Genomic DNA, 72,089 nt, shown 5'->3' with positions numbered 1-72,089 from the left:
CCGAGTATGTAAGGCATGAAAGATAACACTAGCAGTAACATAATGTATAATTAATAATGTCATGGAGTCATAGAATATAGAAGATAGAACATATCTCATGTCATATATTATCATCTCGTATCATATCGTATTATATCTTATCTTGTCTTGTCGTAGTATATCACGTCATAGTATATCGTGTCATAGAGTGTCAGGCTATAGTATATCATAACATAGTACCTCATATCGTAGCATAGCATGTTACAGCATGTCGTGTCATAGCATAGCGTGTCATAGCATAGCATATCATAGTGTATCATAGCATAGCATAGCTTGTCATATCATGTCCTGTCGTAGCAGATCATAGTATATCATGTCATAGTATAGCTTACCATAGCATATCTTATCATAGCATGTCTGGTCATGACATGGTAGGTCATATCATAGCGCCGAACAATGCCGGCTCACCCACATAGCGCCGATATACACCGGCTCACCCATATATCCCGCGTCCGGGCACCCCACGTCCGGGATGATAAGCCAGCTGATCAGGTAGCAATGAAACATGTTTCCCTTCTCATTCCCCCATGTATCCCTTCCCCCCAACCCAGGTTCATATACATAGCTTGCTTACATATACATGTCTTATATACATTTACTTATCTTATATACATATATATCTTTTATATACTTATACATATCTTATATACATATACATGTTTTATATATATATATATATATATATATATATATATATATACATGTCTTATATACATAGACATGTTTTCTATATGTATATATCCTATAAGCACACAAGGGAGCCCAAGGAAAAATCATATAGCCATCGGAGTGGCATAAGGCCGGTGACCTCCGATTACATTATGGAATACTCGTGATCACTCTTGTCTCACCTCGAAGGGACGAATATTTTAAGGTGAGATGGTCAATGGAGAATAGTATTAAAGTAAACGTAGAATGAAATTGTGGGCATCATAGATGACAGTTCATAGACTTTGAAATCTTTAGAAAATAAAGGCATAGCTAGGGAATATAAATAAGATTCAAAAATTAATTTATCATTTTCATAGTTACATAAGATACTTAGCTTAGTTATCTTGGTCATAGAGTCGTTCCGGTAGTGCGTATCATAGGCATATCCTCTTATGTAATGTCATTGTTATCATTCTCGTCATGGAAGGGTCCTCGTTGGAGGAGTCATAGTACTTATCATTTGGTAACGAACTTGGGATCAAAAGTTCCCTTTGGATTCACTTCTAATAAGTCAAGCAACACTGTAAGGAAAAATCCGAGAGTAGCGGGCCCACCTCGAGCCGGATGGGGTGGCGTATGTTATTTACATATATTACGTGTCATGTCATTACTTGTGAGGGTTCTAGGGTAATCGGGTCCTACTCGTGCAAGTTCTAAGGGTTTAAGAGGTCTTTCCATCATTTGCACACTTTCTAGTTCAATTCTATTGAACAAAAAGTGGAAAACTTTAGGTGCGGATTCCGGGGGCTAGGGTTGTCCCCGAGGGTCATACCCGACTTATTACATCTAAGACATGCCATAAAAAGAAGAGTGAAGCCTTACATACCTCTTTCCGCTCCTTTTGCTATTCCAAATTCACGTCGCAATCTCGTCAAAATCTGCAAATTGGTCATGTTTACCAAAACTCTTATTAGGGTACTTAGAGTTAGAATCTTAAGGAAACATTTGGCTACCGAAATTTCGGCAGCACTTCCCCTATAAATACTCCATCCCACCAAGTTCAACTTGGCTAATTTCAATCAACAACAATCCCGGGAATTCAAACCCGGCCAAAATATCAACCACAATTCCAACAACAACAATACTAACAACTTCCATATTCAATCAACTTACTACTTCTTCCAAAAACTTTCTAACTTTAATGAAAACAATAACAACCTCATAATCTATATTCCAACAACATCATACTAACCACATTACCTTCCATGCATGCAAGAACATTACATTCAATTTACACAACTTCTAAAACAAACCTCCACCTACTTCAACTTCACTAAGGTTCCTAGACATTCATTAGCAACATAGAGTCCACAACATAACAACAAACAAAATACTAAATAAAATGGACTCATTCTCTTCCATTTTTTCACCATAACCACACGGCCAACACCAACATACACACTACAACTTCTCAAAATTCATTCAACTTCCATTTTCCACATATCATTCACAACAATAACAACCAAACACTAATTAAAATAATTGAAGCATGACTCCTACACATATATACATACACACGGCCATGTACTATATTTCTCTCCTTCATGAATTTCATCCATTTTAGCATACTACAACACATATAAACCATATATAACACATAAAACAAGATCAAAACTCACCTTTCTTCTTCAACTTCTCACTTGACTACAACTTGACAACTTGTATGATTTTGAATTTTTCTTGCTCCAACAACAACTCCACCTTGTTAATCACCCTTTACTTGGTAGAAAATGATTTTTGAAGAATTTTTATCAATTTTCTTGTTGGTTTTTGATCTTGGCCGAAATGGCCTTCAAGTTTTTCTCCTTCTTTTCTTGTTCTTACTTTCTTGAAAATTCTAGAGAGTTTGATGAAAAAGATGACTTGGTCATCTCTTTATTTACTCATTAACCTTGATGTGGGCTTAAGCCCACACCAAATGGACGGCCAAACAAGGCCCAAACCTTAGCCCACTTATTTTTTTTGATTTTTTGTTGGGCCAACTCGGTTTGGTCCCGAGTTGGGCCTAGCCCACTGAACTTTCGACCTTAAAACGTCCATATCTCCTTGTACCGACGTCACCTGGGGACCCACGACCTATGGTTGGAAAGCTAATTCAATTATATACAACTTCTATTTCTTGGTACTTTTCCAAATTCCAAACATATAATACCGTTTTTTCCCCTTGAAGTCAGATCACCCGAAAACGTTTTCTTAAAATATTCGTTTGGAGGACTTCCACTTTGATTTGGCCCAAGGGTCCTTCTTGAGTTGTGTTTAACTTCTCATATGTGATTCATATGAATTTTCAGATGTCCCAAAAAAATCTCGATGTGTGGGTCCCACCTTAGCAATTAATCTGACGTTCAAAAATACGGGATATAACAGGAATGCTATCTTCCCAACGAAAATGTTTGCAACCGTCCATATCCTATAAACATTACAAGAAAATCAGTTTTTTAAAAAAAAAAAAAAAGGTTAGTGGGTTTTGGTCCCCACCAACTATTTTATTAGAGAGTCAAAAGCAAATGTCTATACAAAATAAGAAACAAAGCAGCAAATGCGAAAAGTCTAGAAATAAAGGTAAAGTGTTGAAAATGTATCGATCTTCTTCTTCACTTCTGAATCGGAGATCGATTTTGCCATAGCTCATCCTCATCTGCAATCTAAGGTGCTCATGATGTGTTGAATCTTCTTTTCCCTCTTTTGCTTCACCTCTTTGAGCCGGTTGATTTTGTTTTACAGATTTGAATCTTTGTTGAGTTAGCTTGAGCTGAAATTTGTCCTCTCCCTTCCGATTTAGGAACTGTATTTGTGAGCTTTTATGCCGGCTATTGAAGCTATGGATCTTGATTTGCATTTGTATCACCCAGAGAATGATTGTATCGAGTATTTCATCTGGTATGTACCCACTGCTCTAGATGGTTTCCTTTTGTTGTTGCCGTGTAATTGATGTATCTTCATGATGTCGTCAAAGGTGGTGTTGAGCTCCATTTTGGTTGGCTTTTCGTTTTCTCTTATGTGCTGTTATTTTCATCCTAGTATCCCTGATTGTTTGTTGAAATTGCTTGTACCCAGTTTGGTAAGTTGATGAGTATGGGTTTCCTTTACTTTCCGATGCTTGTTCATTGATTTTGCGTGATGCATTCGTGTGTCCCTCTGCTTCTGCATCCTATTACTTCCTTCTAGTTTTTGTTCGATGGGATGAGCACCTGTTGGCACTAATACCACCCATCTACCAATAACTAGTTAGAAGAATATGTTGCAAGATACAAGATTTTTTCCATTCCCTTGTTGAGTTAGTTGTTTCATGTTTCCTTGATTGATGTTTAGTGCATGTGCATCTCTGGTGTGTATTAATCCTGCAAAATGAAGCAAACAGTTAGTATAAACAATCTTTATACCCTCCTCCCATAGGATTTGGGCATAGAAATTCCGGTACTTCTTTCGAGTGTCATTCTTCATTTGCATGATCTTCTTCTCAAATAAGGCAATTGCAGTTTGTCATTGTTAATCAGCCCCCTCCCCTCCTTTTCCATCTGGTGAAAGGAGGTAAAACACTGTCTTCCCTGATCCAGAGCCTTATTTGCAAGGTAATCTGCTAATTTGTTTCCTTCCCTTAGAATATGAGCCACTGTAACCCTCATAAAGCCCATAAGTTCCCAAATCTCCTCTATTTGCGTCACTATTTGCCAAGGTATCTCCTAGGTTTTATGAATCACCTTTTCCAACAATAGAGAATCAGTCTCTATAATAACCTGGTTTACCTGTGACTCTCTCAAGTATTTTAGAGCCTGTAATATAGCCATGGCTTCAGCCTGTGTGTTAGTGCTATATACATCCTTCATCTCCGCTGCTTGAGCCTGTATAAGATCTCCTGAGCTATTTCTAACACAAAAACCCCAAGAACTTCTTCCTGGATTACCCCTAGAGGCCCCATCTGTATTGCATTTAATCCATCCTTCCTCAGGGAACTTCCACATTACCTGCTTGATCTTAACTTTCGGAGTATAATCTTGTAACACTGGTACCAGATCATTCCATCTATATGGTGCATACCTGAAGTTACTTCTTCTTACCTTCATGAATTGAATAATAGTATGCATGATCTGGTACATAAGCTTAGCGTGAGACATTTCCCCCCATGTTTAACAGCATTCCTTCTCTTCCATAACTCTCAAACAATGATTGGTGGAATAGCTTTAAAAATATACCTTACCTGAGGGTTCACTGGGGCTTCCTACCAGAGATTGATAACCTGAGAAAGTTGTCACCCTTGTATATTTAGGCCTACTAGTCCACTGAATTGTTGCCATATGAACTGAGCTGCTGGTGATTTTAGGAAAACATGTGAAAAGTTTTCAATCTCTGGGGCTTGGCAACAATGACATCTTGAAGGAAATTGAATTCCCCATTTCTTCACCACATCATCTAAAGGGACCTTGAATTTCCAGAATCTCTACTGGAAGAATGAAATTTTAATAGGAAGCCCTTTTATCCACATGTTATTATATAAGAGGCTAGTCTCATTTCTCTGTCTCACAAGTTGATAAACAGAACCAACTATGAATTTGCCTCTAGCGTCTAACTTCTAGAAAGGTTTATCTCCTACATCTTGACTAACTGGAGGTGTAACTGTGTTTAGGATATGTTCCACAATTTCATTAGAAAGCAAATCACTTAGCATATCTTCATTCCATCCCCCAGCATCTACTGCCTCATGAACTTGCACAACTGTTCTATCACAAGCAAAATTAGTACTAGTAGCATGATATAAAGCACTTAATCCAGTCCAGTTATCTAGCCAGAAGTGAGAATTCCCCTGCTTTTGTTGCCACCAAATCTCATGCACCACCAGATCTCTTGTCTGTATCATCTTCTTCCAAACATAGGTGTCTCTCTTTCATCCTACTAGAATAGCATGATCCTTTTTCAAGTACTTATTGCTCAAATACATTCTCCAAATGGATTGCTTTGTTCTAAACTTCCACCAGAGCTTAGCAAAAAGGGCCTTTGATACATCTTGTAGGCTCCTAAACCCTAGACCTCCTTCTCCATATGGATGACACAACACTGTCCAAGAAGTCCAGTGCTTACTGGAATTTCCTACAGAGTTGCTCCAAAAGAATTTTGCAAACATCCTGTGCAAATTAGCTAGGACCCCAACAGGTAGGTCACAAGCTAACAAGAGATGAATATGCATACTTTGTAGGACATACTTTATCAAAGTGATTCTGCCTCCAATAGAAAGCAATTTCCCAGTCCATGAGAACAACCTATTACTTACCTTGTTAGAAATCTCTTTATAATGCTCAAGCTTTCTTCTGCTATAGTAAATTGGCACCCCTAAGTATGTGAAAGGGAATTCTTTCCTTGGAATCCTTGTAACATTATTCACCAATGTCACCGCCACCTCTGATGCTTTCTCATGCATATACACTGCACTTTTTGACTTGTTAATCCTCTGTCCACTGGTCTCTTCATATTTAGTTAGAGTCTCCATCACCTTCTTCAAAGAATAATCATCCGCAGAAGCAAATATGATAGTATCATCTACATACGCAAGATGATTGGTGTAGGGGCTCCATTTTGGCATTCCAAATCCCTTAAAATTTCCGTCTTCATGGAGGGCATTTAAAGCTCTTGACATGCACTCAGCAGCTAAGATAAATCAGGTTGGTGATAAGGGATCTCCCTGCTTCACCCTCCTTGTAGATTTAAAGAACCCTGTCCGTTAATAAGAACAGAATATCAGTTATTAGAGCTAATTCTGAACACCACATCAATCAACATTTCTCCAAAACCCATTTGCCTCAGCCTTTAGTTAGAAATAGCCAGGAAACTCTGTCATAAGCCTTGGTCATGTCCAATTTAACAACTACATTAGCTGGTTTTCCCCTGATTCTAATATCATGCACAATTTCTTGTACCAGTAGAATATTCTCCACTATGCTTCTACCTTTCACAAAGCCAGCTTGTTGAGGTGAAATCAAAGTTGGAAGTAAGTGAACAAGTATGTCATGGATGATTCTTGATAAGATCTTACTTGTAAAGTTGCTTAGACTTATAGGCCTCAAGTCTGAGAATGTCATAATCTCCTTTTTCTTAGGTATTAAAACTAGATTAGTGCAAGTAATGTATCTAGGTAGATTATGTCCACAGAAAAAATCCTGTACCATCTGCACCATATCTTCAGCAATTATTTCCCAGGCATATTGAACTTCCCCGTGAAACCATCTGGGCCTCATGCACTATATGCATTTAGCCCAAAAATTTCTCCTTTCACCTCTTTTGCTTCTGGAATTTCATGAATCAACTGATTTTGCTCTGCAGTGACCATCTGAGGTATATGTTTCAGGATATCAAAATCTGTTGGAATATGATCCTTAGAAAATTGGTCCTTGTAAAATCTGATTGCTTCCCGAATGATGTCTTCTTCCTGCTCAAGTCAGTTCCCATTAGCATCCTGGATCTTCCTTATTTGTAACTTCTTTCTTTTTCCAGTTACATGAGCATGAAAAAATTTAGTATTCCTAGCTCCATCTTTGAACCACTGCATCCCTGCTTTCTGTTTCCAGAATTTCTCTTCTACTGCATAAAACCTTATTAGCTCCGCCTGGACTTTTTGTAATTTCTTCCTATTTGAAATAGAGGGATTTTGTTCAAATTCCATCTCATGCACTTTAACCACCTCCTCTAATGTTGCAATTTGTTTGAAAATATCACCATATGTGTCTCTGCTCCACTTAGCCAATGCTTTACTGACTTGCTTCATTTTATTATGCACTTTGTAAAATGGGTCTGGACCAAAGCTTCCTACCCAGTTCTGCTTTACAACATCCAAGAAAGTATCATGCTCTACCTAAAAATTAAGAAATCTGAAATATTTCTTAATGCTTCTGTTGTCTTCCTTGTAATTAATCAGTAGAGGGGCATGGTCAGATCCTTGTTTAATCAGATGTTCAACTTCCATGTTGGGAAATTTGTTCACAAGGGCCTGATTTCCTAGGCATCTATCTAACCTTTTGAAAATACATGCCTCATCTGATTTTCCATTCCACCAAGTATAAATACTACCACTGAAATTGAGATCTGATAGTAAACATATATTCAAGCAATGTAAGAAGTCTTCAGTCTCCACAAACGACACTGGCAAACCACCAAATTTCTCAGCCTCATCAAGAATCACATTAAAATCACCTCCCACTAGCCAAAGATTATGAATTTGAGTAGACAGGTCATATAAAGCATCCCATAGTTCTATTCTAGTAGCTCTGTCTGTACTAGCATAGATCAATGAAACAGTGATCTCATGAGGTCCTTCTATTTGGGTCAGTTGCAAAGTTAATACTTGATCAATATCCAAAATTACATCTGCCTGAAAATATTCTTTTACAAACACCCAGATCTTCCCATTGGTATTATGCCAAGTTGTTCCCATTCCTAACCATTGTTTATACATGTCAATGTGTCTGCTATGCTGAAAAGGTTCCATTAATGCTACAAAATTGAATTGTTTTTGCCTGTTCATCATGACTACTCTCTCAAAGGCCTGTTGAGTATTTACAGACCATATATTCTATATCAATGAGTGATTCATTGATGAGACGATTTGGCAATAGCTAACTTTATATGTACCCCTCCCTGATATTTTAGGAGGAACACTCTTATCTCTGGTGCTTTTTGTGTGTCTGTTTTCTTTCCTTGCCCTTGCTGTGTGCTTAGGTGAGATATCTCCTGTATTGCCTGAAATGTCTTCATACTACAGGTGTGAACTTTGCTCTACATCATCATCATCATCATCATCATCATCATCCCCAATATCAATTTGAAGTTTAAAAATCTGCACTCATTCATATCCATTGCCTGTGAATCAAGAGTATCTTCCACCAGTCCCATCTCCTTCGCTTGCATCTCCAGATTAGCATTTATTTGTCCCATATCCCTGGTATTGTTATGTGCTTCACTTATCTCCTGTTTCTCCTTGTCCTGGGATTGTGGTTTCTTTGCTGATTGTACATGTGTTTCTGTCTGTTTCATAGCTTGTCGATCATCAACTGTATTCATACACTTAGTTGACTTTCCACCCCTGTTTGAATCTGCATCTGTCTCTACCTGATCACCCGGTTTATCTGGTGGCTTTTCCTCCAGTGGTGTCTCATCGGCTGGTTTATGAATACTGTAAATGTCTACATTATTTACACTCTCTGATTCCATGTCTTTGCTCTCCTCAGTATGAATGCTATTCTCATCTCGCAGGTTACTATCACTGATTCTGATATCATTATTATTGTTATCAGAGATAACAATCTTATCCTCATTACCTTTTTCATTAGGTTGTCCCCCTGTTGTTGTGACCTTCTCCCCTTGTACTTGCATAATAACCTTGCTTTCATTCTCCTTGTCTGGCTGCTGCTCATGTTGTTTAACCTTGGTCCCACTTCTTTTGACTTGTTGTTTTCCAAATGAATTCTCAACCCAATGTTTTGAGGATTCTGCACCCTCCTTGCCCTTTTCCCGAGTGTTCTGTATTTCTTCTAACTTCTCTTCATTGTCTAAATCCTCTACATTTGTAATTCTTGAAAATGGTTCCTTTGTTCTAATTCTTTTCTTTTTTCCATACCTTTCTCCCCATCAGTTCTTTGCCTCTCCTCAGCATTGTTGTTTTTCTTCCTCTTGTTTGTCACCACATTCCATTCCTTGTTCACATTGTTGCCATAATAATTTGCACATTTTCCTTTAAATTGATGCACTTTGTTATTATTCTGTTTTTTCCCTTCTTCCTTGCCCTTCACAGTCTCCTATTTATTCTGCACTTTTTCCTTCTTGTTCTGCTCCTTATCTTGATTGTTCTTTGGCTTTTCAGGTATTACAGCTTCCTCTTGCTTTGGTTCCTCTTTCTTGGGCCTAAATTCAGGATCATCACCCAACAACCTTGTAAATCATGCCACTGTAATTTACAGTTTGTGCAATATTTAGGTAGATAGTCATATTGTATTGTTTGCCATTTGGACTGTATCTCCCCACTCTCCTCATCCACACAACTAATATGGATTCTCTTTGGCATTTCTCTAAGTAGGTCCACTTGCACTTTGACACGAGCACAACTTGGCCTCGTCCGGTTAGTTGTTGCTTTGTCAATAACCAAAGGAATTCCCATAGGATGTGCCATCGAGAACATAGATTCCTTGTCAAAGAGGTTTGTGGGCAAACCAGGAAATGATATCCATGCTACTGAGATCGTGGTTTCCTTCTCAGGATTAAACCAAGGATCCCAAACTAAACACCGTAATGGATATATTCTGCCCCTGAATTGTAATTCCCATGCACTTGATGTCAGAGCAGCATAATCTTCCAGTAATGATAATCGAATTAAAATGCGCCTCTCTTCTAAAAAAACAATTTCACATGGGCCTTTAATCTCTAATTGAATGGGAATAGTCTTTTTCAATTCGTGCATATCTGGTCTCCCATATGAAAACTTAGCAATCACAACGTATTTCAACTTTTGGCGCTTTATGAATGCTTCAAACTCCTTCTTTGTCCACGTAATGGTCGATTCTCCATGCAAATACGTAATAGATTTAACGTTCAGTTCTTCTTCTTATTGTATCGTTGGTTGAAGAGCATTAATATAATTGAGTGTAGGATTGTTACTAGTGTTGATTGAAGTAGGATTGGTAATTGGCAGACCAGCCACCGGCCGCCTTGGCCATTGCAATATCTAGGGATTAGGGTTTAATTTCAAATTGAAGAGCGAAGAGAGTGACTTAGAAACTATCATTAGTTTTTTAAAGTAAAATATGTAGATAATGTGAAAAAAAAAATTAAACCCTAAAAATTTGTAAAAACACTTACTTCGGGCACTTTACAACACCAAAAATGACGCCCCGGATTATCTTAGGTCCTTGATGTTCTTAGCTTACAATAATGACCACATTCACAAACATCGGGTTTTATAGTAAAGTTTGACGTTTTAGAGCTTTGAGACATGTTTCTGGGGGGCCAAAGTATGTTGAAAGAGTGAAAATGAAGGAGATGAAGAAGAGTAACTTGGAAAAATGAAGCTGGGAGGGTTTTTATTAAACCCCTATTGCGCACAAATTTAGTGCGCAAAGGGTAGTTTGGTTACTCTCTTTTTTTACCGGGTTATTTTGGTATCCGAACCCACTTTTTGGATCATTTAAGTTGCAGACTCTTAGTTTAAGTGTCATTTTACAACAAAATATTATACTACTATTTACCTGATACAAACAACCTTCTTTTCTCCTGCTTTTTTCTTCCATGAGAATTGAAATTTTTTATTATGTGTCTCACACAAATGATTTTAGTTGTGTGAAGTTTCTTTTTGTCTCACACAATAATGTCAGTTGTGTGAGATACATAATAAAGTTTTTCGATTTGGCACTAATTTTGATTTGGGGAGCTCACCTAGCTGGAGTCCTCACTCCTCAAGAAGAAGAAGAGGAATACATAAACGACCATTAGAGATATGTGACAAATGGATTGATATTGAATAAAAATATCAAGTAGCATTAAGAGATTGAAAGATAGTGAAACAACATATAGATAGTACTCTACGTGGGGATGTACTTTTTCTAAAGTAAAGTGTTTTTTCTTCTCGCTTTTTAAGCAAATAAAGAAATTTCTACAAAACTTTACCCCCCCCCCCCCTCCACCCCCCACCCCCCTTTTGTTTTTTCTTTTGTTATTTAAGTTGTATACGCTACGTGTATAAAAAATTCTTACACTATCAATGCAATTAAAATTGATTATAGCATGTTATTACTTTATTTTCAAGATCACCATGCTAGAATTATTTTGAAGAGTTATTATTATTAGCATGTTTGGATGGGCTTATGTCTATAAGCTGCAAACAGCTTATAAGCTAAAAAAATAAGTTGGGTAGTCTAACTTATTTTTTTTGGCTTATAAGCTGTTTTCAGCTTATAAGCTGCTTTAGATAAGCTAAGTCAAATGGACCCAATTATTTTTTTAAGCTTATTTTAAGCACAAAATGACTTTAAGTTGGCCAGTCAAACACTCAATAAAGCTGAAAACAGCTTATAAGCCAATCCAAACGGGCTCTATATGTCAACTTAACTTGATGGTGCGAAATTTATACATAGTGAAAATTAAACAATACTTAGTAGTTTATTTTGGGTTATTAAACCTGTGTTGGAATATTCTCTCAGCATAAAGTATAACGTGTGGGCATTGGCTGTTAGGACAAAAGAGAGAAGTTTCTTTTTTTAGGAGGGGATTTATTGTTTACATACCTCACATTACCAAGAATTGACATTTTGGTACCTAAATCCTATTGGTAAAACTGTTGATCTTGTCTAAATTGAAAAAAAAATAGATTCTCATCAGGAAGTCACCAAGTCTTTCCCTTTCTTTTTCCTCTCCCAATAATTTAAAGAACACCACATACAAATAAACATCTGTGGCTTGTTAGATTCTCTCTAGCTGGAAATTTTTATTCCAAGAAAAGTTAAATACTGTATCCTTTCATCTTTTCTTTGTTATATAATTCTTTCCTACCTTGTTCCTTTTCTGCATAAAAGTTCAATCTTTTTTTTGATATCCTGATGGAAACTTTGACAATCTTGGAACCAAACCTTCTTGGATTCAGTCTTTTTTTCTTTGTGATTTATCTCTTTGGATACTTTTACATCTTTAAAGATTGGAATGAAAAAGTGAGGTCTGATGCTTCAAGTTGTGTAATGTCTTTAGCACATGGTACACCTGCAGTAATCTTATCCATATACTCAATGTTACAAAATTCCCAAACTTCATTCCAAAATCTTGATTTTTCCACCCAAAACTCACCACTTCAAGAAACGATACTTGAATACAGCATTGCTTACTTCTTAGCTGACCTTTTACATTACTTTGTCTTTTATCCAAGTGATGTTCTATTCATTGCTCATCATTTGGCTACCCTTTATGTCTTTTTAACTTGTCGGTTCGTCGTTCATCATGGTGCAGCCACCCTTATTGGCCTTCTTGTTATAGCTGAGATCACAAGTCCTTGCCAGAACACATGGAGTCTTTCTAGATATCGAAAAATCGATACGCCTGTGGCTGCTAAATTATATGAAAAACTGTCACCAATCTTTTATTTGTTCTATAGTTTGGTTAGGGGGATTCTTGGACCCTTGTTTGTTTACAAGATGGGATTGGCTTTTGCAAGTGGAAAAGCAGATGGTGTGATTTCTAGACCTATGTGGATTTCTTGGATGATTGTGATTGTAAGTGCCATTTTGGTTAGTATTTTGTGGGTCGTGAGTCTTTGGGTAGACTTCTTTAGAGAAAGACCGAAGAAGCAGTTGAAGAAATGTAATTGATACAGAAGTTGTTGGGTTCAGATTCTATGATTGGGTTGAAGTTTGGAAGTTGACCTTGTCTGCAGTTATAATGGAGGCTAAACTTATCATCTTATTCACTTGTGTAAATTATATTTGTTCGTTTAAGTGACTTTTTTATATTTTCTTCATAGCCCTTTAGTTTCTGGCTTTTTTTATTTAATTTAAATACATATAAAAGTGGACTGTTCAAGATCTTCGATGTCTATAAAATAAAACATGAAAAAAACCAAAAGGCAAGCAATTTCTAGTGTCATTTCTTTTAGTCCGTATCCTTTCGTCGGGGGTGGTTTTAATATAGTTTACTTGTAGTTCTTGCAAGGCTAAGGCATATGCGCCCCCCTAAACTTGTCATTTTTTATTTTTTTATTTTGACATCTTGTGTTGTTCCTATTGAACTCCTGAACTTGGTCTCAAGTGTGTCTATCAAACACAATCCGACTTACATAGCCTATATGGTGAAGAACCACCACTTAAACCACTCCAGTTTTGATTTCTTATTTTCCAGTTTTAGTTTTCAATTTTTATTTTTAGTTTTAGTTTTCAATTTTGATTTCTTATTTTCCAGTTTTGGTTTTTGATTTTCCATATTTGGGTTTTTTATTTTCAGTTTTGGATTCAGTTTTGGTTTTTAGTTTTTAGATTTTTGATTTCTTATTTTTCAGTTTTTGATTTTCCAGTTTTAGTTTGCAATTTTTATTTTTCAGTTTTGGTTACTTATTTTTCAGTTTTAACTTTTTATTTTCAGTTTTAGGTTCCAGTTTTGATTTCTTATTTTCCAGTTTTAGTTTTCAGTTTCTATTTTCCAGTTTTAGTTTTCAATTTTGATTTCTCATTTTCCAATTTTGTTATTTGATTGGTTTAAGAGGTGGTTCTTCACCATATATGCTATGTAAGTCGGATTATTTTTTATAGACACACTTGAGACCAAGTTCAGGGATTCAATGGGGACAACACTTAGTTGAGGTGCCAAAATGAAAAAAAGAAACAAGTTTAGGGAGCCGCATATTGACACCTCAACTAAGTGTTGTTCCTATTGAGTTTTTGGACCACTTAAGTCAATCAAACCACCCCAGCTGAAGGCGCACCCACCACTTAACAACACTCGAAGCCTTCTTGCAATAACATGGTTGGGTCAAAACCATAGGTGTCAATTTGAATTTTTGGCGCTATCTTAGCATGTTAAATTAAACACGTTAATATAAGATGAAGTGAACATGAAAACTAATGGCATATTCCCTCATCTGGATCATTCATATCTTTAGCATACTGCCGAAGAGATGAAATTGATTGATAGACTGGTTTTACTTGTGAATTGAACAAAATCTGGTGGCATTTGTTTGAAGTTTTCCAAAATTAAAGTTTGAGTACTTGGAAAAAATCAGTTTTCCACATATTTCAAACTCTATTTTATTTTATTTTTGCAAAAGAACAGAGCTTAAGACATTTTTTCATAAAAGTACTCACTTCCCAAAAACTGCAAAAAAAAGAAGACTGGGCTTGCAAACTGAAGGCTTAGAAAAAATCAAAAAAACAAACGCTCAACTATTTTACAGTTATTGCAGTAAGGAATCTTATATAGGGCTGGCAGGCCACTTTGAACGGAGAAGTTAATTATCTTCTCCAGCATCTCATGTTAGACGACCTTTGCAAAATTGCATTTCGTCATATAGAAAAGGATCCTTCCTGAAGATAATTACCTCAAGTAATAGGCAGTGACAGTAGTTTTACCTACAACTTCTCTGGTAAACTGAGATACTATAATGAGCTAGAAAGAACAATAAACTTTCTATATAGTGACCACAGAATGCAGCTGAACTTTCTAGGTCTCCTAAGATGCTATAACCAGCTAGACAGAACAATGACTTCCTTAATATTAACAAGGAGAAGTTTGATCACCAAGTGGATAGATGGAGCTATAAGCATGACTAGTAACCTGTTTCTTGATTGTGTATCCATGACAAGCCTTCAACAAGTGCAGTGTGCCCCAGTTCTTCATAGTCGTTGCTGTCATTTAGTTCATGGGTTTCCACAATCTTTGCAACTGCTGAATACATGAACTGCAGGAAGATTTGCATCTCAATGTTATATACGAATAACAGAAGCATTTGATAAATCACAGCTTCCATGGTAGTTAAGCTCCACAAAGAAACCTCCTCCTTCACCCCTTGAAAGTCGTCCAGGATTCACACATATGCACTTTACTTCTTCTCCTTCACTTCTTTCCCCAAGGGAGATCACCTGTGGGCAGATGAAATTAAGAAATTCAGAAAGGGATCTAAGAAATTGATTGTGTATATCTTCACGTTCAAGCGCAAGCATGTCTATTCGACATAGTTAGCTGCTTTAGTTCGATCTGGTTGAAATGATAGAAACAAAGTTTTGTTTGAAAATCAGCAGCTCATATTACCCTGACAAAGTGAGCCAGATCTGAGGGCAAAATAAGTATATCTGGGACTGTTGACATCTGAAGAGCTTCTGGAGCTAGAGAGAAATCAATGGGTACGCTTTCAGCTGGTGGATATAGAGGATAGAAGCTGTTGCATTTAGTTTGCAAAAAAGACCAAAAAAAGAAAAAAAGAAAAGAAAATATTAGGTTAGCTGAGTTCTGCATAAACAAGAGGGATTGCAAATGGTGTCCCATGAAACATGCCTGCGCTGGTTTAAGATATGATTCGCAAGAGTTGTCATTCGGTGCTTGGATCCCCCTTGTGGATTTCGTGAAATCTCCTCTGCACTGAGCTGTTTAAGAACATCAACCGTACAGCAAGCCACTTTCACCTGAATATAACATAACATCAAGAACTGGAATAGCATGGAGAAATCCCCTTCCACTTGGGGCGAGATGTCTCTCACAACTGCTTACTAAGATATTTAGTATTGATGTATACTCCAAATTTATTTTCACGTCATCCTGAATTCAATTTGTACAGCATTGACAGAAAGCTATTCCAAGATGTTCAGCTTAATCAATGAGAATATAAATCGAGCTTGCATCTTGAATGCGAGAAGAAAAGCATGTACTAAAAGTTAAGAAAACACAGGGAATACAGTTGTTGGAAATATCATCAGCTCCTACCTCGTTCGCACAGAATATTCCAGGATTTGTAATGCTATTTATCTGGTGACAGAAAATTCTTGTTAGTAATGATACATGATCACCAGACAAATTTTTCTTCTCTACAGAACAACTTGATGCGTGGCAGTACAGTGCATACCTGATGTTCAAGATCGGGTGACTGAATGTCAAAGGCTGGCTGTAAGCAACAAAAAAGATATTTCAATATTTGCAGTTTAGATGTAACACCAAACAAGATGACTAAGATGATGGAGATATTCACCTGAGGGTAAACGAAGTCATGGTTAGCATCTCGTACAGATGGAACAAGAATCACATGAGCAGCAGAACCCATATACTCTACATAATCTCTCAACTGAAAACCAGCCAATGCAAGGAAACTAAATAAACATCTAAAGCCAGAACTTAATTCAAAAAGGGAAAGAAATTCTATAGGCAGATACCCTTGCAAGAATTTCATCCTGAAAGATTTCATCAAATGTCCTATTTACAGTTCCTTTCTTGATCTCGGGATGATCTGAATCCATAAATGGTCCTAGCTGTCAAGAGAATTTACAAAGTTAAAATGAAACTTCCATATCAGTTAATAAAAGGAGGTATATGAGACAACTTCGGCATGAGAGCTGTAACACCATTACCAGTATGATCAATTGAGGCTGCTTGCGCCGCGCGTACGATAGAAGCTCAGCCAGAGGTTCAAAGAATAAGTTATCAACTGTTGTAAAAGGACCCGCAGCTATAAGCTGAACAAGAACGTAAAATGTTAAGACACCAAAAAAGGAAGAATTTTTTTTAGAGAGAATGGATGATATAATCATCTGTTGCAGAAAAGAGATTGGTCACATATCCAAAGGTGGAACCAAAGGTTGCAGTCCTTTTCTTCATCTACAATGTAGTCAGAGCTTCTAATTAAGCTCAAGAAAATAAAAGAAAAAAAGAACTGAAGGGGACAAACAAGCACACCCACACAAAAATAAATTGATAGTAAGAGCAGCAAAATCTGCAAACCAAAACCCCCTTATGGAAGGGGTAATATTCATCATATGACATACATAATAAAATATGCCAAGTATTCCCCCTTTAAATCAATTCTTGTAAAAGGCTATCAGAGTTCTTCAACTCGGAGGTTTAACAAGCCTGCATGGGTTGCTGCCACTAGTAAGGCGACAATTATCTCCGAAATGCACTCCAACATTATTTGTTGCCAAAAGGCAGGCTAAAAGGCAAACAGAATTGAAATGAGGTGTCAGTATCCTTAAGTTTCTCAAAATGAGAAAGGCAGGCATGGGGAGACGACACCCAAATCCAAGGATACTTCTTAGTACAACAGTCATTTCATAAATAGATTTCAACCATTTACTAACCAAAATAAACGTATCTCACTCACTCATATTTTTTAATTTGGTGTAGACTTATATAGTTATATGGAATACAAGCTTACCCACCAATGATAGCTCTGGCATAGCAAGTGAAGCATTGCTTGACTGAAGATCCATTGCTTGTTTCTTAGTAGGCGGGAGATTTTCCGTGGAAGAAGCCGACAAAGGAATCCGATCAACAATTTTTGATGCAACTAGACAATGGCCACTTGGGTTATGCCCTTCAACACCAACCACCTGAGTATAAATATTTAGGTTCATTCTTTGTTCAACATTTTGAAGTACTAATAAAATAATGCAATGCACTCTGTTTACAGTACGTCAATACCTGCCCAGGGAAAACAGAAAAGTGGTCCAAGTTTTGCAAGTCAAGGCGCACACGTTGACCTCCAGAATGCTCAACGCTGTCAGCAATAAAGCAACTAGATATCGTCAATCATAGCGAGCAGCATATCCATGGAAAGACAAATTTACATAAATAGATGGAAATTCTACAGGTTCTTCTGACATCTATCAATGCAAATAATTATTCAATGTCAATGCTAGTCAAGATAGCAATGGCAATATACCAAATAAGCTTCTAAGAATATGATGTAACTGTCATATTTCAACCACTGTTGACTGACTTGATCGAGAGCAATAGAAGGGAGTGGAATTTTCTACATATTGAATGATTAAGAAGTGAATTGGTGATAAATTCAACCAGGGTGGACAATCTGTAAACTGTGGAAAAACATTGAGACCAAATCTCTCCAAAATAAAGAGCTGATTTCACGCGGGAAGAGAAAGGCTAATTATATATCCACATAGCAGTTCCGTACCTGCTTTGCAGTAAAATAGGCTTTTCCTTCAAACGCCCTTCTTCCTCGCAACAAATCATACCAACAGCAAATACGGATCTCTGAAACAACAGGATCCATAAAAGAGTTAAAATATGTCCCTTCACCAAGATAATATTTGGAAAAGCACTAGACATAGTACAATGCACTTAAGTCCCTGACTTTTGATACTTAAAATTTGCGATTGCATTATGGTGCAAAAACAGCAGAACACCAGAGCAAATATTTGAAGTAGGAATTTCATACTTCAGAAGCAAAGATGTCACCTGTGAAGCAACAGTAGGATCAGTTGGTTCCTCATGCAGTCCAGAGGTTACAAGTGCAGTTGCATAATCTTTTATTCGGCTTTCAAGAAAGTTAAACTGACAAAACAAAAACCAGTAAGGACTTCGTAGTTCATAATGGAAAACCTGGGGATTCTACAACTGTAACATGATAAGAACTAAGAAATACCTTATTTTCCATCCTGTCATACATGAACTTGCACCCTGGCTCAGGTTGAGAGCTAATGATTTCCAAGGAACATCTTTTGATTGGTTGGACTCTCTTTATGATGTCATCATTGGGGTTCTCCTCATCATGGTCTATTTTCATAATTTCTCCATTGGCCTTCTCATTGAGAGAAAACTGCACCACAAATTTGCTCTTTCTTTGTCCAAAGGGTGTAATTGTTTCTAAATGCTTTCTGGAGGTGGAAATGCTCCCATTAGTTTTTTGTGTTGAAACAGTTGTTTCTGACTGTGATGTCTTTCGTTTATCTGTTGGGGTACCAAAAATGATTTCCTTTGTGTTCTCGTATTCATCATTCAATATCCTGCATTGATATATTCAGCATTAAGCATTGAAAAGTCACATATTTCAGTAGCCTAGAGCAAATATCTAAATTCGCCTTTGTTTGTAGGTTAGTTAATGAAGTAGAGAAATTTTACTTTTGTTTCCCACTTCACAAAATTAACAAGAGGACAGATAGAGTTCAAAGAAAGGTGGATAATGTGCAGATATACATGTTAACAGTTAATATGAGCAAAAGTATTTCCCAAATAGAGATTTCCAGAATCACAGGCACAAGAGATATAAAATATGAAAAGATTTTACTGAAACCACACAACGAGATATATTTGGCCCGTGGTCCTAAAAAGGCCTACTGCACATTGGCCAGAAAGTCAATACATCATTATAAGTCATCCAAGTTGAGACGAAAGGGGAGGTACAAGCATACTAAAATCAACAATGAGAAATAAACTCAGAAAGGGTGGGGTACACTCACATAGAAATATCACTGGAGTAGAAATGTAAACCAGGTTCCTTTTTAACAATCTCTTCTCTTCGTTCATTCTGTAATTGCTGTAGAAATGCACCCATATGTGAAATCTGCACCTTCGATTCCAGCCCCCTGAAAGAAATGGTCATCAAGTGGAACTTCAGGTTTATATTTCAATCAGAGGAGTAAAATTTTAACGCCACATCAGTTTGTATCCAAAGGTGAAAATAACATCAAAGAGTCAAATTTTAGGTATATCTAGAAAAACAGAAAGAAAATCCAGTGATTCGAATTATTTGACTATCCATTCATTGCGCTATTGTATAAGTGTTTTTCTATTTCGTTTTCTTTTCTTCAACATTTCCGCCAACCAACTTAACAAAAGAGTTTTTATTTCCGGATAAAGGTCATATCCGTAGCCCTAAGTACTTGAACCCTGTCACCTACTAAATGACAAGAACATGGAGTCTTTAATTTTAGCAGCATCTGATCTAATCAAATAAGCTTCAATATCGTTTCTCTAATGAACACATGTATGGAATTTTACTTTGTTCTATCTAATTAGCTTGAGAAGCTGGAAAAGTGGAAGCCCAAAGCGTCTAAGCAATTTGAATATCTAATCCTCATACCTAAAGAGAAGTGGTTCTTTGAATTTTACATCCACTTAAATCTTCAAGTTTTTCACAGCAACTCAAGTAAGAGTCTTCATTCACTAATAAGATACCACATATTAAGCTTAAATAACTCAGCTCTCTCCTCCTTAGCACAACAAAAAGGACATCTGAACTCGTTTAAGGTTAAGTCTTTTTTATCTAATCATGCTTCAGTAAGGCCCTTCCCCGGACCCTACTAGCGGGGATGCTTTGTGCACCGGGCTGCCCCATGCTTCAATAAGGCGTACTTAGGGTGTGTTTGGTATGGAGGAAAACATTTTCCAATTTTCCCATGGTTTGATTGATCAAAATTCTTGGAAAACATTTTCTCTCAGAAAATGACTTCCTTAATGGAAGTAGGGAAAACAAGTTCCATAAGTGACATTTCAAGTTCATTTGTCTCCTCCCCACCCACCCAACACCTCCAAACCCCCCACCCCACCCCAAGGCTCTACTCCCTGCCCCATCCACCCTTACAGTGTTCTGCTAGATTACATATAAATACTCTCGGGATACTATCTTTTTGCTTACGTACCAAATACTAGAAAATAAGTAAAAAATCCACTTGTCTTCCAGGAAAACATTTTCCTTTCATACCAAAGACACCCTTAATTAAGAAGCCAGTTAGAAATCCAAACCCCCACTAACAACACATTTCTGGATCTACCCTATAAAGTAAATTCTTCACAACAAATATAAGCACTGATTTTTCTTTTTCTTCTAGTTTATCACTTAAATAGCAAGAATAACTGAAATTGACACAAAATTAAAAATTAAATAGAATTTTCTTTCACTAAAATTACAAAAGGTGTAAAGTCTGACCTGTTGAGAGAGTAACATTCCCAGCTAGAAACAAGATCGGAAGGGCTTTTATTGTATTGAATACAGAAAGTAAGATCTAAAAAACACAAATACGCGTTAATTTCATGTACACTGCGATAAGAAAAGAGAAAAAAAGAATCAATTTTATACTTACATTTGTTGAGAATTTCAGTTTCATCATCGAAACTGAAGCCATTTTTAAGGAATTCAGCTTTGATTTGCTCTTCCATGGCAGTTAGGGTTAGGGTTAGGGTTTTTTTTTTCTCTGTTGCAAAGAAGAGAACAACTTTAGCTGAGAGGAAAATGGCGGGAAAATATTCCCTCCACTTCTATAGTTTGTTAATTTATAGAAAGAAAGGCCCATATATTTCTTTCTGTAATTCTTTCTCAAATGAAATCTAACCAAGTTATTAAAGTCAAATGTATACCCATGTACTACCAGAAATGGTTTAAAATTTAAAATTTAAAATATATCCTTGTTATATTTTCGGTCCAAATAAACTCATCCCGTTATACTTTCGATCAAAATATACCTCTTTCATTATAGTTTGGCACAAATTTACCCTTTATTTTAATGAAGGAACACGTCTCAAGCTCAAAATAAAGGGCTCCCTCCACTTCTACACATTGTTAATTTATTATAGAGAGAAATGCTCATATATTTCTTTTCTTGTTTTTCCTTCTTCAAATGAAATCTAACCAACTTATCAAACGGAAAAGGGTCAAATGTAACCATGTACCATCAAAAATAGTTTAAATATGACCCTCGTTATATTTTTTATCCAAATATAGCCCTCCGATATACTTTCGATCCAAATATATCTCTTTCATTATAATTTGATAGAAATTTGCCCTTATCTTTAACAGAGGAACACGTGTCAAGCTCATAATCAAATGACCCACCCGCAATTTTAAATATCGATTGATTTAGAAACTCACTCGTTTAACCCGCCCCGACCCATTTTCATCATCTTTTTCTTTTTTATAGTCGGAAAAAATGATATATCCGATGATCCTCTGATATTTGGCACGAATATCATGTTTTGTGTCATTTTACATCCTACTCTTATGATTTTTATCGCTTAATTCATGATTGCAATCGTCGTATTTGAACTTATGTCGTTATATTTCATGTGTATAGGTACGATGATGACAAACGATGGAAAATTGTGCTTAAAGTGATTGATTTTGGAACATATGACGAGTAGATGAGGTGACCCACAAAGGACGAACTAAAAGGAAAATAATTCGACTCAAGGGTCCGCTTTTCTTCCGCATCGCGTGAAGAAAGCGGACAAGACCAGCCAGGCAATACCATCAAGCGATCCTTCCGCGATGCGGAAGGAAAGCGAGAGGCCTCAGTACTTTGCGCAATCCTTCCGCGATGCGGAAGGAAAGCGGGGTTCTGCGCAAGCTGTCCCGGTTCGACTAGGATTTGGTTTACTTATTTTTTGTTTTTACCCTAGCCTATATATAGACGTTTTATTAGCTGAGAACGGAGTGCTAGGATTATTCAAAGACTTGTAAGCCATCGTTCTCTTTTCTCTCTCTAGGTTTATTTTATTTTTCATCTTTTTCAACCCTAGATTATTCATGGATTCTTTTGTCTATGATCGAATCATGAGTAGCTAAACTCCTTAATTCTAGGGTTGTGGCGAAAGACTTGAAAGTTGGTTTGATGACAATTATTACCGATTGATTTTCCATATTTTGGGTTGCTTATTTATTTTTTATCTTAATTGTTTGATTATCTGGCCAATAGTTAGACACTATCTGTGGTGCACGAATTGAACTTGAGAAGGGGAATTCACGTACGTAATAAGAATAAATAGAGTTTGTTCGATTTTAATCGTTTCGCTACTGAGGATAGAGATATACCCTTTAGCCCTACTTAGTTAAATACGGAGAAATAAATGTGTTCTTGTTACCTCTGATGACCATAGAGATATAGGCATTATAGTAACATCTACAGGCTTATGAGTAGTTCGAGAAAATATCATAAAGTATAATTAACCCGTCAACTAGTAACCCAGGAAATAAAATAGGTGGAATTGTTTGAAGATCAACTGGATTGTCGAAAGTCATGACCCTAGACCTTTCTCTCATCTGATAATTCTTACAATCTTTGTCAAGATATTCCCAGTCACAAAAACACCCATCACAAATTGCTTGCTTTTCAGTTTTAGTTTAGTACAATAAACATCTTGATTTTCACTTTCTTGAATAGTTTCATTCGAATTTGAATTAGCTTAACAATAGAATCTAAGTCTCTGTGGGATCGATATCTGGACTTAACAGTCTATATTACTTGTACGACTACGTATACTTGCGTGTGCGTTTGGGAGCAACATCCTCCATCTTGTTCTTCCACAAACAATGTCAATGGCGGTAGATTTGACCCTTTTTCGATTATCAAATTGGAACAAAATTTTTTATTCAAAGTGATACTCCATGCGTCTCAATTTATATATGATAATTTTGTATTTTGGCATGTTTTAAAATATTCGTCATTCTAAACATGGAAATGTTTGGTTCTTTTAAAAGCTAATATATCTTGTTTAATTTTAATTGTGATATGTCATTTTTTTCTTTACATTGATTTTTTAACCATTACTTTTCTACTACATATATATAATATAGGAGTAACCAAAGTAAATGTGTAAACTGACACATACAATAGGATAGGAGTATTTTATGAAATATTAACTTTAGTCATTCAAAGTTAAAACTAATTGGTGGATGGAAATTATGCTTCCAAAAGTTGAAACACAATGGATGTTACTAACATGTCTTGGACCGCTTAAGCCTTCATCAAATTATTGATGCCAAGTATACTATGACCTTTATCAAATGATTGATGAAAAAATCAAATGTTGCACTAAGTGATCTTGACCAAAAATTTACAATCGATTTTTTGTAACATTTTCGTTTTGTGTCGTTACTCGGATTAACGACCTTTTAAATCAATAGCTCCACACTCAATCAAATTCTGTGGATGGATTCTAAGTTGGCAAAGTGTTATTGCCGATAACGAAATAATAAAACATTACTGGCAATAACATTTTGTATATTTGTTTACTCAGTTAGTTGTTAATTTTTAAGCGTTAGATTTTTTACATAAAATATAACATAAGTTGTTACTGTGAAATACGTTTAGACTAAATTTGAATATTTTCAAAATATATATTATTTTTGTCAATTAACTTTAAAATAGATTACTTCGATAAAAAAAAAAATTAATACATGAATCGCCCCTTGTCTAACTAACAAGCAAACGAAACACTTTTTTTTTTGTAGATTAGGCAAAAGAGGGTCCGTTTCCCACGTGGAAAAGTGATAATATTTAGATTGGGTTTAGGATCTTTCACAGCCTAACCTATATATAAATGACATTTTTTTTCTCATAAATGTGTATCCTGTAAATACATCTTTCATTGAATTTTAAAAGTGTTGACGATCATGATTTTCTTCCTTAAGGATTTTCATGTTAAAATTGTTTGATATTCTTTTTCGAATTCCGGGCTCATTAACACCTGAAATACACACGTGAAAGACCTTTCAAAAAGAGAATAAAATCATGACACAGGAATTTTGAGCTTAAATAATAACAAAAGATTTTCATTAAATAAAGTTCACTTTAAAAAAATAAATAAAGTTCTCACCTTCCCTTTCGTCTACTTGTCGGAGCTCTCGGTTGGTTATCTCTTGTTTCATCTAAGGAAATTTCTCTGGTGAGTTCCAATCAATCTACCAATCCCTGATTTGCCTACTTGTGTGGGTTTATTTGATTCTTGATTTTCTTTAATAGTTTTTTTTTTTGTCAACCTTCAATTTCTTGTTATTTTTTACTGTTTCTTGTTCTTGGCTTAACATACTGTTTTGTTATAGTTACTGATCCTTCTTCTTATTTGATCTGCTTTGTTATTGCTTTATTCTGAGCCAAAGGGCCTATCAGAAACTGCCTCTTTATCTCCTAAAATAGGGTAAGTTAGTCTGCATACACTCTACCCTCTTCAGACCCACTTGTAAGACACTGTATATGTTGCTGTTGTTGTAGTATTTTTATTTTTAGTTAAATGGGGCTGTTTGTGTTTATGAAAAAATATGAAATTGAATTATGGCAGTGAGGTTTGTATCAGGGAAAATTAAATAGTTAGTTGTATTTTTTTTTTTTTTAACTCATATGCTCTTTTATCAGCAATGCATCGTGATTCTTAATTCCATTGAATTCTTGGCATTACAATCCATTCGTAAAAGTTTAAATGATTTGCCAGGTTCAAATATCTTTTGCTTCTTGGGATTTCACTTCTAATCCATATTAGTTTACTGTGATGGTGATCGAGGTTGAATCTTGGTGCTAGTTGGAAAAGTAAAAAAGCTTTTGATTCACTGTTAGTGATGTATCTGATTCATTTTCAATCTAGCTTTGTTTTCGTTTTGTGAGAAGAAGTTGATGAGGACTAGTAAGGCTGTTGGTAGTTTATGGAGGAATGCTGTTAGTAGTTCTGCCGTGGCCAATGTAAGGGTGTGTGTGGTGGGTGTTTTCTGGTGGTGTAATGGATAATGAGGGAATGGGAAGTGAAGGGGAATGTGAATGGAGAGGTGGTGCCGTTGAGATGGATGGCGTGGAGAAAGTGGGGGTGGATAGTGTTTTGGGTGAAAATGGTGAGGAAGAAGGACAAAGTTTGCTTTTTAAAAAAGGTTAAAGCGCTTAGAATAAGTGTAGCACACATATAGTCAGCAATTGATGTCTGATAGACACAGTTGAGCTTGAGTTCACGAGTTCAACCAAAGAAATTTTGTGAAAAAATCAGATCCAATTCTCAAAATCCGAATCCGATAAGAAAACTAGACGTAATTCCCAATCGAAATCACAGTCGAATCCCTCAAGCATTCATCCAATCACACACACACACACACACACACATCCTCAAGCATTCATCAAATAGTACGTTTTCCATTTCTTTTCTTTTTCCTTTGGCAGTGAATTAAAATGGTAAAATATGAAGGTTGTTCTACATAGGTAATTTATGTGTTTCTTATAAGCCTCCCCTGTGACATTGGATCTAAAGATTCACAAAAAAGCTGTAGTTTTTTTTTTATAAGTCCTAAAAAGCTGTAATAATTTTAATCTATCGAAGCTGTGATTACTGTTTTGTGACCAATGTTTTTGTTTCATCTTTGGTTGCTTTAATTTGTGTAATATCTCCATGGCATGCCTGGTAGGTGCTTGTTAGAATAGATTCTATAACTAGATATTTATTCTATAACAGCAGTGGTGGATGCAGCCTTTTCGCTTCTTGTTACTGGGCCCAGTATGTTTTTTTGACTCAGAGTTTAACAGTATGTGAAAAACTACTAAAATTTCAATAAATATAAGTCTGAAGTCATATGCAGCATGCTGTCTAACCGTTATTCTAGCTGACTTTGCTCTGACTTAGATTCCATTCCCCATGGGATTATTGTGGTAGGCATGAGTCATGTGCAGCACGTTGAAGCATGTTTAATTGTTTATAGTCTATATTCTGACTTGTTTTTTTCTTTCCAAATATTCAGAACTCAAAATGGCAATGATATGTTGTAAGAGACTTAAAGTTGAAGGGGACAAACTTGATAGACTTACCGATCTTCCCATCAATGTGCAACACGAGATTCAAGGGTGCTTGTCTATTGAGGAAGCTGCAAGAATGAGCTCTTTATCTGGAATGTGGAAACATGTTTGGGCTTCAATCCCCAAGCTTGTATTTTCTCCCCAGTTTTGCCAGAGCAAGCCATCAGATACATTAATAGACGTCATTAGTACAATTCTCTTGCAGCACCATGGAGCCATTAAGACATTCCACCTGAATATTTCATCAATACCTTCTTCCCAGCACTCAGTTATCGATCAATGGATGTTTTGTTGTCAAGAAATGGTGTCATGGATCTCACCCTTCAGAATCTACGCAATGCTCCTTATAAATTGCCTTCCCATGTGTACAGTGTCAAACTAGAAAGGTTGAGCCTGTCCAACTGCATTTTCAGGCCGCCATGCAGCTTTGGGGGTTTCCACAAGCTCAAAAAGCTTTCACTACTCAAAGTCGCCTTGGAAGACGTTGCAACCTATTTCTTGTGGATGCCAAACCTTATGTATCTGCAGGTTAGGGGTTGTAGTGGTTTTCCTAATTAGAAAATATATGCTCCAAAACTTTTGCAAATATTTTTCCTTATCTGGCGCACCAAACCCATTGAGTTGGGTCATTTCATGGACTGTCAGAAGCTGAAAACAGTTATACTTTCATCATCAAGAAACAATCAAGATAAAGTGATAAACTTGACCCATCTTCTCAACTGCTGGCCTGAAGTTCGTCATTTTAATCTGGACAGTTACTACCTCAAGTCTTTTGCTACTGAAGTAGAGAGGCTCCCCACATGCCTCAACAGCTTGAGGGCTCTCACTTTATTTGAGTTCGATTTTGATGATGAAGGTCAAATATTTTCTCTTCTAGGAATGCTTAAAATTTCTCCCAATTTGGAGGACCTTCTATTTCTGTTGAGCTCGAAGAAGAAAGGTGGCGTGGAAGTCAATGTAAATCATTTTGAAGGACCAGCCTGCAGGACACTAGGACTCAACAAGCTTCAACAATTGACAATAGATAACTTCCATGGTTCAAGAACCGAAATGCTCTTTGTAAGGTCTATACTTTCCTCTGCATCTTTACTCCTGAAGACCATCCTTAATGAAGATGCAGACCGTGTTCATGAAAGCCAATGCTTGAAGATCTCAAAGGAGTTGATGGGGTTTCCTCGGGTATCTCATAAATTGGAAATAATATGTGAACCATCAAAAGTAGACAGGGATGTGCTTTATTGAGATGCCCGGACTCCTTTCTCATCATCTTGACTCCTGTCTGTATAAATGACTAGTGTAGAGGACTTCCTTAAAAAATGACTAGTATAGAGGATCCTGTATTATATCAGAACAAATCTTTGATGTTGCCCAAACTCTCCGAAAGTGTATGAACAAATCTTTTGACTACTTCTGTTACCAAGTGAGAACTCTCATTTGCAGTACCATCCCTGCTATTTGGTACTAAAAGATTCATTAATCTTCTATAGTTTTTTACGTAAGAAAGCCTTTGTGAAATTAATTCAGAGTTTATTTGATCAAATAAGAAAGCCTCTAAATTACCGGTGCGACATGTTATGGGCCTTCATGCATTATATACTGTAGCTTTGTTTGCTTTTACTGGAGCTGTGCATCTTGTTGAGTTGTGATTTATTGAACTCAAAGACCTTTGGGACGAATTCTTGTCTCTGCAGCTTCCATTTTATTCATTTCTTTGTTTTGCCTCTTTTGTGGCCTGTTACTGCATCCATATGTGAAGTACGGAGTGAAAAAGACTAACCTAGTCTTGAATTACCATTTAATTTCCCTATGACTTGATATCATCTATAATATGAGTTTGACTCTTGATGGAGACACCTATATAATCTAAAGTACTTTCCAGTGCTCGTCTCTAGTTGGATAACATAAAACATTCATATTCAATTTGTTACAAATAAATCCTGCGTTCTAATGTGGGTGGCTGCTCATGTTATGAATGAGGTTCTCTGACAGATTTCCCAAAAGAGATGTTGCATGTCGGAATACTGCGATTCAAGCTATTATCAATGTGAGAACTTGCCAAAGCACTGAATTATCTATAGGAGTTTTTGTTGGGAGGTGGGGGGTTTGATCAATGGTTCTTGGTTTTCACTCGATGGTTGAACATCTTTTGCAATATATTTTCACATCAAACTTGAACAAGGTTTGCTGATATCTTTTTGGTGTTATGCTTAATGATCAACTAGTGCTGATACGTTATATGTGTTTTTGGGGTTTCACTTTTTTCCTTTTCCTATTTATCTACTTCTTATTTGTCTATAATTAGACTTTCACCAGATATAGGAGTCTTTTTTCTACTTGTTGGAGTTCCATACTGTGGTTTGTATAAATATGATGCAGCCTAAAAGGCTCTTCATCAGAAAATAGCTTCTCATTTTGATGTAAGCTCCAAAATATATTTTTTAAATTGTCGTGCTGAAGGAATCATGTTTGTTTCTAGACTTGACCTCTAGCTTTCTGCAAATTCTATAATTTATGTTCACTATTCTTGAAGTTGTCTTGTCGAATAAATTGTTGCCACGATCAAATTACCTAAGTCGATGGTACCGACATCCCAACTCGATAGGCGAACCAATTCATGTTAAATCATTTTTCATTATTAAGAAATATCTTTAAAACACTTAAATCATTTGAAAGTCATGATAGCATAAATTGAATGTCTTAAGTACCGAAATACATGTAAACCCCCAAGAATTGGCTATATGAGTCAAGAACATCTACTATAAAAAATACATTTGTCTGTAATATCAAATACACCGTTTGAATGGAAGCGGACATGAATAAGTAAAGATAGAGCGAAGGGCACAGTTCTGTGAACCATCAAGCAGCTCACTCTGAAACTCTGATATCAACCTCGCTCGACACGATCACTGACTCCGCTACCACAAGGATAAGTATTTACACAAAAATTGCAGCAAGTACTCAATAAGTATCATTAACCGACCCTAACAAGATAGTGACGAGTAGAGGTGTACATGGACCGGATTGGTTCGAATTTTTAAAAAACCAAACCAAACAAATTACGTCGGGTTTTTAAATTTATACACTAAACCAAACCAATAAAAATCGGATTTTTCAACCTCGGGTTTCCTCGGGTTTTTTTTGGATTTTTTCCCAAAAAAGTCTTCATACAAAACATATAACTTTTACTTCAAATATTTCTTTAGTCCTAGTAAGTAACAACTATATGATTAAGGTGTTTCTTAAGAAAATAACACAAAATATGAGATGAGTGATGACATTGTATTAAAATATTCAACAAAAAAGATAATAAAATCGGTTAAAATAAATATTGCTAATTAATAAGTCATAAAGAAAATGACCATAATCTAAAAATACTAAGTCATGCTAAAATAGGTACGGCTAATATATTTTAATTACAAGACAAATTAAAGAAAAAAATTAAGTTATGTATTTTCACTCTCTGAACCAATTATGCAAAACCAAAAAGAATAGATATCCAACATTATTGTCATTCTTAGTCGTAGAATTGAATTTCTTTTGTTAGCGTTAGTGTTGAGTTGGTTTTGGTTTGGACTTTCTTTGAGTTACTAACTTCCATGAGATATAAAACTTATTGACATTCAAAATTCTAAGTTCAAGCTTGAAATAATATGATAATAGACAAAAAACTACAAAATTTTTTAAGAAATATTTATAAATTACATTACAAATAAAAATATTTTTATGTACAAAATATTTTAAAAATTGAATAAATGTAATGTCGGGTTGGTTTGGTTCGGTTTGACTTTTTAAGCTAAAATCAAACCAAACCAATTATGGTCGGGTTTTTTTTTTTTTAAACACCAAACCAAGTCAAACCAAACCACTAGTCGGATTTTTTTTCTCGATTTGACTCGGTTTATCGGTTTGGTGCGGTTTATCGATTTACTTTGTACACCCCTAGTGACGAGGGGTGACTTTCAAAACAATTACCTTACCATGTATAGTTAATATGATCTCAGCACTAAACAATTACGTTAACATGTACAGTTAATATGATCTCAGCAATAAACAATTACCTTAACATGTACAGTTAATATGGTCTCAGCAATAAAGGAAATAACAGTACAACTGTACAAGTAAATCAACCAAATCGGCATAATAATTTATGTACGAATACAACATATGAAGCAATATGCACAAATAGCAGTCAATGAATCAACATGTAACCACTGATGCTCTCTCAAGCATCATATCTCAAAACTTCCAACACAACCTGCACACACATTGTTCGGCGAGGGGTGGATCGCGAATAGTGACCCTAAGGGGGCCATTGCGTTGTTCACATGCTGCACAAACAATTGTGCATATCAAATAACCAACACAGTTAACTCAAAACTTGCATATTAAGTAACCGACAAAGACAATTCAACATGCATATCAAGTCACCAGCATAGACAACTCAACCTGTATAAAAAACAACCAGCACAGACATCTCAATGTGCGTATCTTGTAACCAGCACGAACAACTCAACGTGCGAACTCATAACACAGTAAAAATCACATAAGCAGTCATATGACACTCAAAAAAAGCATAATAGTCAGCTGAACATGTAACTTGCATGTTGATAACTTCCAAATCCACTCTTCAAGTAAGAAAGTGTACACAATCGTATGCCATATAATTTACCCAACTATGAGTCGGGGTCGAATCCCATAAGGAAAAATATACTAGGCGATCAAGCAAGTAAGGAATTATCACCAACTAATCTAAGCCATACACTTTTCAATATTTGATTTTTGATTTAAACTAACAAAGATAAACTAACCTAGAAAGCAAGTGAAATGATCAATGGCCACAAAGCATGGATACAAGAAAAATTACTCTCAAGTTCGATCCAACGTATTTTATGATTTTACAACTAAGAACGAGTATATGCTATAGAAAATAGTTTCTAAAATCTCATTGAAAGTCTTCAACCAAATCAATGAACTTCCCTCTAAATTTTTCCAAGCTTTATAGTGTGATATTAAGCACTACCAATTAATCTCAAGTTAAATTTACTATTCCTAGCTCAAGTTATTAGATAAGGTTTAAAGCCTCAAATTCTTGTTAATTAATCTTTTCCAACCTCAATTTTTCTTTTCCGAGCTCAAATCAAAGTAAATGGGCGAGTCCTAGGGTTAGGCAATCTCTTAGGAAACATTAAAGAACAAGATTAATTAAAGAAACAAAGACCCACTTCATTAACAATAAAAATTGTTCAATACATAAGCAAAACAAGAGATTTAATCCAACACTTGATAATGATAATCTTATAAACAAGAGTCAATTGAAAGAAGAAATTACTACACACTTGAATATGCAATACCAAAAACGGAATTGAAGAAAGGTTTAAGAAGTTTATCATTAAAGTGCTCAAATCTTCTCCTCCAATGGTGTAGTTGATGAAACCCTAGCTCTCCAAGCTTGAAAAATAGCCAAAGATGCAAATGATTTCCCCCAAGCCTTTCTTTTATAGATTTTTAATTTTCTCAATTCAAAATATGACCAAAGCAGCCCACATTTCAGATTTCAGTTCTGGCCGTTTTTTTTTCCAATTATAGCCACTTTTTTCATTTTCTTCAATTTGACCTCATTTGACTTGTTTTTTTACTTGATTTCTTCTAAAGCTCTTCTCAACCATATAAACCTTTAAAATTGAAGCAAACCATAGTAAATGCACTATTTTTTCAATCAAACATAACAAAAATCTAGTACAAAGAAGACATAAGTTGGTAAAAAATACCAACGTATCACATGCACATAGATCGAAATGTAATCTAACATGAAAAGTAGTATCTATAACCTTTTCTCTAGCATGGGATTATGCTCGCGTAGTTAAATAATTAATCAAATCATTCAAAAGATAGGCATAACAGAAAAATAACCATGATATATCACTTGGTATAAGCGCTCGTCACATCGCTTATATGTTATCCCCATACACGTAGTAGAACACAATAATCAGTTAATTGGGAAAAATCCCCCATCGAAGTCAAAGTCTTAACTTACCTCAATCTTAAGCCTCTTAACCACCACGAACGACCTTTATTTTACTCAAAGCCTCTGAATACTCCAAATCTATTTAAAAGTGTGCTCTACAGCGTCAAACAAGTCCAACGATATCCATGTTGCAATATAAAATGAAATTGGACCAAAACCCAATTAAAAAGTCAAACCGGAGTCCTGGAGTCAAAATTCAAAATTGATTCTAAAATTGAGTTACTCACTCCCTAAGAGTTTCAAATATACAACATTTACTCAATTCAACGTCAAATTGACCTTCAAATCATCAATTTTTAGGCTCTTAACTAAGGGTTAGAAATTTCACTTTTACACTTCAAATAAACAGTCATCAAGTACAATAATCAAATGCAATTTAAGAAGTCTTACCTCAAACAAATAATGAATTTTTCCTTAAAACGCTCCCAAAGCGAGCTTCAAAATCTCCAAAAGTCTTGAAATGAATTAAAAAACCTGACATGTCAGATTTATACCTAACACGCAATCCTTTGCGACCATGACAAGGCTGTTCGAGATCGTGAAGTACAATCCAACGGATACCTTGCGCGATCGCGAGGCTCTTTGCAAGACTGCTAATCAAGCTAACCCGCCTCAACATGATAGCGGCACCTACCCATGCGACCGCGAAGGTCAATTGTTGCACTAGAAAAAAAACTTTTGCAACACAAGTGAGTTTGGCACCCGATACTCACTTGAACCCCTTGGGTCCCAATCCGAACCCCTCAAACAAATTTTAAATTATAATTATGACTTGTATGAAGTTTCGAATTTTAAGTCTCACTAGATGCTTCCGTCATCACTTCCAAATAGAGGTGGTACATTTAGATGTAAGTCTACTCTAATAAAGAGTATGTACTCAAGAACAAAGTGAGTGCTCAAACAAGTAAGAAGTGAGTTATCAAGTGATAAGTGTGAGAGCAAAAGTGAGAAATAAGAGAGTTGCTAGAGTGTGAGTGCAAAAGAAAAATTGAGTGTAAAGAATCGTAAGACAGAAACTGGTATTTACTCAAATTGTGAGCAATCAGTTGCGTCCAACAATTCTCAACAATAAATAGAAAATGATTTAAAGGGATCAACACCAAAATAAATTTCCTACCTTTATTTTATTTTTGCGTAACGAAGATTTCGTATAGGATGTAGACTCAGTGTTAGGTATCCATGTAAGAAGAACAAGGATATATCAATCTATCTATCTATCTATCTATCTATCTATACTATATTAAAAGCACGAAGGGCCTTAAAAATGTTAATTGAGTTTTTTGCCCTTCATTAAAAGACTCTACAATAGATAAAATTTTCATTTACTATTTTATTGAATGAAATTATAATTACAAATATATATATATATATATATATATATATATATATATATATATATATATATATATATATATATATATATTGAGAAAAACGAAATTGCCTTATTGCAAAATAGGAAAAAGTGTTGGGAAGAAACAAGCAATAATCAAATTACACGACGAGGTAATAACGGAAGAAATACCCAAGTCGAAACTTCCCACACTATTTGAACCAAGAGAAGATAATAAACACTGGCACAAATGGAAATCCAGGCAGCAGCTATACCAACAATAAAATAGCAAAGCAAGCAAAAATAAATCGAATGGAAGAGACACCAAATTTACGTGGTAAAACCCCTTCAAGGTGAAGAGAAAACATCCACGGGACCTCCGGCCCACAAAAGCTCCACTATAAACAACAAGAGTTACAACAATGTTCTCCAAATGGCTACAACAACAAAGCCAAGCACGGAGCAACAATACATAAAAGATAGCACCAAAACTAGCGAAGAAAAGAGAGAAATCACTCCAAAAAACGAGCTACTGTTCGTACTCGAAAAATGGAGCTACAGACTACAAAATCCGATCTCCACCGTTGAAATCGAAGAACCAGATGTTGAGAACCCTCAGTCCAAATTTTAGCACGATCCAACGGTTAACGAATCAAAAAACGCAATTTAAAGCGGACTATTGTAGCAGAAAATTTCTGGACGAAAATCTGCTTTCTCTCTCACGTTTTTCTCTCTATATGGCTGCTATGAATTCACTCTTGTGTTGTGAAAATAAGACCTAAATTGATCCTATATATAGAAGAAATTTTGGGAAAAATTGGCATGGTCCAAATTGGATTGAGTTTTATTAATTCAATTCCACATAGGAAGGAAAAATTCAAAAACCTGACAATTCTCCCCCTCCCGACTATGTGGAGGAAACTGCCATCCTGACGATCAAGCAACACTCTAAATTTAGACTCGCAGCCAAGCCTAAGACAACCTGAATAGATGACATCTTCACAAATGGAGAAACAATTTCATCAAAATCAACTCCCTTCTTCTGATTAAAGCCCTTCACAACCAATCTAGCCTTGTACCGTGGAACTGGGTTACCATCTTCATGTTTCACCCTAAAAACCCACCTGTTTTTCAAAGCTTTTCTATCTCTAGGAAGCTTAACCAGATCAAATTTATGATTATCATGCAAGAATTTAATCTCATCTTGCATAACATCAAACCACCTTTCTTTTTCTTCACTATCCATAGCCTCATCAAAACTTTCAGGTTCTCCCCCATCAGTTAAGAGTACAAACTCATTGGGAGAATAACGAGATGAAGGTACTTTCTCTCTAATAGATCTTCTGAGAGAACTCTCTGGAACATCAATAGCAACTGGTTGCTGGCCAACCACATCATCTTCCACTGGAGCATCAACAACATCATGCTGGTCATTTTGAACATGATCACTATCTTAATTATCGACTTGATCTTCATTATTTTGAAGATTTTCTTCAGGTGCAATAGTCACAGGAGCTGGATTAACATCAACTAAGCTTTCATTGCTCTAAGAATCAACCTTCTCAGCTTTGTCAAAATCTTCAATTGTTTGGTCTTCAAAGAACACAACATCACGGCTTCTAACAAGTTTCTTCTCAACTGGATCATAGAAACGATAGCCAAATTCGTCTTGACCATAACCAATGAAGATACACTGGCTAGTTTTAACTTCCAGCTTTGACCTCTCATCTTTAGGAACATGCACAAAAGCCTTACACCCGAAGACTCTCAGATGAGCATAAGAGACATCCTTACCAAACCAAACTCTGTCAGGGACATCACCATCCAAAGAAACAGTAGGAGATAAATTGATAACATAAGTAGCAGTATTAAGTGCTTCTGCCCAAAATGAATCTGGCAGCTTAGCATCTGAAAGCAAACATCTACCCTCTCAACTAGAGTTCTGTTCATCCTCTCTGCTAAACTATTTAACTGAGGAGTCTTTGGAGGAGTTTTCTGATGCCGAATACCCTGCTGTCTACAATAATTATCAGAAGGACCAATGTATTTACCACCATTATCTGAGCGGATGCCTTTTAGTTTCTTCCCTGTCTGTCTCTCAACTAAGGCCTGAAAAGTCTTAAAAACATCAAGTACTTGATCTTTGGACTTCAAGGGAAATACCAGAGTTTGCGAGAATGATCATCAATAAAAGTCACAAAGTAAAGTGCACCACCACGAGAGCTTACTTTAAAAGGACCACACAAATCAGAATGTACCAACTCCAGCAAATCATGCTTTCTTGAAGGTGAATGACTCTAAAAAGAAACTCTTTTCTGTTTCCCGGCTAAGCAATGAACATATCTCTTTAACTTTGCTTGTTTCACTCCAGAAAGCAAATTCTTCTTAGCCAAGTTATCAATCCCCTTCTCGCTCATATGACTCAGCCTTCTATGCCATAATTCTGATGAAGTATCATTCTCCACCAAATTTACCGGGTTACCTCAAATGGAGCCCTGAAATAAGTACAAGTCAGACATCTTGTAACCTTGAGCCACAACCATTGAACCTTTAAGAAGCTTCCACTGGCCACCACCAATGGTTTGATCATAACCATCATCATCAAGCTTTCCTACAGAAATTAAATTCAGACGAACATCTGGAGCATACTTGACATTGTTAAGAACCAACCTCGAACCGTTCTTACTTTTCAAGCAGACTGTGCCAATACCAAGTAACTCAACCTCACTATCATTGTCCATTCGTAAATTTTCAAAATTACCCGGAGTATAAGAAGAAAATAATTCCTTCTTTGGCATGACATGAGAAGTGGCACCTGAATCCACAAACCAAGTAGACTCATCACAAACAAGATTGATATCATTTTTACCACAAGCAACAAGAAGATCATTTTCAGCAAAAACAGCAACACGATTTTCATTATCGCCTTCTTTCTTTTGCCTTTTCTGGTCTCTCTTAAACTTGTAGCAATGTTTCTTGATGTGCCCTTTCAAGTGAAAATAGTCACATGTAAGATTCTTGTACCTGGAGGATCTTGACTTGCTTCTACTTTTCCCTCTGTCATTCTGACCTCTGAAGTTACTTCTCCCCCTGTCTTCAGTAACCAAAACATCGGAGAGTGAAGTTGAAGAAGACGAAGCTTGAGATCTTATTCTCATCTCTTTATTCAAAACACCACTCTTAGCATATTCCATAGTTACACCATCACTGGGAGTAGAATTAGTCAAAGAAACTCGAAGAGTTTCCCAAGAGTCTGGCAGAGTATTAAGAAGCCAAAGTCCCGGTATTTCTTCATCAAACTTGACACCCATTCCAGACAGCTGATCAAGGACGCCCTAAAAATCATTGATATGATCAGAAATAGGGCTGCCCTCTTTGTATCTAATATTCATCAATTGTTTCAGTAGGAACAACTTATTATTGTAAGTTTTTGAAGCATAAAGTGTCTCGAGCTTTTCCCACAAGCTTTTAGCATTTGTCTCATTCACAATATGATTTCAAACATTATCTTCAACTCATTGCCTGATATAGCCACAAACCTGTAAATGCTCAAATTCTCAATCCTCATCTTCAATAGACTTGGGTTTCTTAGAAGCAAACACAGGTAAATGCAATTTCTTGACAAATAGAAGATCTTTCATCTTGCTTTTTCAAATATGATAATTACTGCCATTTAAACAAACCATCTTGCTCATATTTGCCTCCATCATTCAAATAGACGATCAACACAACCAAATACAACCACAAGCTCTGATACCACGTTTTTGGGAAGAAACAAGCAATAGCCAAATTGCGCGATGAGGTAACAGCGGAAGAAATACCCAAGTCGAAACTTCCCACACTATTTGAACCAAGAGAAGACAATAAACACTAGCACAAATGAAAATCTAGGAAGCAGCTATACCAATAATAAAATAGCAAAGCAAGCAAAAATAAATCGAATGGAAGAGACACCAAATTTACGTGATAAAACCCTTTCAAGGTGAAGAGGAAACATCCATGGGACCTCCGGCCCACAAAAGCTCCACTATAAACAACAAGAGTTACAACAATGTTCTCCAAATGGCTACAACAACAAAGCCAAGCATGGAGCAACAATACATAAAAGATAGCACCAAAACTAGCGAAGAAAAAAGAGAAATCACTCCAAAAAATAAGCTACTGTTCGTGCTCGAAAACTGGAGCTACAGACCACAAAATCCGATCCCCACCGTTGAAATTGAAGAACCAGATGTTTAGAACCCTCAGTTCAAATTTCAGCACGATCCAACGGTAACCGAATCGGAAAACGCAATTTAAAGCGGACTGCTGTAGCAGAAAATTTCTGGACGAAAATCTGCTTTCTCTCTCACGTTTTTCTCTTTATATGGCTCTATGAATTCACTCTTGTGTTGTGAAAATAAGACCTAAATTGATCCTATATATAGAAGAAATTTTGGGAAAAATTGGCATGGTCCAAATTGTATTGAGTTTTATTAATTCAATTCCACATAGGAAGGGAAAACCCAAAAACCTGACAATTTAAGAAGAAGAGAAATTCAAGTAATTGCCCTTACAAAGAGTGATTGTCGTAGGTTAAAAAAGTGAAAACGAATTATACCCTTACAAAGAGTGTTTGTCGTAGGTTAAAAAAGTGAAAACGAATTATAGGAGATCTAATAAGTAGAAAATTTGCTATTTGATATATCCCTATTAAAGGGAAGTAGTCAAATTGCCGTAGGTTTAAAAGGAAAAGGAAGACGAGAATAAGTAGGAAAATTATTATTTAATATCCCTATTAAAGAGCATTAAAAACCATGGTTAATATCCCAATAAGTATAAGCAGAAAACTTACAATTTAATATAGCCATGCGTAGGTTTAAAAGGACAAGGAAGGAAGAGAATAATTTACTTGTGGGTTAACCTATTCATTAACCTAAACATCTTCATTCAGCATGTTCAAGAATTGAGCTGCAAAGTTTCTTCACTGCCTTTGTTCAAATACCTTTTTTTTTTTTTTTTTTTTAATATAAAGTTTCAAGTTTCTTGTAATTTAATTTAGTAGGCATCAATAAACATATATGGTTTTATGCAATTAAAAAATTCTCCAATCTTTTGTCTTTCTTTTTCTTCTAGGTAACTGAAAGAATTAAACGGCATAGAGGATATCAATTGAAAATTTCAATGTTTGAATTTTTAACGGGCATGAATCTTGTAGTGGGTTAAATTCATCTCAATTCAGCAATATGTTCAAGAATTGTTGTTTCTTTTAAGGGGTATGAATTTTCCCTCATGCTTTCCTCTTTTTGATAAAGTTTCAATTAGCATATTCTTTTGTCATTCTTTCTGATCAGCGCATGAAACTCCTTAACGAAATATTATTCTCGATCACTGTCTATTTATTTTAGGTGTAGAATACTTTTTTTTTTCTTTTCTCTTCTCCACTTTTCATTTATTTTAAGGGTGAGATTCTTCTTTTCTCTGTAAATAACAAACATAGGGATATCACACTTTTGTAATTAAAGTCCATGTTTGTGATTGAATAGGTGATTAGACAATATAAAGGGTAAGTTTTGTCTAATTTAATTTTAAAGAACTTACGTCCAGGAAAATATTTTGAAGTACATTTCACCTTAGATAAATAATCATCAAAGTTTTCCCCTAATATTTAGGAGCCTTATATTAACCAAATTTTCTGCATTATACTTTATTATTTAAACTAGGTAAGAAATATTACTCTAAAATTAATTAAAAGTTTACTTTTTTTTTTTTTTTTTGACAAATCTTTCCTTTCTGATTGGGTTTGGGTACGTTTTCCATGTGTTTTAGTCCAACTAAGATATGATTTCGAAATTTTGTTTGTAAGGACAAATTTTATAGCCAATAGGCCTTTTCATCTATCCATATTATAGTAAAAGCACAAAGGGTCTTAAAAATATTGATTAAATTTTTTGTCATTTCATTAAAAGTTTCTACAATAGACAAAATTATCATTTGACTATTCGCTTAATATTTAAAAATAGACATTTAATTATATTCCTAATATTTAGAACTACTTTCACCTTTTATGTTTAGAATCATTAACCAACAGCATTAGACAAAACTGTAGTAGATGCAGGAGTCCTTCAATTTTCGACGTAGTATTACACGGAAAAATTCCGCCAACTTTCAAGTTCTTTTAGATGTAGGAGTATTTCTGTTCCTGTGACATGAAGAATCCTTTTTGCCTCTGATATTAAAAATGACATTTTAAATTGTTAAAGCGTTGTTGGAAATAGATTTAAACTAAACAAAATTGTTAATTAATTATTTTTCTAAACTTTAGGTCTTTGAAATCTGTCACGATCCAACCCGTCGTGATGGCACCCACACTAACCTCCTTGGTGGGCGAACCGTCCCCTTAACCAATTAATTATTCATTTATCCAATTACATGTCACGACCCAAATTACGGATAGTGCGGGCACCTACCTTATTACTACTTGACAGGCGAACCCTTACCGACCAACCCCTTTTTTAAAGTTGTTTTGGAAGCAATGTAACCTATGATAGTAAATAAAATGACAGTTACGAAGACATTCTTTATTTATTTAAAACAATTCAACTTTCCCAATGATCTAGTCTAGACAGGTACAAGAGCTTCTGAAAGTACAGAGAGATAACACAATTAAAAAGACACAACTTCCGCCTTTGGAATGAGATGCACAGAAGCTGAAGGAAGATATCCGGCACTTCAACTAATGAAACCTTCAAGCAACAACCTGAAACACATTTACACTCCAAAGGATGTAGCAAGTGTAGTATCAGTACACCACACGTACTGGTAAGCATCATAGGCAGACTGAGATTAGTTCACGCAACACGATATAAAACCAAACAGAATAATAAGATGGGTACAATCGTAACGCCTTTTTAGATCTACCCGTACTTAAACAGTTCTGACATAAACATGCTCGTATTCCATTACCATGTCAATGCAACACTAGGAAGTAAGGACCAACATACAACAATAGTTACATTCAAGACAAACTCCTGGATCAATTAAACCTCGACAAATTATAAAGGACATACCTCAACCTCTCTATCAACCGACACTCAGTGAGACCACTAATTCTTACCCCTTTCTCCCATAACCTGATGGACTCGTAGTTTAGCGATTAGACTTAATCAACACACAACCCACTATGGACACCAGACTCAACCGCCTATCAGGAATCAAGTGAGAACAAGTAAAGCAAAGCAGTCAATGATAGCAAATCAATGTATTTCCAAACACTTAGCCACGCTAATAGGGTTGACTCAACCTACCTTCCTATGTTTATCAACGGATTATGAGGTTACTTGTAAATGCCTCATCTCCACAATCATGAGGAAATCAATTGTAACTTACCAGAATGAACCATGACTATATGTCATCCAACCAGAATCAACTCAGCTACCGTCACAAAATATGAACACATAAGTACAATGTAATCAATGTTAGTTTCATACCGTACACATGCTAAATAGTAATGTTTTCCCAATTAGCTATGACCTGTAGGGGACCCATGGTGTCCATGTACCACTCACTCTGGAACTGACCTCGGATCACGAGCCCATAACTACGCCACATCCTCACCCCCTGTCAAATGTGCCTTTTCATATTTGTAGGTACCTTTCTCATCTCAATGTATATCTGTTCCGACAATAAATAAGGATCATGAACAATTAATGTATCAACCGTAAGAATGCAAGACACCATATCACAAGTCATAAAAAGACTTAAGAAATCAACCTCCTAACAATGTGGATACTCCACGAAGATACATGCAATAAGAATGTAAGCCATCACACAACAACCATACCAAGATTCAGACTCGACTCATCAATAACATGAATAAGGAATCACACAAAATCAACAAGGAAGTAAATACCGATGATTCCCGCATGCTCGGTCCATAGAATAACGACAACATGAATGCCTAATGAGGACACCTACAATTTAGCAACAGGCCGCCCCCACCCATGGTACAACAAGACTCTATTATAGCCAACTCGGTAATTGCACATACCCCACCCCGCCAACTAGATCAATACCAAACCATAATCACTACTTTGCTTCCCCGTTTGGCCTATCAACTACACATCTTGGTTCACTTATTCATTTAATGGCACGAGCCCACATAAATCAGCGTTTATCGTAGCCTAAACAATATCCAACCGAACTCCGTGTCTGAAGACCTAGTCATGCTTTCTCCCGTCAACTCTATAACATATATACGATTTACTAATTAAAGTCTAACTCAAGTAAACCATAACCTACCTCGTTGTTGAGCAACTATCACGAACGTTCATGGAATATCCACCATACCGTCTTTGAGCGGGAAGCCATGATAGAGAAATCTTTAAGGAAGATAACGCAAAGGATGTTTGGAGGGATACTTTTCCGTAGTCATCAAGTGTTTCACTCAGAGAATACCCTAATGACGGCTTAGAAGAGGGGTTTTGTGGACAAAAAGGGGTTAAATCTTGAAACAAAGTCATTAAACGCGGGTACTGATATGCGTATACCGCTGCAGCGGACTGCTCGTCCGCTACAGCGACCTCACTATGGCGGTCGTTCATCCGCTGTGGCGAAGACGTCCTCCCCCGGCCCACAACTCTTTAACTCTCATCTAATTCAATTACGATTAAATATTACACTTAAAACTCCACCGTGGACTAATGTTATGATGATACCCTTGTTTTTTCATACTAGGGCTGTGGAATGTCCAATAACGACTAGACGGGTCGTTACATTACAACTTAAAGAACAACAGAATCAATAATAATATGTCTAAGTCATGCCATAAATAGTAAATAAGTGCAGAATACTACATATTACAACCCCAAGAAATGAAAGTCATCATATAAAGACTTTAACCATAAGTACTGTCTACGAAATACATAAGTGTTTGAATATAACAATAATGTCTGAAAATAGGATAGACATCAAATAAGAGAGATCTCCAGGCGGCATGACATGGATAGGAGCTCACCCTCAAATCTGGTCAGGAAGTAGCCTCAGGCTATATGCGAGGTTTGCAAGACGACTCCGCAACGCAATCTGCACTCAAAAAGGGTGCAGCAAGGTAGTATCAGTACAAACACTATTACCGGTAGATATCATAGGCCGGCCGACTAAGATTAGTATCATGCATACATTCGTAAAAATAACAAGATAGACAGATAGGCACAACAACACAATAACAACCACCATTCAACAACGAATCACGGGAAAAGATGATGTCCAATGCAATGCAATCAATGATAAGTATCTAAACCGTACACACATAATAAAGGCCTTGTTCGCATGATAGTCATGAGCCGCGGGAGACCCATGGTGTCCATGTACCACTCGCTCCGGATCTGACCTCAGATCACGAGCCCATAACTAGGCCACATCCTCACCCCCGGTCAAATGTGTCTTATATATACACACACAAGATGAGCCTCCCGATATGGTTCAAGTCTAGAACCCAATATGAAGCACTACATCAATATAAGTATGATCAATCAATAATATCAATGCCAATAAAGTACAAGTCACAATGCCATAAGTCACAACAAGACTCAGATAAATCAACTCAACAATAGCATGAATCATACGAGCTATATCAATCAACACGAATAGTATATATCAGCCCCTTCCTTCCAAAACACAACAAGTACACCTCATGGTTCAATACATAAAGTAACGGCGACAAGCCCACATAATCAGAAGTCTTACCAACCCAGTTGGAGAGGGCCTTGGTAAGAGTATCTGCTAGTTGGTCCACGACGTGTATATGAACAACTTGAACTTGCTTGTGAACAAAATAGAATTCCACTGCAGTGTGTTTCATGCGTCTTTGGAAAAGGAAAAGGGCCAAATATACCCTGAACTATTCAAAATATGTCAAACCCTCCATTATGTTTTGGCTAAAAAATGCCTCGTCGTTAAGTTTTTGTCTCAAAAATACCTTCCTACTAACAGTTGCTACAACACAAGAGAAAATAGGTCAAATTTGCTTTTGAACTATTGGAAATGAGGCAATTTTGTCCTCCATTTAAAGGTCGAGACAAGTGCTATTAATTGTAAAGATTTGAGCAAAAACTTACATTAGCGATTATGAGATTACATCATTATTTTTAAATTACAATTTTAGACAATGTCACTTTTATGTTTTATATAAAACGTAATGTGCAAAAGTTATTGCGTTCCATGAAAACCATACGTTATTCTCTAGATTTGCCTTTGCTTCTGTATGTCCCGTTAACTCCCTACTAATAACTTTTAGTACTATCTTTAGCTAGACTGCCAGTTAGTAAGTGCCAATACTTAATTAGGTCCAAGGTCAGTTTAATTAAGAGCGTTGGCAAATATATAGCACCACTTTCTTAAGGCATTATTAGGACAGAAACATGCCTAAGGATATGGTATTTCTTTGTAGATTGAAAAGAGCAGCAAGCAGAGATTTATCCATTTTCAATTATGTTAGTACCCATTTGATAGCATAGCCGTTTCATTGATCGCCAGATCTTGAAAGACTTAGATTATCGTCTAACAATAATACTAATCATAATCTCAGCTCTGATACCATAAAGGAGCAAAATAGAAGATAGAAAAACTTGATCCATTTTATTGTTGGAATGCCACAAATAAATATACACGATGAGTCTAACAATTACCTAAGCTGACTCCACAAATGGAGGAGATAATGCTAATCCTAACAACCTGTTAAAATTTAGTAAAACAGTAAAAACAAACAATAAACTAATAGTAAAGATTAACAATAACTAATGACTTATACAACAGTAACTAAATCTAACTAATGCCTGATACAACAGTAAGTAATGCACTGATAAGGGGGTGTAGTTCTTGGTTAGAGTCATGGAGACATTAATAATATAGAGATTAATTATGCGGGGTTTTGATTATTCAGGATTAATTATGCAAAAATCATAATGCATGAATTATTCCTTTCGATTTGGTTTGTTGTATTAGAAATTAATATACTTTGTATATAATTTATAAAATAATTTTTTATTTATAATGCATCATAAAATATTTGATCCTAAAAATTGGGGCGACCCAAGGGTAATGCAGCTCAAGCAGCTGCTTTAGGCCACATCATTATGAGGGCCCCAAAATTTTCTTGTAAGTAGTACATGTAAACGTGTTAACCGGTTTGAACCGGACCGGACCGGTAACCGGTTAACAAACCGGCCGGTTTCCGGTTAAAAAACCGGAACCGACCACCGGTTCCGGTTTACCGGTTAAAAACCCGAAACCGGAACCGGTCCGGTTCAAACACGTCCAAACCCTCTTTTTTTATTTTTTGTATAGTATATATATATATTATAGTATTTATTAGTATATTGTAGGTATATTTACATATGTTATATAAGTTTATAAGTAAATTTTATATATTTACTAACTAACAGGCTAACAATAAGTCAGCAATGCAGCATATACGTGTATATATATATATATATATATATATATATATATATATATATATATATATATATATATATATATATATATATTAAGTTATATGCTTAAGTTATACTACATATACCTAAAATATAGTAAGAATATACTTATATATATCAATATACTTAGGTTATATAACTTACATATATATATATATATATATATATATATATATATATATATATATATATATATATATATATATATATATATATTTATGTTTAAGTTATATGTATACTATATATTATAAGTATATTCTTAGTATATTTTAGTTATTTTTCAAGTATATAACTTTCTAGTTTTTAATTTAAGTAGATGTATATTATAAGTATATTCTTAGTATATTTTAGGTATATTCCTAACTTAATATAAGTAAAAATATGAACACAAGTAAATAGAAGAAAGCTCAATGAGCCATATATTTTATTCATTCTTGGATAACATTTATTTGCAAGTTGTAGTTTTTTTTAACTTGCAAATAATACATGAGTTGCAAAGAAATAGTAGAATAATAAAATCACCAATTCTCAATCATTTGGTTAATTTCCCCCATATCATATTCGGCCATGAAGATATCTTCAAAATCTTCCATTTGGTCCGGTCCACTTGCTATCAAATCTTCAATCTCTTCTCTTCGCCTTCCTCCGCTTCTAAGTTTTGGTTGCGTCGCTCCGATCTAATCCAATCGCGAATGCACACTAGTACTTGTAAGCTAAAGCCGGATAATGAGTGTCTATGGTCTCCAATTTGTTGTCTTCCTTGGCTAAATGCACTCTCTGAAGCCACGGTTGATACTTGAACCTTAAGGATATCTTGAGCCATTCTTGAGAGTATCGAATGACTTGCTTTGTATTTCTTCCACCATGCTAAGACGTCCAACTCATCTAGTTCCTTGATATCCACATTTGGCTGCATCAAATAAAAGTTATATTCATCAAAGTTTGCACTACAAGAAGGAGTTGGATGTGAATGTAAAACTCTTAAACCCGACAAGCCCTTTTTGCTACTTTGAGAAGTAGTAGGGCGTGAAGTAACGGGTGTAGCATGTTCTTCCAAATTAGAATAATGAGTAAAAACTTTCTAAACTCATCATCAATAGCGAGTTCGGCTTCAGCTAAAGATGGTTGAACTCCCTCAATTTCTAAAAATGTATAAATTTGACCAACCAATGCTTTAGTATAAGACACTTTTAAACAAGGATTTAAAAGACAACCCAATATAAATAAAGTTGGGATGGGAAAACAATACTTCTTAAATTTTGTTGTCATATCAAAAATAGCCGCTTGATAACCGGGTTTATATTTATACTCTTGTAAAACTCTAGCTATTTCCGCTAAGTAGGCTAAAATTTCCGTTACCGTGGGATAGAATTGTTTAGAAAAAGCAAGAGTTGTATTATAAAATTTTTCTAAGAGTTCAACACATTTTCCTTAACATCTTCCCAATCCGTAAAATTTAACCAATCATCACTATTAATACTATATTTATTGTGAACTTGTTGTATGAGAATCCATACTCATATGCTTGTTGTAGTATAATGTAAGTATAGTGCCACCTAGTCTCAATTTCTACTTGAATTTTCCTAGGTCTAAGATTATTTTCCACACAAGCATTCTTAAAATCTCTAATTCTTCCCCCATTAGCATTACAAAAAAGAAACGCAACCGCATCTCTAACTTTTTGAATAGAATCGTCAAAACGCACAAGACCATCTTTGACAATTAAGTTTAAAATGTGAGAACTACATCTTACATGAAAAATATTTTTTAGCGGAGGGTTTAATTCTCTTTTTAAAAGACCAATCGCCTTTGTATTATTAGAAGCATTATCTAAAGCAATACAAAGTGTTTTTCTATAAATGTTAAAAAATCTCATAATATTAGACATTAATCTGCTAAAATATTTTCATCGTGACGACTTTTTCCTTCCTCATATAAAAAAGCTATAATTCTTTTTTGCATAACCCAATTGTCATCAACCCAATGACATGTAATAGCAAAAAAATCTAACTTGTTAAGACTAAGACCTAAATCAGCGGTAAGAGAAACGTTACAATTTAAAGAATTAAATACATGGCGCAAATAAAATCTATATTGTTTTAATACAAATCTATAACATCCGCTCTACAAGTACTTCTAGGAATACCCTCAAATAACGGATTATAACAATGTTGAATGTAAGTAACAAACCCCAAACCCGAAGGAAAGGAAAATAGTAAACAATCATAAGCTATTTCTACACGCTCTTTTTTCTTGTCATACTTAATATTTTTACCGATTTGTGGGTCTATCGTCATTTGAATACCCCCCACATTTGAACCCGTTTGCTCTCCCCAAACATCCATATGTTTCTTTCTCATATGAGCATTTAGTGTACCCGTTCCACCATCCTTACTAGTTTCTTGCTTAAAAGTAAATACTTGTCCACATAGGGTACATTTAGCTGTTTGGCTTTCCCTATCCTTAGTTATAAATTTTCAAATTTTAGCGGTTGGCTTACGAGTCCTAGGTGGTTTGTCTTGTGTATGTGATTGTGCAGGACATGTATCTTCTATGCGATTTTCGGGGGCTTGTGTTTCATCATCATCATCATCATCAATTTCATTAAAAGTGTCGGTATAATGTTGTTGCAATGCCTCATGACCTAAAAGTGGATTATTTCCACCAACATCAGTACCTAAATTAGGTGTTTCTTCCACAAATGTTTCCTCATTAAGCCCACGCCTAACAATACCACTACTACCGGCACCACGTCTAAATCTCTTCGCCATTATGAAATAGAATTAATTTAAATCACACTCAAATAAATCACAAGAAAATAAATTGCAACAAATTAAATTGCTAGAATTAAATTGCGTAAATTAAATTGCGAAAAATAAAGATAGAGTTGGAACGAAGGTACCAAATTGCTGGACTAATTTCCAACAAAGTGAAGACGGCTAGAATTGCAAATCCACCAAAGCTATTTCGGATTGTTGCAAAATCACCAACTCCACCAACAATACTATAATTGCAAAATTAATAATTGAAACTATAATAAGACTTTATAATATTTATTTGAGAGAAATTTAAAGTGGCTAATTGTTGCAAAGTAACTATAATTGAGAGATTGAGATTTGAGAGAAAGAGAAGAGTGAATTGGTGTGGATTAAAATGGAAATAGAGAGGGGTTTATATAGGGGTGGGGGATGAGTTAAAGTGTTAAAAAAAAAGTTTGGGGGGTTGGGGGTGGGGGGTGGGGGGTGGGGGGGAATGGGTTTGGGACCGTTTGGCGACGACCATTTTTGCAACTGGACCGTTGCCTAACGGTCCATTGGGCTGCCCCAACAGCTACAATTTGTTTTTTAATTCCACCGGTTTAACCGATCCGATTTTACCGGTTTAACCGGTTCCGGTTCCAAAAAAATTAAAAAATCGGATCGGTATATAAATAAACGGTTAACCGGTTCAACCGGTTCCTGTTTTACCGGTCCGGTCCGGGTTTAAGTGCATGTTATTTTTTTAAAAAACAATTGAAAGTACTATTTTTATAAAAATAGGGGAGTGAAAGTATTTTTGGGAATCATTCCCCTAACCTTCAGTGTAAATATCCTTTTTTCCTCATTTATGCGTAATCATCATTATCACAGGCCTGCATTATTATTGTTCTCACTCTACTTGTACTTCACTTTTACTTTTATATTTCACTTTAGCCTTTATCCATTCTCCAATTCTTCGGATTTTAAGTCTTGTTTTTCACTGAAAAAAAATTTCAATTGCCAATTCTTTTATTTTTTTCTCAAATTTTAGCATTGCACCAAAACTACTCAAGAAGTGAAAATAATATCAAGTTTTATATTTGTCAAACCAGGTTTGATTGTTCTATATTATATTATTTTGCATTTAAAATTTCTTATTTTTTATATTTTTCTTCATAGTATATATTCTCTTTTTAGTTATCTTTTAGAGTTTAAATATGTCATTTAGAAAGTATGAATTCAGATATTTAAAACTCCAAAAAAGAGAGAAAGATTGAAACTTGAATACAATCTCAAAATGGAGCCCTCGATAAATTTTAATAAACAACAAAAATTCTATAATCAGAAAATATGGGAGAACTTACTGTAGATGAGAAAATTGGTGATATAATTAAATCAGACGATAAAATAAAATCCAAAAAAAAAAAAGAGATTGGTGTGAAAACTAAAGGTATCTTCAAAAAATCAATGAATTAGCTGTATTATCAATTGAAAGCGAACTATTGGAAGAAATCGATTATAAATTAATTACTCCCTCCAGATAAAAAAAAGTGTCCACTTAGTTTTTTTTTTTGGGTCAGAAAAGTGTCCACTTCTCAAATCAAGAAAGAATTAATCTTGTTTTTCCAGATTTGCTCCTATTAAGTGTTATATGATCAAATTCCAGTGCCTATTTAATTAGGGGTAGTTTATTTAAATTACCTATTTTGTCTAGAAGTTAGTATTTTCATAAGGGGTGCGCAAATAGCTAAGTGAACTCTTTTTTTTTTTTTTTTTTATTCGGAGGGAGTATTGTAATAATTTTGCATCTCAAAAACCTAAAAAAATTAATTTCAAATAAAGTTACATATGGTTTCTCTCTCACCGAAAAACTTAAGGTTTCTCTTTGAAGTTTCGCTTTAGGCTGTATATATCATTGAGCAAAAATGAGGCAGGACAAAGGTACATAGTTGGCATGTGAAAGTGCTGCAATTAAATGCATAAACTTAAGTGTGGTTGATAGAGGGTAGATTTATCATTTCAGTATTAATACGTAAATTAACTCATTCACTTATAACCTATTTATTTACATGAGATTGTACAATGATAAAACTCCCTCCGTCCCTAAATACTTGTTTCATTTCGCTTCTCGAGAATTAAACTATTTAAACATTAAATATATTTTAAGATGTATCCTTTCTTCAAATTCTTATGAGAAGAATTGTAACTTGTAGTGTTTTTCCTATATATCTAAATTTTAATATTAGAATATTAAATTAATAATCGGATTTAGCTTAAAAATTAATCAAATTTACTATAGAGAAGAGTAACGTGACAATTATTTTGAGATGGGGGAGTAAAAGTTATACCCAAGCTCAACTAGGCCCTTCACTAGTAAAGTAATACTCCACAAAAGATTTTCAGTAAATAAAGTTCATTTTTTCAAAACTAAAGTTGCTACCTTCCCTTTCGTCTACTTCTTGAAGCTCTGGGTTACCGCCATTTTCCTAGCAAACTGACCAGACGTTTATGTTGGGTCCATCCCATAATTTGAGGAAGGAAACATCTCCCTCATTTTAAGGAAGAAAACAAGGAAGAAAACATTTTTCTTGTTTTGAGGAAGAAAACATATTCCTTGTTTTAAGGAGGAAAACATCTTCCTTGTATTTGACAAATTGTCAAGTGCTTGCTTGAGTCACAAATGACATCAATAGGTTCATTTCATCCCTATAAATAGGGAAGTCTTCTATCATTTGTAGCATCACCAAGAGCAAGAGAGAAAAACAATAAGAAAAACACTTGAGTGAGATATAGGTATTCAGTTTAGGATTGGTTTTTTTGTAATAGTTGAGTGTGAGAGTTGCTCCTCCTATTGTAATTCTGTTCCGGTTATGAATAGAAGACTTTTCCAATCCTAACAAGTGGTATCAAGAGCTTGGTTAATCTTCCAGGCCAATCTTTTAAAGTTTCGTAAAATTTTCAGTAAAAAATTTTTTGTCCCAAAATTATGCTCTGAGTATACCATTAGAAAGATCTCGTTCCGAGGATTCCGAATATATAATTTTCGAAATTTTTCGACCACCGGAAGACCTCCAAAAGTCCAGTCAAAGTTTCTCTGTCCACTATCGCCGCCGCCGCTCCGCCACCTTCCGGCCACCAGCTCGCCGGAGAAGACGACCGGAGAAACCCGATCCGATCAACCCGTTTGACCAGAACCAGATCTGGTCAAAGTCCAATTGCCACATCATCCTTTTGTTGACTCTTTCAACCAGCCAGTGGTTAAACCAGCCCAATTCGGTTTGAATTAGTGCAGCCCGGTTCACTCTGTTTTTGTCCGGTTTTCTGATTGGTCAGATCGGTTCCCTAGGTTTTCGAGCATTCTGGATTCAACCGTGAGTCCCGTTTTGCCTGATTCTGCTTCCACAGTCCAGTACAAGCAGATTAGGTGCACTTTATCATGGAGAAATCATTATCGGATACCATGATTCCGCTAACATCTTCAAATTATAACATGTGAAAACCTCGTATGGAGGACTTCTTAAATTTGAAGGATTTAGCCGAGCCGCTTGAAAATAAAGGTGCCAAACCCGACAAGAAGATAGACGAAGAATGAGCAAAAATGAATAGGAAAACGGTCGCACAAATTCGACAGTGGATTGACCATAGTGTATTCCATCATGTCGCGCATGAAACGAGTGCTTACAAACTTTGGGAAAAGCTTGGGAGCATGTACCAAGCAAAAACGGCTCGAAATAAAACATTGTTGATGAGGCGATTGGTAAATCACAAGCTACGTAGCGGTACCTCTGTCACAGAACACACAAGTCAGTTCCAAGATCTCGTGAACCAGCTAAGTGCAGCCGAATGGGTTCTCAAAGATAGGAGCAAGCAATCTTGCTCCTAAGTTCTCTACCTGATAGCTGAGAGACTCTTGTCGTCACTCTCAGTAATTCCGCCCCCAATGGTAAAGTGACCATGCAGATGGTCACGGACGCCTTAATAAACGAGGAATCGCGAAGAAAAGAAGCCGGGGTAGATCAATCATATGCCCTCTGAAAATAGTGGACGCAACGGGGGTAGAAGCGGAGGTAGAGGAAGAGGCCGAGGCAAAGGTAGAAGTCGAGGTCAAAGTAGAGGAAGATCTCAAGTTCGAGGGAGATCACGAGAGCAGGGAAAGTCCGTCGATACCAACACTTGGTTCGAGGGCTATTGTAACTATTGTGGCAACTATGGCCACAAGAAGGTGGAGTGTCGAAAGCTTAAACGGGAGCAGCCTCAAACTAACCAGAGTTCGAGCAAGGAAGATGGTGAGACCATGGTCACCGTGTCACCAGACATTGCACTTGTTACATGCGGAGAGGAAGCATGCCTACACGTGGGCACAAATGATATTGAGTGGGTGATTGATACTGCTGCATCATTCCATGCCACTCCACACCGGGATTTGTTTAGTACTTATAATTCTGGAGACCACGACGTTGTGAAGATGGGAAACACCAGTTTCTCGAGCATTGTTGGCATTGGTGATGTGCACATAAAAACCAGCAATGGAAGCTTACTTGTGTTAAAAGAGGTTCGTCATGTTCCGGATCTGAGATTGAATCTGATCTCAGGAGTAGCTCTGGATCGACAGGGGTATGGAAATCTGTTCAAGGATGGTACGTGGAAGCTGTCCAAAGGCTCTATGGTTATTGCTAGAGGACATATTTGTGGTACTCTTTACAAAACCAATGTAAAGTTGTATCGACCGAGTCTCAATGCAGTTGAAGAAGAGACATCGCCAAACTTGTGGCATAGACGATTGGGCCACATGAGTCTGAAGGGATTGACGACTCTTGCAAAGAAAGAAGCCATCTTAATAGATAAAGACGTAACTTTGGATCCCTATGATCACTGTTTATTCGGGAAACAACATAGAGTTTCTTTCAGTTCCACCAGAAAGAATCGTTCTGAGTTGCTGAGCCTTGTCCACTCTGACGTGTGTGGACCCATTGAAGAAGAATCTCTTGGTGGTAGCAAATACTTCGTGACATTCATCGACGACGCATCACGGAAGGTTTGGGCTTATTGTCTCAAATCGAAGGATCAAGTATTCGATCGTTTCAAGACATTCCATGCTATGGTAGAAAGGGAGACTGGAAAGAAGCTGAAATGCCTCCGGTCCGACAATGGAGGCGAGTACACTTCCCGGGAGTTTTTTGCATATTGTGCTGAACATAGGATCAGACATGAGAAAACGGTGCCACGAACACCACAACATAACAGTGTAGCTGAAAGAATGAACCACACTATTGTTGAGAAAGTCCGATGCATGCTCAGTATGGCTAAACTGCCAAAGCCATTCTGGGGCGAAGCTGTTCTGACAGCTTGTTATCTTATAAACAGGTCACCTTCAGTCCCATTGAACTTTGAAGTTCCAGAAAAGATATGGTCTGGGAAAGATATTTCATATTCTCACTTGAAAGTGTTCGGGTGCAAGGCATTTGTGCATGTATCCAAGGAGTTGAGGCAGAAGCTTGATCTCAGATCAACTCCGTGTATCTTTATCGGCTATGGAGATCAAGAGTTCGGATACAGGCTGTGGGATCCCGAATGAAGAAAGTGATTCGAAGTAGAGACGTCGTGTTCCATGAAAACTAGTTTCATGAGTGTGCTCCAACAATCAACAAGCAACGAAGTTATCATGCTCCAGATGATGTCCCCGAATCACCACACATTCCTCTCAACAACGAGGAACTTCATGATAATGTCCATGATGAACAAGAAAACATTGATCCGGCAGATGTTGATGATGATCAAAACGAAGAAATTCTTGAGCAGGGGGAGCCTTCACCCCAAGACGCAGCTGGAAATAATCAAGTTCGACGTTCTGCAGGAGGGTTAATCCCTCAAAGGTCATACTCGCCAACAGAATGGATCCTTCTTACCAGCGAGGGGGAGCCAGAGAGCTTTCAAGAAGCTCAATCTCATCGTGAAAAATCCAATTGGCGACAGGCCATGGAGGAAGAAATGAATTCTTTACAAAAGAATCAAACATATGAGTTGGTGAAACTTCCTCCGGGAAAGAAGGCCTTGAAGAACAAATGGGTCTTCAAGCTCAAGAAAGATGCTAGCGGAAATATCGTGAAGTACAAGGCAAGGCTCGTAGTCAAAGGTTTCCAACAGAAGGAAGGAATCGACTTTGATGAGATTTTTTCGCCGGTTGTGAAGATGATGTCTATCCGAGTGGTTCTCGGATTGGTGGCAAGTATGGATCTTGAACTTGAGCAGATGGACGTGAAAACAACTTTTCTGCATGGTGATTTGGAGGAAGAAATATACATGGAGCAGCCCAATAGTTTCCGAATCCCAAAGAAAGAGCATCTCGTTTGCAAGTTAAGGAAGAGTCTCTACGGTCTCAAACAAGCCCCAAGGCAATGGTACAAAAAGTTCGACTCATTCATGCTAAAACATCAATACAAAAGAACAACTACAGATCATTGTGTGTACTTGAAGAAGTTCCCCGATGAAAAATTTATCATCCTTCTGCTTTATGTGGATGATATGCTGATAGTAGGCCAGGATGCAACTATGATCAACAACTTGAAGAAAGATTTGTCTAAGTTCTTTGATATGAAAGACTTAGGCCCTGCACAACATATCTTGGGCATGAAAATCATTCGTGATCGAAAGGCAAAGAAGTTGTTCTTGTCACAAGAGGAATACGTTGAACGCGTGATCAAAAGGTTCAATATGAAAAATACCAAGCCTGTTGGTACTCCACTAGCAAATCACTTCAAGTTGAGCAAGGAAAGTTGTCCTTCTTCCGAAGAAGAAAAGAAGAAGATGAAAGCAGTGCCCTACTCTTCAGCAGTTGGAAGTTTGATGTATGCAATGGTGTGCACAAGGCCAGACATTGCTCATGCTGTCGGTGTTGTGAGCAGATACTTATCAAATCCAGGAAGAAAACATTGGGAAGCTGTCAAGTGGATACTACGGTACCTGAAGGGTACATCCAGACTATGTTTGTGCTATGGGGGAGCTAAGCCGATTTTGGAAGGTTACACTGATGCTGACATGGCAGGAGATTATGATAGCAGGAAATCAACTTCGAGTTATATATTCACATTTGCAGGGGGAGCTGTGTCATGGCAATCCAAGTTACAAAAGTGTGTAGCACTATCAACCACAGAAGCCGAATACATTGCCGCAGTTGAAGCTGGGAAGGAGCTTATGTGGCTGAAACGTTTCCTTCAAGAACTGGGTTTCCGACAAGAAGAATACACAATTCATTGTGATAGTCAAAGCGCTATGGATCTCAGCAAAAACTCAAGGTACCACTCACGCACAAAACATATTGACGTTCGATATCACTTGCTCAGAGAAGCAGTCGAGCAACATGAACTGAAGCTCTCCAAGATCAACACAAACGACAACCCTGCAGACATGCTGGCCAAGGTAGTACCGAGAGACAAGTTCGAATTGTGCAAAGAACTTGTCGGCATACACTCAAACTAAAAGCCAGTGTACTCTCCTTCAGGTGTATGGGACTGGAGGGGGAGATTTGTTGGGTCCATCCCATAATTTGAGGAAGGAAACATCTTCCTCATTTTAAGGAAAAAAACAAAGAAGAAAACATTTTCCTTGTTTTGAGGAAGAAAACATATTCCTTGTTTTAAGGAAGAAAACATCTTCCTTGTATTTGACAAATTGTCAAGTGCTTGCTTGAGTCACAAATGACATCAATAGGTTAATTTCATCCCTATAAATAGGGAAGCCTTCTATCATTTGTAGCATCACCAAGAGCAAGAGAGAAAAACAGTAAGGAAAACACTTGAGTGAGATATAGGTATTCAGTTTAGGATTGGTTTTTTTGTAATAGTTGAGTGTGAGAGTTGCTCCTCCTATCGTAATTCTGTTCCGGTTATGAATAGAAGACTTTTCCAATCCTAACAGTTTATTGCAAAATATTATCCAGTAAGTCCTCTCTTCATCTAAGGAAATTTCTCTGGTAAATTTCCAATCAATATATCAGTCCCTGATAGGCCTGCTTGTGTGGCTTTCTTTGATTCTTGATTTTCTTTAATTGTTTTTCTTCGGCAATGGGGTAGTTTAGTGATAATGGCAATGTGGTCTGTACCAATGAAAATTAAATTGTGCGAGTGTTTATTTTTACTCATATGCTCTTTTATCAGCAATGTGCCATGATTCTTGATTCCATTGAATTCTGGGTATTACAAGCTATTCCTAAAAGTTCAAAATTTCTTTTGCTTCTTGGGATTTTAATATAATTTCGTCGTAGTTTACTGCGATGGTGATCGCGTTGAATCTTGGTGATTAGTTGGAAAAGTTAAAACAAAAAAAAACGTTTGATTCGCTCTTGGTAACGTATCTGATTCATTTTCAATCTAGCTTTGTTTTCATTTTGTCCGAAGAAGTTGATGAGGACTAGTGGTGTTATCACGGTAGGGTAGTTGTTAGAGGAACTATTTTCCTCAAATTGGCATTTCCCTTATCTTTCAAAGTTGTATTGATATGAATATTGTATTTTTGCCTTTTACCTCCTATCATTGTACTCTTTTTGCTTGAAAGATGAATAAAATGCGTAGTTAAAAAGAAGTGTCTAAATGAAAAATTCGGACAAGTTTAAGGGGCGCACATGCGTTCAACAAAGGAAATTTTGGGAAAAACCAGATCCAATTCTCAAAATCCGAATCCCAGTAAAAACTAGATGTAATTCCCAATCCGAATCACAGTCAAATCCCTCAAGCATTCATCAATTCATATATATACACAGACATCGCCTTCTGCCATTCTATCCTCAAGCTTTCATCAAATCTTACGTTTTTCATTTCTTTTCTTTTCCTTTTGCATTGAATTCTATTGGTAAAATATGAAAGATTCTTCTCCAAACTTAATTTATCTGTGACATTTGATCTAACGATTCACCAAAAAGTTGTAATCTTTTTATCTATCAAAGTTGTGATTACCGTTTTGTATCCAAAGTTTTTGTTTCAGCTTTTGGAAGCTTTAATTTGTGTAACATCTCCTTGACATGCTTGGTATGTACTTGTTAGAATAGTTTCTGTAACTGGATATTTATTGTGGTAAGTTGAGAATTGGTCTAACAGTAGTCACGGATGCAGCCTTTGCGCTGCCTGTGACTGAGCTCAGTATTTATTTGACTCAGAGTTTAAAAGTATGTGAAAAACTACTAAAATTTCAACAAATAAGAAGTCCAAAGTGTGCCTTTGTTGTTTAACAATTATTCTAGCTAACTTTGCTCTAACTTAGGTTCATTGCCCATGGGATTATTGTGGTAGACATGAGTCATATGCAACATGTTGAAGCATGTTTATAGTCTTATATTCTGACTTTTTTCTTTTTCTTTCCAAATAATCAGAACTCAGAATTGCAATGATAGGTCGCTGCTGTAAGAGACTTAAAGTTGAAGGGGACAAATTTGATAGACTCACCGATCTTCCTATTGATGTCCAACACCAGATTCAGGAGTACTTGTCTAGGGAGGAAGCTGCAAGAATGGGTGTTTTGTCTAGAGCGTGGAGACACGTTTTTGCTTCAATCCCCAAGCTTGTATTTTCTGCTCAGTTTTGCCAGAGAAAGCCATCAGACACATTAATAGACATCATTAGAACAATTCTGTTGCAGCATGATGGAACCATTAAGACATTCCTCCTGAATATGTCATCAATACCTTCTTCCCAGCACTCAATTATCGATCAATGGATGCTTTTGTTGTCAAGAAATGGTGTCATGGATCTCACCCTTCAGAATCTACACAGTGCTCCTTATAAATTGCCTTCCTATGTGTACGGTGTAGAACTACAAAGTTTGAGCCTGTCCAACTGCATTTTCAGGGCGCCATGCAGCTTTAGGGGTTTCCACAAGCTCAAAAAGCTTTCACTACATAAAGTCGCCTTGGAATTAGACAATCCAACTTCTTTCTTGTGGATGCCAAACCTTGTGGTTCTGCTGGTTAGGTTGTGTAGTGGTTTTCCTAACTTGAAAATATATGCTCCAGAACTTTGTGGAATATGTTTCGTTACCTGGAGCACCGAAACCCTTGAGTTGGGTCATTTCATGGACTGTCGGAAGCTGAAAACAGTTATACTTGGAACATCAAGAAACAATCAAAGATAAAGTGATAAACTTGACCTATCTTCTCAACTGCTGGACTGAAGTTCATCATTTTTCTCTGGACAGTTACTACCTCAAGTCTTTTGCTACTGAAGCAGAGAGGCTCCCCACATGCCTCAACAGCTTGACATCTCTCTGTTTATTGGAATTCGATTTTGATGATGAAGATCAAATATTTTCTCTTCTAGGAATGCTTAGAAGTGCTCCCAATTTGGAGGACCTTCTACTTTTGTCGAGCTCGAAGAAGAAAGGTGGCAAGGAAATCAGTGTAAATCATTTTGAACGACCAGCCTACAGGACACTAGTGCTCCACAAGCTTCAAAAATTGAAAATAAATAATTTCTATGGTTCAAGAACCGAAATGCTCTTTGTAAGGTTTACACTTGCCTCTGCCCCTTCACTCCTGAAGACCAGCCTTACAGAAGATGCAGAAAGTGTTCATGAAAGCCAATCCTTGAAGATCTCAAAGGAGTTGTTGCGGTTCCCTCGGGCATCTCCTAAATTGGAAATAATATTTGAACCATCAAAAATAGTCAGGGAAGTGATTATTGAGATGGCCGGACTCCTTTCTCATCATCTTGACTCCTGTCTGTACAAATGACTAGTGTAGAAGACTTCCTTAAAAATTGACTAGTATAGAGGATCCTGTATTATATCAGAACATATCTTTTGACGTTGCCCAAACTTCCCGGAAGTGTATGAACAAATCTTTTGACTACTTCTATTACCAAGTGAGAACTCTCATATGCAGTACCATCCCTGCTATTGGTACTAAAAGATTCATTAATCTTCTAAAGTTTTTTACATAAGAAAGCCTTTGTGAAATTAATTCATAGTTTATTCGATCACACAAGAAAGCCTCTAGATTACCGGTGCGACATGTTAGGGGCCTTGATGCATTATATGCTGTAGCTTTGTTTGCTTTTACTGGAGCTGTGCATCTTGTTGAGTTCAGGTTTCAAGAACTCAAAGACCTTTGGGAGGAATTCTTGTCTCTGCAGCTTCCATTCTATTCATTTCTTTGTTTTGCCTCTTTTGTGGCATGTTACTGCATCCATGTGTGAAGTATAGAGTCAAAAAGACTAAACTAGTCTTGAATTACCACTTAATTTCTCTATATGACTTGATATCATCTATTCTATGAGTTTGACTGTCATGATGGAGACACCAATATAATCTAAAGTACTTTCCAGTTCTCGTCTATAGTTGGATAATTATCGAGAAAAGGACCAAAATCATACATTATGTTTGAGTTTGGATCAAAATCATACATATTCTTTCACATGGAGCACTAATAGTACATTATGTTTGCATAAGTGGTGCACTTTTAGTCAAATTCCCAATTATTGTTTTAGAAATTTAACGGAAAAGAACAAAAATGCCCCTGAACTTTTAGAAAAGGTATAAAAATACCCTTTATTCATCTATTTTGCTAAAACTACCACTCAATTCAACTTTTTGGCTCATTTACTCCCTTGACTAACGGACAACACTAATTTTTTTTTAAAAAAAATATTTAAATTGCACATGACATTTTATTACTGAAAAATTGATTTATTTTTTTAAAAAGAAATTTGAAAAATCGTTATTTGTAGAATAAGGAAAAATAATTTTTCAACATCCGTTTCTTTAAAAAACAAATGTAGTAAGCCTTTTATATATATGAAAAAAAAAAACAGAATTGGATTTTCATTAAAACATGTAGAATTTTTTTAAATTTGGAAAAAAGAATTAACGAGTAAAACCTTGACTAACGAACAACACTAATTTTTTTTCTTTTCAAAATGTGAAAAACTGGATTTTTATAAAAATCTGAAAAAATTAAATTTTTTTATGGAAAAACTGTGTTTAAAAAAAAAAACCAGAAAACTATCTCTTTTTAAATCTAGAAGAAAATTATGGAGTATTAGTTTTGCACATTTTACTTAAAAAAACAATCAGTTTTTCAGATTTAAAAATTGAATTTTCTAAAAAAAAATGGGGTTTCCACCCGTTAAAAAAAATTCCACATGTTTTAATGAAAATCCAATTCTGTTTTTTTTTTTATATATAAAAGGCTTACTACATTTGTTTTTTAAAGAAACGGGTGTTGAAAAATTATTTTTCCTTATTCTACAAATAACGATTTTTTAGATTTCTTTTTAAAAAAATAAATCAATTTTTCAGTAATAAAATGTCATGTGCAATTTAAATATATTTTTTAAAAAAAATTAGTGTTGTCCGTTAGTCAAGGGGAATAAATGAGCCAAAAAGTTGAATTGAGGGGTAGTTTTAGCAAAATAGATGAATAAAGGGTATTTTTATACCTTTTCTAAAAGTTCAGGGGCATTTTTGTTCTTTTCCGTTAAATTTCTAAAACAATATTTGGGAATTTGACTAAAAGTGCACCACTTATGCAAACATAATGTACTATTAGTGCTCCATGTGAAAGAATATGTATGATTTTGATCCAAACCCAAACATAATGTATGATTTTGGTCCTTTTCTCGATGATTATCTATGGGAGTTTTTGCTCCCGTTTAGCCATAGAATTTGGGAGCATATTTATAAAATATTTTTTCAAATCTTTGTTTGGCCATAGATTTTTGATAGATTTTGAAAACAAATCTTCAAATTCCAAATTCCGGCTCAAACCTGTTTTTGGGCCAAGATCTACCCGTTGGCTTTTTTAAAATTTTTAAAAATTACCCCAAACTTTTGTATGTTATAAAAAATGTCCCCATCTATTTATGACCCCAAATATAAACATTTGTATTCAAGCTTATATGTAACAGTTGTGGGGTTCTAAATTTATGGTTTCTGTCATTCTGATTCTATGCATTTCACAGACCATATGGAGTAGTCCAGTTATTAACTGATTTAGTTAAGTTCTTGTATTTGAGAAGTGATTTTTTACTTGATGGTGGAACATCTTTTGCAATAATGTTTCACATTAAACTTGAATAAGGTTTTGTTGAGATCCGTTTTGGTGTTATGCTTAATGGTCAACCAGTGTTGAACCATTATATGTGTTTTCTGGGGTTTCACTTTTTTTCCTTTTCCTAATTTATCTAATTCTTTGTTGTCAGTAATTAGACTTTCACCTGGTATAGTAGTCTTTTTCTGCTTGCATTGTTAGAGTTTCATACTGTAGTTTGTATAAATATGGAGCAGCCCAAAAGTCTCTTAATCAGAAAATAGCTTCTCATTTTGATGTAAGCTCCAAAATGTAGGAAAATATTTTAAGTTGTCGTGCTGAAGGAATCATGTTCGTTTCTAGACTTGAGTTCTAGCTTTCTGCGGAATATATGATTTATGTTCCCTATTCTTGAAGTTGTCTTGCCGAATAAACTGTTATCACCATCAAATTTACCTAAGTCGATGGCACCTACACCTCAAGTCGAGCGAACCAATTCATATGAAATCATTTTTCATTGTTAAGAAATATCTTTAAAACATTTAAATCAGTTGAAAGTCATGATAGCATAAATCGGATATCATAAGTGCGAAAATACAAGTAAACCCCCTGAGAACTGGCTATATGAGTCAAGAACATCTACTAAATAAAATACATCTATTTGTAATATCAAATACACCGTCTGAATGGAAGGACATGAATAAGTAAAGATAGAGGGAAGTGCACGGTGCTGCAAACCGTCAAGCAGCTAACCCTGAAACTCCAATATCAACCTGGCTAGACACGATCACTGATTCTGCTACCACAAGGATAAGTATTTTCACAAAAATTGCAGCAAGTGTAACATGAGTACAAAATCAATGCGTACTCAATAAGTATCGACCATAACAAGGTAATGACGAGGGTTGACTTCGAAACAATTACCTTAACATGAACAATTAATATGATCTCAACAAATTAAGGAAATAACCGTACAAGTAAATCAACCAAATCAGCATAATAATTTATGTACGAGTACAACATATGAAGTAATATGCACAAATAGCAGTCAATGAATCAACATGTGACCAATGACGCTCTCTCAAGCATCATATCTCAATACTTCCAACACAGCCTGCACACACATTGTTGGGTTGGGGGTGGCTCGAGAATAGTGACCCTAAGGGGGCAATTGCGTTGTCCACATGCTGCACAGACAAATGTGCACATCAAATAATCAACACAGTTAACTCAACGTGCATATTAAATAACCAACAGAGACAATTAAACATGCATATCAAGTCACCAGCACAGACAACTCAACGTGCATATAAAGTAACCAGCACAGACATCTCAATGTATGTATCTTGTAACCAGCACGAAGAACTCAACGTGCAAACTCATAACAGAGTAAAAATCACATAAGCAGTCATATGACACACAAATAAGGTATAATCGTCAGCTGAACATGTAAGTTGCATGCACACAGATCCGAATGTAATCTAACATGAAAAGTAATACCTACAACCTTTTCTCTAGCATGGTATTATGCTCACGTAGTTAAATAATTTATCAAATTATTCAAAAGATAGGCATAACAGAAAAGTAACCGTGATATGTCAGTTGGTATCCACAACAAGCGTTCGTCACATCACTTATATTATCCCCATACCCGTAGTACAACACAATAATCATTTAGTTGGGAAAAGTCCCCCATCAAAGTCAAAATCTTAACTTACCTCAATCCTAAGCCTCTTAACCACAACGACCTTTCTTTTATTCACAGCCTCTGAATACTCCAAATCTATTTAAAAGTGTGCTCTACAATGTCAAACAAGTCCAACGATACCCATAATGTACTATAAAATGAAATTGCCCAAAACTCTAAAAATTCAAACCCGAGTCCTGGGGTCAAAATTCAAAATTGATTCTAAAATTGAGTTAGCCATTCCCTAAGAGTTTCAAGTATACAATATTTGCTCAATTCAAAATCAAATTGACCTTCAAATCATCAATTTATAGCCTCTTAACTAAGGGTTAGAAATTTGACTATTACTCTTGCAATCCAATGGACACCCTGCACGATCACAAGGATCTTAACAAGACTGCTAAGCAAGCTAACCCGCCTCAGCACGATCGCGACGCCTACCCACACGACCGCGAAGGTCATTTGTTGCACTAGAATTGTTTTTTGTAAGACAAGTGAGTTTGGCACCCGAACCCCTCTGGTCCCAACACGAACCCCTCAAACAAATGTTGAATGATAGTTATGACTTGTACAAAGTTTCAAATTTTAAATCTGACTAGATCTTTCCATCATCACCTATAAATAGAAGTGATCCCTTTAGACGTAAGTCTACTCAAATAAAGAGTATGTACTCAAGAAAAAAGTAAGTGAGCAAGCAAGTAAGAAGTGAGTTAGTGAGAAGTGTGAGAGCAAAAGTGAGAAACAAGAGAGTTGCTAGAGTGTGAGTGCAAAAGAAAAATTGAGTGTAAAGAGTCGTAAGACCGAAATTGGTATTTAACTATAATAAACAGACAAAATAAATTGCCTACCTTTATTTTATTTTTGGTGTAATGAAGATTTCGTATAGGATGTAGACTCACTTTTAGGCATCCATTTAAGAAGAACAAGGATATGTATCATGGTATTCTAAAAGTGGGAAGCCCTAAAATTGAAAAGTTGAATTACCAAAATGTCCATCAAAAGTTGAATGTCTATTTTGTCCCTCAATCAAGTATTACTTTAAAAACATTTTAGTACAAAAATGTAAATATACATTTAATAAAGATAACAAAAAAAAAGTAAAAGAAAAATCGGATGAAAGAAAAATTTGGAAGATATTATGACGTGTGAAAATATTATGGCCATAAATGGGAAAACTGTTTTGAACTCTTTGTCTGCCTGATTAAATAGATTTAACGACTAAATCACTGTAAACAAAACTTAATAGTCGTAATATATTTACCGCACCAACTTTTCCTATTCCTTGCATGTTTACTTCTTAAACTCCTTATATAAATAGGTGGCAGACTTAAGTTGTAACATACATTATGATTTATGTTTTAGCACAGGAATGATACTCTTTCTTTCCTTTAATTACTCAAATAGTATAGTGGTTATTTTTAATATTCTAAGTTATCACCCTATAACTTATACTGATGAACATGAAAATTTCATGATTTATTATAAGGGAAGGTTCCTATATTTTTTTCATTTTTTTTTTCGTTTTCACCCTGTTAAACATATGTTCTCACTTCTTCTTCTTCTTTTTTTTTTTTTTAATTTTTTTTTTTATCATAGGATTTGCTATTACCAAAACTTTTGCTTTCTCTTGTACGAATTTTCCTCCGCCTAATTATTTTTCTTGTGATTCTTTATTTTCTATTCTTCAACTAATTAATTGTTGATGGTGAAGATTTTAGTTAAGACAATATTTTTGTTTGTCAATTCCAGTGTTTTAGATTTTCTGGTAGCCTTTACTTTATCATGTCATGCCTCTGTTGTTCTTTGTTAACTTTTAGCTTGTAATGTTTCCTCAAATATATTGTTGCACATCACACACATGTAGATTTTATTTTCACGCCTTTTTGTTTGTTAATTTTATTTCATGGTTATTAAAAATTAAATCTGAAAACGAAAGATATTATTCTCTCTAATCTAATATAGTTCTAAATTTGTCATGAAGTACTAGATATCAAGCTACTAACAATAATGTCGTATTATATTTCGTAATACGATTATATTTGCACAATTCAATTAATAGTCTTTTTGTCAAATTTACATAAACTTGTAATAGTGATTGAAGTAAAAACAATATTATTAAACAAACGTTTTCTTCTTCCCTAAGATGAACAATATCCTTCCAACTTCATCATATATCAATTTCCAATAAGATTGTGCTTCGTAATGGCAATAAACATTGATCGAAAAGACTCGCCTTTCATTAGTTTACCTTTTATTTTTCCCTTCAAATTTCATGTAAGTTATTACTTATTCTAAAATTATTTACATCACTATAAATGATTTGTATTTATTATTAGCATGTGATGCACGTGAAACGTACGTGTCAAAGGACTAGAATAAATAAATTTGTAAATATGACCGACCTTTGTGCTAATGATATATAACATTACTACCAGAAAAAGGATATATATATATATATATATATATATATATATATATATATATATAACCTTGTAAATATGGCCGACCTTTGTGCTAAGAAAAGACCAATATCAATTTATAAATCTCCTTTTGCTTTTGGATATGATTGTCCCTCATTTGATTCCATCTCTTCACACAAAAGGATCCTTCCAAGTTGAATTTATCATACCTTCTTTGAAGCACTCCAATCTTGTTAGCGATATCAACCTCTTCCTTAAGGGAAACTTGCACAACTCTATAATCTTGATTCATTCCTCTGGAGTTTTGGACCTTAAAGTTGCTCTTCTTCCACAATTACTATTGATCCACTTCCAACTTGGATATGCACAAGAATCATCAAGATCAAATATGAAGGAGATTACTTCACTTGAATACAAGCAAGAAGAATCTCTAAACACTTGATTCAAGTTAATCACAACCATTCTCATCTAGAGCTTTATCACCACAAACAAGTTGACCTCCACAAGCATTATCACAATAGTTGCATATTCTAGATCCAACTTTATCCTTAAGGTGTGAGTTTTGAAGACGAACATCAACATCAAGAGCATCTCCTTGATAGGGGTGTCCACGGTTCGATTTTATTGGTTTTTTATTAAAATTAAAATCGAATCAATTTAGTTGTTTTTATATTATTAAAGTTAAACCAAATACATGTAAATTTATGATTTGATTTTTGTCGTTTTTCTGATTTTTTTTCGGTTTATATATACTGACTGCATCGTCTAAAACTAAATTAACGAGCTAGTAACAGGTAGTATGCGACTTGGAAAAAGAGTGTAAAGTTACCTATGCTAACTGCTAAACTAGAAAGGCTAGAATGGGCATTTCATTAGGTCCGTCAATAATTGTGGACTTTATTAGTTTAAGATGATCAAGTCATGAGTAGACAAGAATGAGCTTAACTTGGAGTGAGTTTTCCCCCAAAAGAACGTGATTAAGAGTTAAGCGCTTTGAGGCAATATTTAAAAATGACCTATATTCTTAATCGGGCATAAGTTTTAATTGTAATGTGCACATAAGTCAATTTTGCCGATGAGGCAAGAGTTTATAACATTTCAAGAAGTTACAGACGATGAAAATAGTGTAATGCATTGCCTATTGAGTAGGAGATTAAGTTGTATTGACTTGTGAACAAATGAACAACACATGCAACTTTTGTTCAAGAGTAAGGACCTGGGCCAATTGAGCAGTTCACCGTATTGAAATGTCTCAAATTCCTGCTTCATAGAGCAAAATTAATTTACACCCACAACATATGCCTGATGGACAACAAAAGTTATGTCTTAAATTTTTTGTTATGTAGGGCTATAAGTTTAAGACCACCTCTTATGAAAGTCATTCTTGCCAATCATTTTCTTTACAATTAGTGGCGCCTTGTCACTTAAAAATCACTTTCAAATACGCTCAAGTTTTTTTTTTTTTTTGAGAAAGATAATTGATGTAGGCTATGCGTCCACCAAATAATGTACGGAGGGACCTGGTTGAGTACAAGTTCCCTTATGCAATACGGTAAATAAAGAAGGCACTGCTTTTAAAGTGGAAAAATCCTTGCTCAACTAATTAAAAACCATGACCTACTCCAGTAGGATTTCAAATCCACTACACGAGCAACTTCAGATTACAACCTATCGTAAGCTAGGAACTAACTCCCACAATATCTCAACCCTTACAATGGTGGCAACCTAGGAACTAACTCCCGTAGTCCCTCAACCTTTGCAATACACCAATTGCAAGCACCTCCACTTGACTAACTTTAGCCATGGAAAGTAAGGTTGAATACCTCAAGCCAAACCCAACTAATACACCTTAGACTAAACTAGCCAAGAGTACCACTCAATAGATTGAAAGGTAAACTGGCTAACAACTACTAAGAATTTGAAATACCTACAACAACTTCTTATAAGAGAAGAGTAGTTTTACAAGTTAAAGCACATGAAACAAACCTTAAAACAAACTAAGAGAATAAAACATCTTTAGTGTTGGAAATAGGTTCTGTCAGTTTGTGATTAGCTTTGTTGAACACTTGGAGGGTCTTGTGATGGCTACACCTTTTGGGTGATTTTTAGGGTTTCCAAGTGATACGCAATATGTTGCAACATGCTGTATATATAGGGGGAAGCATGTGGGATGGATAGAGACCACTCATTCAATATTTGACCTAAAGCATGGGCCAACTCAACTGCTGTACTTGTGTGCAGTGAGTAGCTCGGCTTTACAGCTGTCTCTGCTTACCGTGCAAGATAGACAGAGAGCATATCACAAACCAGATCTCTATCTGGTTCTGAATCAGTTTGACAATCATCAAAAGACGAATGCACTTGAGCTTATAAATTTCTCCCTTTTTTATGATGACAAACTCATAGACAATGTTCCCCCTGAGAACCAGATCCCACTTGTTCTCTATTTGACGCAGACCATCATTTTCAACGCACCTACGATATGTTAGCAACAAATACATTTCCTCTGTGAACTAGATGACCAGGTCACCTACTAAAGGGTCCTTCAATTTTTTTTTGGCACAAATCAATCTTCCAGTTCTTCCCCGATAGTCACAGCATCTCACAACATATGCACAATATTCATCATCATCTTCCTCCTTTTGGCATCATCAGAAAAGAAACCTCAGTGCAGCCAGTAAGAGATACCAGCAGAGAATATTACAAGCATAGTCAACACGAGCAAGCAATAAATAATGCATAAAAACAATGTAAAAGCCCAAGAAGTAGTTCAAACATTACAAGCATATGTCAAAGTAAACTACTAATCTGCAGTTAGACAAGAAAGGTAGAAAACATGGGGGTTAAGACATCAACCAAGGGAAGACAATGGAAGGGAATATAGATTGGAGGAAAAATGCTAGGAACTGATTACTGGGGATGATCCAAGTCTTGAAAAAGATAGTCAATTTTCTCAATATATGGGCCCTGATCTTGGAGCACTTGGTTCCTAAGAGCTTCAACTTTGATCTTCAACTGATCCCTCAGAAGAGCATTCTTACCTTTCAGCTGCTTAATTTCTGCATGTGCAGTCTTCAGGGCTTTGGTAAGAACATAGATGGTGGAGCCTGCTCCTTTAGGCGCACACTCACAATCTTCCAGAGTAGCCATGGAGATCATATTATCTTTCGTTCCCAAAGTGGCTTTGCCAGTCCTCACATTAAAATGTCGAAGGACCTTTGTCAGGAAAAAACCATAAGGAAGACCCGGATCATTTTCACTAGTGCTCACTGCATTGATCATGTGATTGATCATGATTGCCGGTAGATTGATTGTTTTCAAGAGTTGACAAAGCTTCTATGAGTACCATATGTTCTGAAGTGACACTGCCATCTCTTCCATTTCTTGGTATGAGCACCTTGTCCACATACTCGAAAACCAGTTGACAAGTGGACTCGAGATCCTTTTTGAGAAGCTTTCCTGGACGGACTGACCTGCCTTCCTTAACAATCACATTTTTGAAGGAGGTGGAAGCCCTTCTAGTCACATCCCTCAGCCCTTCGGTTGGTACTCCCAAGATTTTGGCTAGTATTGCTTCAGTCAGCACAAAGTCTACCATATTCACTGTTAGGGCTAGAACACTGTCATCAAGATGAAGTAGATTTGGATAAAGTTCCATTACTTTAGCTTTATACACACAAGGAGCCGGTGGAGTAAGAAGATGAGTCCACTTTTGAAATTCCACCATCTCCCACAGTTCTTTCATCCCAATCTCCTCTTCCAAGTTTACATCAATCATCCCCCCAAAGAGAATCTTCTATGTTTGCAGATATTCCTTTCTCAGTTTAATTTCATGTCTCGCAACAACACTTGTCCTTTGTTTCTTTTGCGATGCAGATTCACTTCCTTCTCCTCATTCCCTTTGATTTCCTTTTCTTGGTTTCCTTCATACCCCCAGAGATTTGACTACGCACTGAACGAAGTGTGATATCACCATTGGAGTCAATATTTTCTCCTGAGTTTTCTTTTGAGGCACCAGGTGCTTCAGCACAGATGGTACACCAAGCTTTCTTCTCAGGGTGAGATACGGGTACGACATTTGTAGCCTTTTCTTTCCTATTAAGATTTCTGACATGTTGTCCTTCAGAGTTATCGATGTTATCTCTTTCCATTTCACCCTCTCCACTTGTTTCATCCGATTCTTTTAAAGAGGAGTCTGACGATATCAGGTATATATCTTCATCACTTTCCTTAATATTTAAGGGTCCTCTTAGTTTGAAGAAACTAGATAGAGATGTAGATATACTTTGGTTATAGGGGATTGAGTGCTCTGAGGATGACGGTTGGGAGTTCATTTTGATTTGGCTTGAAGGAGGGTTTTGAGATATTTGTACTTGGTAAGAGTGATGAGATAGGAGTTGGTTCAGACGGCTTTGTATGGGACAGAAGAAAGAATGAGAAGTTCGATGAGTCTGACGATTTTGGTAAGTGAAGAGAGAGAAAGACACGAGAGATGCATTTAAGGTGTTCGAGATGACATTTTACGATAGGTGTGAGAGACGAGACAGATTGGGTCAGAAGTGAAGCGTCGATTGGAAGACTTAAGGTTTGAAATTTGAATTAGAAGATGCTTGACCGACTTGGCACTTAAATAGGCCAGGACATATAAAGGTATTGAGAGAACTACTAACCTTAGTCACAGGAGACCGGGTCTCTGGATAGTTTTGACAGTGTTGAGCAGCAGTTCTGTACTTTGTTCATATGCTGTCCTGCACCTCTTATGTGTGCATACCCTTTCTTCTGTCACATCCACCTTTCTTTTCTCTCTCCTCAACCTCCATATGATGTCAGTGTTTAGATTTGGGAACCCAAACCAGCTTGGATCCCTTATAGTTATAGAAGGGATGGATTAAGTTCCTTTTCGCGCAAACAAGTAGAATATTCCCTTTCTTCTTCTGAGGTCCTTTCTTTTGAGAACTAGTTGCTTTCGTGCCCAAACTTACTTTCCTTTTGATAAAGTCTCTGTTCCTCTGAAAATATTCAATTCTTGCTTTGCAAGACTCCTTGTAGTGATTTGCTTGCTCGCAATGAGTGCACAACCAATTTTCAGTGGTGGATACATACTTGCTATGGGGATTGTAGGGTGTTTTCTTGTAACCAATCCCTTCCCTACTGCTTCCCTTTAATCTTGTACATGGAGGTAATTACATCAGAGGACCAGGTCCACTTGAGAGTTTTATCAAGATCAAGCTTAATTCTGTTCAAGTCTTCCTTCAATTGCTTACTCCTCTCGACTTCAGTAATGAGACTTAGTTTTGCCTTTTTGATCTCATCAAGCTCCAAGTAAATTTTACTAGCTTCACCCTTCCCTTTAAGAGACGCTCCTATATCCCCTTTTATTTGACCTTTCTGGATAATATTAAGCTGATTGGTCTCATCAACCTGCTCTCTTATCTCTCCAATTGACACTAACAGATTGTCTCTTTCAAGTTTGGAATTACTGATTTCAAGAGTTAGTGCATCTTTTTCGGCAATAAGGGCCTCATAGGCATCAATTAACACACCTGATAGTGACATGAGTTTATTTAGAGAGTAGTCTTTCAGGTTTCTCTTTACCTCCAAGAAATTTACCTCTTCTACTTCATTACTATTGTCACTATCGTCTGAATCTTACTTTGACATGAGTGCAAAGATAGACTCATACTTAGAGGCTTCATCTTCAATGACCACCATGGATGTATCCCCTCTGTCGTTCTCATCTTCAGACTCACTGGAGGAGTCCCTTAATGCAACAAGTGCCTGCTTTACTATTTCATCAGTAGTTTCCTTTCTTCTGAACCTTTTGTTAGGAAGCTAGTTTCTCCTTGCAGTTCTGTCATAACTGTCCGATTTACCAAGAGAACACTTTTGGCAAAGTGACCAGGTCTACCACACTTATGGCAGAGATAGTCATTTCTTCTAGAGTTTCTGCTAGAGCTTCCTGCCTTCGGGATTCTACCACTTCGTCAGATCAGTTTAATAAATCTTCGTGTGAGATATGCCAGCTCAGATTCATCATCACTTGAGTCTTCTCTGGCAGCTTTGAGAGCAAGGCTGTTTTCGCTTTTTATTTCATTATTTTCATCCTTCTTCAAGGTCATCTTCATGTCATAGGTTTTAAGGTTTCCAATGAGTTCATCAACCGTCAGCTTGGTGAGATCTTGGGCTTCAGAAATAGCATTTACCTTACTGTCCCAAGAATCTGGCAAAAAACCAAGCAACTTCCTCACTAGTTTAGTAGTTGTGATGTCCTCTCCTAGAGAATGAAGCTCATTTTTAATAGAGGTGAATATAGTGTGCATATCATGAATAGATTCTCCCTCTTTCATTTTGAACATTTCATACTGTGTGGTGAGCATGTCGATCTTGGAGTTCTTCACCTGTGTTGTTCTGTTACACCTCAGAAAATTTCGCGTTACTAAGGCTGTAGACGACTTAATGTGAGCTCAAGGAGGAGAAAATATTACAAGTATAAAGGATGAAATTCTACTGTATTAGCATGATGATAGCATGAGTATGATATTTGAAATTCGTACAGTATGATTGGATTGATACGTTAAAAGATATAACCCTCGTAACTGTAAGCTGAGGTGGGGCCCACATAATGGGGTTTTTATAAAGGACATATGAAAATTTATATGGAC

The 72,089-nt window shown here is 36.0% G+C and overlaps 4 protein-coding genes across 5 annotated transcripts; 3 read left to right on the top strand and 1 right to left on the bottom strand.

Annotated features, from left to right (window-relative positions):
* The first annotated feature begins 12,320 nt into the window (after positions 1 to 12,320).
* Positions 12,321 to 13,079, top strand: LOC132639672 (TLC domain-containing protein At5g14285-like). Its single transcript, XM_060356111.1, has one exon. It carries the CDS (start codon positions 12,321 to 12,323, stop codon positions 13,077 to 13,079), a length of 759 nt encoding a protein of 252 aa, XP_060212094.1.
* Positions 13,080 to 14,653: 1,574 nt separating this feature from the next.
* Positions 14,654 to 21,475, bottom strand: LOC132641239 (uncharacterized). The gene is made up of 16 exons (XM_060358153.1): positions 21,285 to 21,475; positions 21,131 to 21,206; positions 19,662 to 19,787; positions 18,848 to 19,208; positions 18,661 to 18,756; positions 18,377 to 18,456; positions 17,884 to 17,959; positions 17,622 to 17,792; positions 16,815 to 16,919; positions 16,620 to 16,715; positions 16,439 to 16,531; positions 16,316 to 16,354; positions 16,177 to 16,218; positions 15,751 to 15,878; positions 15,508 to 15,634; positions 14,654 to 15,338 (listed from the first exon to the last, which is right to left on the bottom strand). The coding sequence occupies exons 1-16, from the start codon at positions 21,358 to 21,360 to the stop codon at positions 15,183 to 15,185; spliced, it is 1,848 nt and encodes a 615-aa protein (XP_060214136.1). The 5' UTR covers positions 21,361 to 21,475; the 3' UTR covers positions 14,654 to 15,182.
* A 3,056-nt stretch (positions 21,476 to 24,531) lies between these two features.
* Positions 24,532 to 28,309, top strand: LOC132641237 (uncharacterized). Of its 2 annotated transcripts, none has more exons than XM_060358151.1 (2): positions 24,532 to 24,861; positions 26,687 to 28,309. In XM_060358151.1, exon 2 carries the CDS (start codon positions 27,375 to 27,377, stop codon positions 27,981 to 27,983), a length of 609 nt encoding a protein of 202 aa, XP_060214134.1. In that variant the 5' UTR covers positions 24,532 to 24,861; positions 26,687 to 27,374; the 3' UTR covers positions 27,984 to 28,309. The 2 variants fall into 2 exon arrangements, with proteins under 2 accessions (XP_060214134.1, XP_060214135.1); XM_060358152.1 differs by lacking the exon at positions 24,532 to 24,861 and adding an exon at positions 24,876 to 25,113.
* Positions 28,310 to 57,247: 28,938 nt separating this feature from the next.
* Positions 57,248 to 59,109, top strand: LOC132642651 (F-box/FBD/LRR-repeat protein At1g13570-like). Its single transcript, XM_060359733.1, has one exon. The coding sequence runs from the start codon at positions 57,684 to 57,686 to the stop codon at positions 58,425 to 58,427; it is 744 nt and encodes a 247-aa protein (XP_060215716.1). The 5' UTR covers positions 57,248 to 57,683; the 3' UTR covers positions 58,428 to 59,109.
* Positions 59,110 to 72,089: the final 12,980 nt, after the last annotated feature.

Source organism: Lycium barbarum, chromosome 5 (genome assembly GCF_019175385.1).
Source record: "Lycium barbarum isolate Lr01 chromosome 5, ASM1917538v2, whole genome shotgun sequence".
In the NCBI taxonomy this organism is placed as follows: domain Eukaryota; kingdom Viridiplantae; phylum Streptophyta; class Magnoliopsida; order Solanales; family Solanaceae; genus Lycium; species Lycium barbarum.
This window is presented reverse-complemented; position numbering and strand designations above follow the sequence as displayed.

Bases quoted from the DNA above. Each gene is read 5' to 3' on its own strand.
- LOC132639672 (XM_060356111.1), top strand. From the start codon at position 12,321: ATGGAAACTTTGACAATCTTGGAACCAAACCTTCTTGGATTCAGTCTT.
- LOC132641239 (XM_060358153.1), bottom strand. From the start codon at position 21,360: ATGGAAGAGCAAATCAAAGCTGAATTCCTTAAAAATGGCTTCAGTTTC. The intron at 16,920-17,621 runs GTGGGTAAGCTT...GTTCTTGTTCAG, and splicing joins CTATGCCAGAGCTATCATTG to CTTATAGCTGCGGGTCCTTT. The intron at 16,532-16,619 runs GTATCTGCCTAT...GCTGGTTTTCAG, and splicing joins AGGATGAAATTCTTGCAAGG to TTGAGAGATTATGTAGAGTA.
- LOC132642651 (XM_060359733.1), top strand. From the start codon at position 57,684: ATGATAGGTCGCTGCTGTAAGAGACTTAAAGTTGAAGGGGACAAATTT.
- LOC132641237 (XM_060358151.1), top strand. From the start codon at position 27,375: ATGGACTGTCAGAAGCTGAAAACAGTTATACTTTCATCATCAAGAAAC.